At 31.0% G+C, this 72,089-nt stretch overlaps 1 protein-coding gene and 1 long non-coding RNA gene across 3 annotated transcripts; one reads left to right on the top strand and one right to left on the bottom strand.

Moving 5' to 3' along the window:
* Positions 1 to 17,609: 17,609 nt before the first annotated feature.
* Positions 17,610 to 21,380, bottom strand: LOC126734764 (protein extra-macrochaetae). The gene is made up of 2 exons (XM_050438487.1): positions 20,845 to 21,380; positions 17,610 to 18,327 (listed from the first exon to the last, which is right to left on the bottom strand). Exons 1-2 carry the CDS (start codon positions 21,214 to 21,216, stop codon positions 18,286 to 18,288), a joined length of 414 nt encoding a protein of 137 aa, XP_050294444.1. The 5' UTR covers positions 21,217 to 21,380; the 3' UTR covers positions 17,610 to 18,285.
* Positions 21,381 to 47,342: 25,962 nt separating this feature from the next.
* LOC126734765 (uncharacterized) lies at positions 47,343 to 62,034 on the top strand. 2 transcript variants are annotated; one of them, XR_007660167.1, is made up of 2 exons: positions 47,343 to 47,438; positions 61,739 to 62,034. It is a non-coding gene; the product is annotated as an uncharacterized LOC126734765 (long non-coding RNA). The 2 variants fall into 2 exon arrangements; XR_007660166.1 differs by lacking the exon at positions 47,343 to 47,438 and adding an exon at positions 58,315 to 58,678.
* The last annotated feature ends 10,055 nt before the right edge of the window (positions 62,035 to 72,089 follow it).

The raw sequence follows: 72,089 nt of genomic DNA, 5'->3' as shown, positions 1-72,089 counted from the left end.
CATGCTCAGAATCATCGAAAAAACTTGAAGTAGCCCCATTACAAGTTTTTTGTTTTAATGTAGGTGGCTTACGTACTAAACTTCAGGAATTACATAATAATATTATATGTTCTAACTATGATATCTTAATATTTGTTGAGAGTTGGCTCTCTGATGATTCTTCGGATGCTGAATTGGCTGTGAAATCTTTCAATCTGTTCCGCTGTGATAGATCGTCTCTTACAAGCAATAAACGCAGAGGTGGAGGTGTATTAATTTACATTAGAGACTTTATAAATGCCAAAAAACTTAGATTACAGTACAATTCAGTTGAGCAATTGTTTTTAGCTTGTAATGTGGGCGGGAGTAGTTTTGTAATTGGAGGGGTGTATATCCCACCTTGGTCCAATACGGATTCTTATGAAGGACATTGTCAGTCAGTTGATATTCTCAGGCAACAATTTCAACTCTGACTTTATTATTTTTGGTGATTTTAATGTTCCGGATGCTCTTTGGGAAAATGACGAGTTTGGAACTGTTGTTAGATGCCCACCTAACTCATGTGGATTAATACTTGGGGAGTTTTATTCTTACCTTAACTTTTTTCAAAGGAATTTTGTGCCAAATGATAGAAATGCCTTTCTTGATCTCACTTTTACAAATAGGAATGATCTAGTGGCGAGTGAAGCTGTTGACTGTGTTTTTGATAAATCTGTCTATCATAAGCCTTATCATTTTGAATTCACTTTTAACAATGGTAAAGAAAAAACTTACAGTTCTTCTATGACTTTAGAAATGCAAATTATTTGGGTGTTAATAGTTATTTGTGTGGAGTTGATTGGGACCATGTTTTGAATGTAATTAATATTGATGATGCGGTTTCAGAGTTCTATCATATATTGAATATGGCTATAGCTTTGTTTGTGCCTCTTAAGAGATTCAAAACCTCGTCTTTTCCCAGTTGGTTTTCAGGGGAGTTAAAGTACTTGATCCAGCAAAAGAAAATTTCACATAAAAAATATCAGTCTAGTCATACTGTTGCAGACTACGAAGTCTTTTCAGATCTTAGAGCTAGGTGCAAAACTCTAACGGAGACTTGTTACCAGAACTTTATTTCAAATTTGGACCAGTTACTTTATACAAACCCCAAAAGTTTTTGGTATAAGTTTAATAACAGGAGAGCAACGAATAGGATTTGATAATAATGATGGGGAGTTTGCAGGCTGTGAACAAATTGCAGAGGGGTTTGCCAGGTTTTTTTCTACTGTCTATAATAGAGATAATAATGTCTTACCTTCTCGGCAGGCTGGTGTAAACATGACTATTCCAAATCCTAAATTATCTATTGGATTAATTTTTGATATGATCTTTCGATTACCCCTTAAACTTAGTGCTGGCCCTGATCGTATACCCAATTATTTTTTGAGAAAATTTGTATGTGCCCTCTCTTATCCCCTCTTTATTTTATTCAGTAGGTCTTTAGACTTGACAGTTTTTCCATCCGAGTGGAAACTCAGTTTTATTACGCCTATATTTAAATGTGGTGCTGCTAATGAAATGATCAATTACAGGAGTGTGTGTGTGCAGTCTGCCATCCCAAAACTTCTAGACAGTTTTATTTATGACCAAATGAATTTTTATTGTAAAGAACTTCTGTTAAGTGAACAGCATGGCTTCAGTCGTGGCAAGTCTGCTATTACAAACTTGTTGCTGTATCAGGGTGCTCTGTTAAGTGCTTTGGAGAGGGGTGAACAAGTGGATGTAATATATACAAACTTTTCCAAGGCATTTGACAGTGTCAACCATAGCTTATTATTAGAAAAATTGAGACTTTTTGGTTTTTCAGATTGTTTGGTGGACTGGTTTGCAAGTTTTCTTTCTGACAGATTTCAGCATGTACAAGTTGGGGATGCTAGGTCGCATCTTGTCAGTGTGACCTCTGGGGTTCCACAGGGTGGTCATTGTTCTCCCCTGTTGTTCAATATTTTCATTAATGATATTTTGGTTTGCTTTCAAAATAGTAATTTTTTGTTATTTGCCGATGATTTAAAGTTTTATAGGGTGATCAGTTCAGAACAAGACATGGTTCTCTTGCAAGATGATCTGAATAGATTGTGTGAATGGTGTGTTGGTAATAGTTTGGCTTGAATGTGGGTAAATGCAGTTAAATTAGTTTCTACAAAAGAAACAAATGGGTAACTTCCTAATATACTATTGATAATGTTAATCTTAGGTACACTGAAGTAGTAAAGGACCTTGGTATCTTTTTTGATGAACAATTGAATTTTAATACCCATGTAAATACTATTATAACTAAAGCATCTAAGGTCCTTGGTTTTGTCCTGCGCAATTGTAAGGATCTGTCGGTTGAAGCTTGCAAAAGGTTGTACATATCACTTGTTGTCTCTTTGTTGGAGTATGGATCAATAATTTGGTCTCCTCTGTACATGAATAATTGTATGGCACTGGAGAGGGTTCAAAATAAATTTCTACGATTCTGCTTTTATAAACTTCGCATTCCAGTTCCTAATGACCATTGTTATGATGAAACAATGAACTTGCTGAATATGCGGAGTTTACTTAAGAGACGCACTGAGAATGATTTGGAGTTTATTTATAAACTTTTGAACGTTCGTTGGCCTTGTGATTTGTCCCGAACTACTTAATAGGATTTCATTTAATATTCCATTTAAGTTTTGGGAATTTCCTTATTGCATTTTAGGAGTCTTATTAAGAGTTTGTAGGATTTTGTTTTTTGAATTAATTTTGCTCCATGATTAATAATTTGAAATACATTTGATCATAGTCATTGATAATAATATATTTTGTTTTTTCTTAGCTAATTTTGCATTGTTAATTGTTCTGATTTTGAGAGAATATTGTTACTACTTGTAAAACGGTTTAATTATCCTTGGTATTAGGATTAAGTCTGATAATTATTGTTAATTAGTAATTAGTAATTATTGGTGGTAGTATAGCTTTTATTTCTTTTTCAGAAATATATATATTTTTTGTAATGGGGTTGATCCCGTGTATAAATAAATAAATAAATAAATAAATAAACTGGAAAATATTGGGATTCGAGGAATCCCTTACAGCCTGTTTGAAAGTTACATTAACCAAAGAACACAAAGCACCAAAATAAATGGTTGTGTCAGTTTGCCTAGGTTGGTAGAATATGGTGTGCCACAGGGAACTGTCCTTGGACCGGTATTGTTCTCTATATATGTTAATGAGTTGTTGCAGTTGTTACCTAATGTCGGCATGGTGTGTTTTGCAGATGATACCGCAATAATGATTAAGGAAAAGTCTTGGAAGGACTTGTAAAGACTGTTGCGGAGTCCTCCATGAAAAAAATCAAAACTTGGCTTGGTTTAAATTATTTAACACTAAACTCAGAAAAGTCAAGGTTCAAGATTCAAGAACATCTAGCACATTAAAAGAGATCACATTACACGAAAACGACTGTGAACACGAAACTGAGTGTTCTTGCACCCAACAAATAAAAAGGCAGACCAAGGTTAAATATTTAGGTGTTATTTTGGATAAAAATCTAATGTGGCACCACCATGTTGAGTATATTTCCACTCGAGTTCGAAAACTTATTTATAAATTTCGTCAATTAAGACAATTTATGCAAAAAAAGACCCTTACGACCATTTATCAAGCTCTGGTTGAATCAATTATAAGCTATTGCATAACAGCATGGGGCGGAACAAGTAAGACCATCCTGAAACCTCTTATGATTACCCAAAAATATGTTCTGAAGGTAATGTTTAACAACCAAAATTATATTCCTCGGATATTTTATTTAAAGAAGCTAGATTTTTGCAAGTAAATCGAATTTACTTGAAAGCAGTGGTCAGGCTTCTGTGTAAGAATCCACACTACTTGCATTTCATATCTCATAATCAGAACACTAGACAAGCTTTAAATAAGAATGTAACCCTATAACAAAATTAAAAGTAGAATCCACAACTGGATATTAGATGATAACGTCACTTGGTTAGTATGATACACATAGTACTGTTTATTTTTCTTCATGTTTTTTTCCCTTTCTTTCCCCTAATTTAATTTTATTTTTTGAATCACTTTTGTTTATATATTATTTTCTTAAAAATTGTTTTTATTTTAATTAATTAATTTGGATAGACAGAAACTGCACACACGGTATTTTTAAAATACCATTGTGCATTGGGTATTCTTAGCGTTTAAGCAGTTGTTATTTTGTAATGTTATAATGTATGAATGTATTATCTGCTGAATATATATTATATGTATTGTGCAAATTTTACAAGAAAAATAATTTCCAGATGATCAAGATCAAAATTAATAAACGAGACCCCATGCTAAATTTTCCTCTCGAATCCTCCACCTGTAATATTAAATGTAGGCTCCTCAAACAAACACTTCCCCAATCTCCCTCCCTTGGGGGAAAACGTGACTTATTGATCGCGGCGGCCATTTTAGCTCCGGAATGCCCGGAAAATTACGTTGCTACGGCAACCTAAAGTGCCCGGAGCCAGTGAAAATTCAGCTCCCGTTCCCCCTTTTATCAATTCCCCATTGTTCTTGACGTATCGGATAAAACGGTTTCTTTTTTAAGAAACACACTCTAATAATATATATTTTATAGAAAAAAAACGAACAATAATAATAATAGAAATAATTTTCAAGGTAACGCCCTTGAGTAAAAGTCATCATGGTACTAAGTTGAAAACAACTGAATCGGATTTACTAAGGCCGACTTGCGTGCGCTTATATAAAACCTGAATTAAAAAAAAAATTAAAAATTGAATATCGTGGGCGAGACTTTCAACTGTTCACACGGACAACTCTGCAGGTGTGCTGTAGACTTGACGGCGCCACGGTACCGGACTCGACGCCTTGCGTTGCATTATTTTTCAATTTTTTTTTTGTTTTTATGCTTTGGGTGTTTTATTTTCATCATCTCCGTCAAGGAGTGGACTTTGGATTAAAATTGGCCAACAGTAAATTGGACTTTTCTTTTGGCTGAGTTTTTGGATTTTAAAAGGGCATTTGAAACTATTGATAGAAATATATTGTTCGAAAACTTAGAGCACATAGGAATTAAGTATAACACTTTAAAATGGTGTAAGTCATATTTATGTAATAGGTTACAACGTGTGAAGTTTAAAAATTCTATCTCTGAAACCGTAAATGGCAATGTCGGTGTGCCTAGGTCCATTATTGTTTCTATTATACATAAATGATATGGTTAGGGTAGCTGAAAAATCAAATGTTATCTTATTTGCTGACGATACTATGCTCTATATAGTTGGAAAAATGTACAACAAATGGTTTGTGATATAAATATAGAACTTGGAATAAATTATTGAAATTATTCTTATAAATAATTTCATTCTTTATTATTTTTAAGAATATTAAAGAATGAAAGTTGGTTTATATTTATTGAATGAAAAATAATTATTGATTCAACATATCATAGATAGTCTTGGAATGCATTTTTTCCATTTAACTCAAAACAAGTTTTAAAGAGCTCTGCTTAAAAGGGAGATATTTGCCTGTCTCTCCATAGCTGTATGCTCAAGTTGTCCATATTATAAATTGTTATATTGTGTAACATGCAAAGTTTTGTTAATTTAATTATTTGTCGTACCTTATCGAAACTACTAACCAAAAGTTCAGGCAATTATTCCAAAGTTTTTGCTATAGAAATGCTTGAAAAAAAGGATACATCGAAGGAAACAATAATTACCATAAAAGACTGATTGGACTATATAATTTAAGAAGAAAAAGAGGTAAAAATAATTAAATTTTCATATTTTATACATAATTTCAAAAAATGAGTCATTGTTCCACGAACGTTAATTTAGGGCCTGCAATAAAATATAACTAGTCACCCAATAAAAACCCATCCATGCATCCGGTCCAAGCTCTTAACCATTTTGAAAATTATTTTAATAAAAAAAACACCCAAACATAAGACAATAACAAACTCTCAACGTTGCAAAGGGAAAAATATTTTTTATTCGCTTTCAAATTAAGAGAATCTTAACTAATCGAAAGAACTTCTCATATCTACAACAAAACTTAAAAAATGACTCATTTTTCATTATTTCAAACACCTGCCATAAATAAAGCATTACCTGGAACCACCCATATTAAAACCAATCCGTGCGTCCGGTCCGCACCCACGATAATCTTCAAAATATTTTGGGCCGGTCGAGCCCGAAAAATTATACGGTAGAACATACAGGTGTACACCCATTAAGCAAACCTTTACAAGTGTTAAACAGGTACGTTTATGGGCCAAATTTCGACCCTTTTAAAAATGCGATATACAAAAAAAAACGAGGAGAAGAAAACACATATTTCGGTCGAATACCGGGATGGGCGTGGCACTGAAGGAACACCCATGTTATTCCGTGAACCGTCAGGGTGTGAACTAGCAGATTAGTCCTTGTGTTTCTTATAACATTGTTTTGGTCAATTTGATTTTATAAGGGAGGTTTAAACGTGATCCAGGGATTTTTAGTTTTTTGCCTTTTGTGAGTGAAAGATGATGCCTCGGTGATGAAGAAACAAGATATTTTTATTAATTCCCTCGCTTCTTTTGTCCAAGTACAGATATAGCAAAAAATAATTTTGGAATGGATATACACTTTCATATTAAGAGATCGTTCAATTTTAAGCTGCCATACAATAACTTCAATTGGTTCATAGTATGCCCTATGGATATGCCTTTATATTGGAGATCAGATTCTGGATATTCTTTATTGTAACTGGAAGTACCGATACAATTTTCAAATGTTTCTTTAAATAGAAATTTTGTAGTTCTTCCAGGCAGTTGAATAAAGCCTTAAAACAAGAAAGTCGAGCGTAAAGGAGACAACGAACTACAAGACGAAGTACAAGAATTCGACGGGGAAGAGCAATAAGAAGAGAAAAAATCATTAGGCTAAGTAGTGTTGGCCTAAATTGGATTGGCTTTAGTTGGGTTTGGTTAAGTTCAATTCGCTCTTACTACCTGGAGGAAGATATCTTACTATCCAAAAGTATCCTTAAATCAAATGACCTACAATAATTCTATATTTTTGCTATTACCCACAACTTTTAACACCTATCCCTAAATTAACAATTTTCTCTATTTTAATATACTTTCTACTCTTTATAATGACACCGCAAATGTCCTGTTTGATGATCCTGCATGTTGCACCAAAATACCCATTTTCCGCTGGGTACGACTCATATTCCCTGACCCTTAAACTTGCTATGTTAGATTTAAACCTTAGTAGCATGGTTAAGAGGAAAGGAGAGCACCAAAAACGAATATATTTAGACAAAAATAGACTGTACTCAAAGATCTAAAAAGGGACATTAACATCAAGATCCTACCAGCGGATAAAGGTAAATGCACGCAATAGTTATAATGGATGCAGAAAATCACAATAACAAGGTTGATGAAACCTTGAATAAAAATGAATGCAAACTACTAAAAATCCCACACCAACAGTGGAGGGAAGAATTTACAGGGGTTTTAAAAAGAATTCTGCCTATCTCTTTGATGCATTGTGGATCGAACTCATTCCACACTATAGCAAGTAACCACATTTCTATGGGTTTTCTAAATTACACAAAAAAGTGAAACCCTTGGGATCTCTCCTAGTAAGCTGTGATGTTGAGAGTTTTTATACAAATACGCAATCGAAAAAAAGTCAGAAAGGATTTAACACTTGCAGAACGCTAACTAGACTTCCACTGGAGGGAGTGATGGATCTTTGGGAGGTTTGTCTTCGTAATTCCTATTTGCAATTCAATGATTTTAGACCCAAGATGAAGGACTTCTAATAGATTCGTCATTATTTCCATAAAATGAATTGGACAGCACTATACAAGAACAGCTCAATCCAAACCAAAGGTATATATTTCTGAAAAATTCTGAAATAGGTGTTTAATCAAATTAATTGAAAAATATTTATGACGTATTTTAAATTTCTGTGTTAAATAATTTATGAGTTATGAGCATTTTTTGAATTTCATTGAAACTTTCCTAATAATAATAATAATAATAATAATAATAATAATAATAATAATAATAATAATAATAATAATAATAATAATAATAATAATAATAATAATAATAATAATAATAATAATAATAATAATAATAATAATAATAATAATAATAATAATAATAATAATAATATTTTTTTCACTCCCTGGATATAATTTTTTTAAATCCTGAAATAGGTGCCTAATTTAATTAATTAAAGAATGTTCCTGGATCTCTTGCTGAATTATTTTCGACATTTTGGAGCACATTATTAATATTAGTCAAGAATCAAGTTCACGATGGTATTGGATACTTAGTCAGCACTGCTCTTCTACGTGTTGTTTACAAGAACAAAGGACAATACCTAAGGAAATTAATCTATCACAAACCAACACACGGGAGAATACCTACACTACAACTCCAATCATCTTGGTTCAGCAAAGGTGGAAGTCATTAAAACCCTGTGGGCAGCAATGCAACAACAATGTTGACAACACCAAAGACTTACAGCAGAACGGGTATTCAAGCGAACCAATAAAGATAACTATTAAGAAAGCAGCAGCGATAACAAGGAAAGACCTACAGCAACCGGAGAACTTCAAAGAAAATCAGGAGAATTTCCACAAAATTCAACATTAAGACTGCTTTCGCCTCAAAGACAACCATACGAGATTTAGTATCGAAGGCGAAGCCAGAATGCTAACTGGACGACCACTGGAATTCAGGACAAAAGAACATCGGAACAGGACAGGCTTCTAACTTAGGAATAGTAGAACATGCTTCGTCCAATGACTACAGTATACATTGGACAGAAGTAAAATTTTTGTAAAAGTAGCAACATTGGAAGAAAAGGAGATTGCTGGAAGCAATTTACATCACTCAAGGAATCTTCAACTACAGCAGTACTGGCATTTCCCACATCTGGAGACCTCTACCGTCATGACATTGCAAGATCTAATGCGCTTCACGCATGACTAGTTTCCATGCAGCTCCATGCACAGCTCTAGTGTATAAGGTTGTAGAATAGTTATTGTTGTTACAATATATAAAGGTAATAAATATTATCTTTTTTTTTCTCTTTCTTCTTTTTCTTCTTCTTTTAATAATCTCTTGAAACTACATTCTTAGGCCAGTTTGCACCTTATGGGCTCTTTAGACATAACGATTGACTATGTTTTTTCTCTTGTGATGTTCTTGTTAAATTTATGTGCTGTTCCTCTTGTATAACATGCGTTGTAGATTGTTTTCGTTCTTAACTATAAGGATTGCATCATCTGCTTAGCATAATACTTTAATTTTGCAATTGCCCAAAACTATATCTAGCGTCTTTGGTACCTACCGGTAATCAATGTTTTTCTGGTCTAGAATCTTATTTACATCATCTAGTCGGACCCTATCGAATGCCTAGGTTAAATCCACAAAACAACAAAAATATAAATATTGCGCCCACAGTTGATCTATTGGACTTAAATCCTTGCTGTTCTTTGGATATTGGCACCTTTTCCATAAGCCTATTAGCGATGATTTTAGTAAAGAACTTAAGGACTGAGCTCAGTAGTGTTATTGAGGGTTACATTTCTCTCCTTTCTTATATCTAAATATAGATTTATGTACTTATTCTCCAATCGTTTGGTATCTCCAGATCTAATTATGTTTTTGAACAGTTTAATGAATTCTCTCTGTAGTTTCATTCCTCTATATTTGATAAGAGTTTCAACAGAAGTTGAAAAAACAAAAAACTGTGTTGTCGCTCTATTAATATTTCATTTTCATTGTTATCGTCATTTGTTAGAATCTCTAATCTTTTTGTATTTCCATTGAGAGGATTATACATATTTTTAAAGGGTTTCATTCATGTCTCCAATCTAAATTTCTTTCACTTCCATCTCTTCAGTTATCTGTTTTTTCCTATTTCATAGAATGTGCCACACTGCTTTGACCATCCTTTAGATCTCCTTCCATTTGAGCTGAGAATCTATATCAGTACTCTTTTTTTGGTTGTCGTATATCGTTGTATGTTCAATTTCTAGTTATTTTGTATCACTCATATTAAATAAATATTATAATTAGACTACACTTTGATTAATTAACAATAAGATTGCGTCATACATATATTACTAGAATTATAAAGAGAAGCTGAACCACTGACCACCAAAGAGAAAATATTAGTTTAAGGACAACGTGCAATCGGTCCCGTCCCATTTGAAAATCTGTAAATACGGCGCCACCCCCTGTAGCTCATGACAAAAAGCCAGACGGGGCTTTTAGAGTCTCGAATACCTTTGATTTTCGGTTCACACGCAGGTGTCTTTATTGCCCATTTATGCCAATAATAGACGCCCATCAATGGGTCTGTTTGGACGTCAAAATGCGACGGACTATAATAGATCCGGCTGGTTTGAAAATTAGGTTTTCGGCGTTTGAAGTAATACGGTTTTTATTGTTTTGGTCACCTACTGGACAAAATGACGCCAGTATTTATCACTCAAGGAGATTTGGATAGTAGCGAATTGTTATTCCTTTTCTTCGCATCAGCAACTATTTTTTTGAAATAAAAATATTAAGGAATTTAGTGTTATATTATATGGAAAGGTCTCAGATCCATTTAAGTTATGCTTTAATAGTTTTTAGGAGATCTTTTATTGTTTGATTATTACATCATCTAACAAATATTGGCATAAAGCATTTTATATTTTTGAATTTTTATTGTTCTACCAAATCAAGTAATTAAGTAAAATTGAATTTTACAGTAAATTATTTGTAAAAAAGAGTTTAAAAAATTTTTAATTAAAAAAGTCTGGATAAACCTTAAATAATAAAAAGAAATAACAGAAGGTTACACAATGGTCTGAAGACAATTTTCTTATAATTTCATGCAACATTTTTTGATGTTTCTAGTAAAAAAACGGTCTGGATGGAATAGGAAAACTTCTTATTTATTTATTTTGAGCGTACAGTCTACCCTGTATCTCTACGACATTTATTACTTATTGCAAAAAAATCTATTTTATTATAATTAAATATCTAAGTTTCGCCATAGGGTTTTAAATATATGTAAACAGAAGTGGCTCACCTAGATGAGAACTCCCTTGCTGTGCTGCTATTTAAAAAAGAAGTATTAATTACAAAAGTTTCAATCGAGAAAATTAAATCAAATACACCCAACTAACCTAAGATAAGTTTCTAGATAATTTTTTTTCTTGATCATCAGTCTTTAAATTTATTAGTAAATTATCGTTATTATCCAAAATAGACATTAATCAAATGATTTATTTAAATAAGTATAATCAGAACAATATCGAAATTAAATTACCGCTCAGCATCTAGATAATAGGACACTAGTATAAGCAAAGAGTTATAATAATTAAATAATTTTCCTAACCATAACAATTAATAATAAATCCCACTGATCCCTTGACAAAAATGACCTCAAATAGAGAGGTTCACTACATCAAAAACAAAATGATTAGTTTTTTTTTCAGTAAAGCCATTTATTAGGCAGATTACGTAATTTTATTATTCCAGGCAGTTGATATTTATTTTTTCCCTAATTTCAGCCACGAATTTGGTAAGTCAAGTAATTTTATTATTTCGAGTAGTTGCAACTTAATTTTTTCTCTAATTCCAGCAGTAAAGTAATTAATTTTGTAGGTCAAATAATGTTTATATTCCAGGAAGTTAAAACTTGATTTTTTATCTAATTTCAGGCAATAAAGCCGTTAATTTGAATAGTCAAGTAATTTTTTTTATTCCAGGCAGTTGACTTTATTCTTATCTAATTCCAGATAGTAAAATTAAATTTGATAGATTAAATATTTTTGTCGGTAACATTTTCAATGTTTCAGTGTTCAGTGACATTGATCAGGGAATATCCCTTATAATAAACAAAAATTCCCTATAAAATATAACTTAAAAAGTCAGTTAACTGAATGTTTAAATAATTAAGGAATGCAGTGTTCTAGACATACTTAATAAAAGAAAAAAATGGGATCTTTGTTAGAATATAAGATTCTTTAAATAGTGAACAAAAAATTATTTATAAATAAAATAATTATAATTTCTTTTTAGTTTTTATTAATGGATTTATATTTTTTTTTATTCGTTATTCATCAACAAAACAATTTCGTATATTTGTGCCTATTGCAATTCAAGTAGATAATCCTCAGAAATTTCTCTCATTCACTGAAAATGTTTATTTAAATAATTTATTTAAAAATATCAAATTATTTTTGAAATATGGTTGTTATTTTTATTAGCATTTTATTTAATTATACAATAATATAATATAAATGACATCTATATTTATGCTAAAAAATTTCCAATATATATAAGGTCTTCACCAATATATATAAAAGATGCAAAAAAGTTGATTGTTTTGAACGGTATAGCCACAATTTTAAAGCAAATATCATGAAAATTTTGTTGAATTAATTTGAAAATAAAAATTTTATTATCTGACCTTTAACAAAATAAATAAGCCTTTCCATAAATCTTTCAGCCGCTTCAGCCTTCCGATAACGGTTCAAATACGAATATATAGAGAAAAAATCCAACCATCCAACAAAATGTTTATAAAAGATAAGGAGACAATGAAATGCCTGGACTAGCACCACTTTGTTCAGTTAATACCACGTCAATTGGTTTATTGTGTTTAAACAAGTGCAGGTGTACCTCATGTAAATTAGGTTTTGAATAATTGAGATGTCCTTGTTGTTTAATAAAATATTTGGAGATGGTGTTTTATAAAGTACTTAAAGCTGATTTTACAACGGAATAAAAGCTTAACGTTTATTATTTTAATCACTTATATAAGACCACAGTTGTCTTTAAAACGAAATAAACCGGATATACAAATGTATGATGCACTTTAACATTGGCAATTCACGGCAAAACTAAAGTTGGCTTTTTGGCTTTTTTTTAGTCATGTTTAACCATTTAATAAAATTACTAATCAGGTAAGTATTTCATTATTTTTGGCCTATAAAAGAATAGTTATGTTTAAAGCTGTTGATGAATTTTTGAAATCACTACTGAAATAAATATTTCAATCAAGTCAAGTCAATAAAAAAAAATTTAATCATTAAATAAAATCAGCGATGAAATAAATAATTCAAAATTCCAAAACTTTTAAGAAAAACAGGTTTTGACAGTAAGTGTACTTTAAATTTCATATTGATTAAAAATTAATGAATCCTATGAGTGACATATTTTATTATTTTTAGCCTCTATAAAATAAAATAACTTAATAAAAATTTAAATTACTGTTGTGATAAATATTTCGAAAAGAAATACTGGTCTAAGGGCATCTAAAATAACTGCTAAGATAAATATTCTTATGATTTCAAAGTAGATAAGAATAAATGCTTTTTTTACTCATGTCATGTCGTAATCACCATTAAAATTATTGGTGGGAAAGTGACGTTTTTATCGCTTCAAGAAAATATTAAATTTGTTTAACTGATTTCGTCTCAATATAGAGATAAATAGTCTATAATTAAAAAAGTAACAAAATCATCGCTGAGATAAAAATTTTTGTCATTGAAAAAATGTTTTTCTTCCTATCGCCTAAAATTATATCACAATTATGATTTAGAAAATTGTGCATAATTAATACAAGACCAGTAAAAAAAACTGAAAAATCACTGTTTTTTTGTCCCTAATATTTAATTTAATAACACTGTTTGTTTATTTAAATTTGATATAAATTATATATAAATCATACATAAATATTTAATACAAAAAACAGTATTTATAGATTGAATATTATCAGCAAAATCATCTTTTGTTAATGCATAATAATTTGAAAAATAATGATTTGCTGAAGAATTTTTTACTGATAAGGAATGTGGGGTGGGTGGGGGGCTAAGGGTAATTTTATTAAAAAATATTTTTTTGCAGTAAATAAAATTTTCTCAAAAAAAAAAATTATATACCGAATATTTCACTTTTTCAGTTTATAGTAAATTAATTAAAATTTATATTATTTTATATTACTCTTAATTTTTAGGATTTTAGAAAAAAATTTCTAAAATATTTGATTATATAATAATAATAATAATAATAATAATAATAAATAAATAAATTTATTTGCCAGTAATAGTACAAGTTTACAATGCATTATTGGTATACATTCTTCATACATGATAAATGTATTACTGCAAAATGGAGTTTAAAGCAGTAAAACTGATATTGAATAAACTCCGTAAAAATTTTGTAACTGTAACTAACAACAAAGAATATTAAATTAATATATAGATTCAATGTTAGCACAATAGCAAATCATAAGTAGTATGTAGTTTTATAATTTCAACAGAAGTAAATTACAACACTGTTTTTACCTAAAAAATTCTAGTAGTTCCTAGTTCTAATACTTATAGTAGACGTTTGTACCTACCCAAAACACAAGTACACTATAACGTACGAAAAAAAAAAGATAAACAAAAAACAACAACAAGACTTAGTGGTGTGTCGGCAAGTTATTTTTATATAGATATTTGAATTTTGTTAGCGTGAGTATTTTCATTTCGAGAGGAATATGATTATATAATAGGTAAACATTATAAGAGAAAGATCTTGCAAACAAGGCAGTCTTATGGAAAGGAGGAGATATTAAGCCCCTATACCTTAGGTTTAAGCTGTGAACATCTGTTCTAAACTTTATTTTGTTGTACAAATATGGTGGACTTTTATTAAATATTATTTTGTGGAATAAGACAGCGGAGTGAAATGTACGGCGATTTTCCATATCCAATCAATTGCAAGTTTTGAGCTTGTGAATTACTGGCTCAAACTTCCTTACGTCAAATGCAAACCGCAAACACGACCTCTGAACTCTCTGTATCCTGTCCCTATACTGTTTGGTTAGGCATGGACCATACAATACATCACAATAATTAAAGTGACTTAACACAAGAGCATCTGACAATGTTAATTTTAGTTTTTGACTTAGTGCACGCCTATGTGGATATAACAACTTTAAATTTGCATACGCCCTCTATACGCACGCAGATACAAGTTCGCTGAATCTTAAATCTGTATCTAAAATTACCCCCAAATTCCTAGATTTTTTTTTCAAAGGTAAGCTCTGAGTTATTTTAATTAATTTTAAGTTGGTTTTCTAAGTCAATTTTTTGTTTTCCAAAAGCAAGTATTTCAGTTTTTAAAGGGTTTAATTTTAAGTGGTGTTTTTCTGAGTTTCGAAGTAACTGATTCAAATCTTTATTTAGTTGAGTTTGTGCTATGCTATTAAGTGTGACAGAGTATAATAATTGTTTATCATCAGCAAAACTATAGTCAGTACAGTGACCTGGTGGTTTACCTTATCAAACGCTCTTGTGTAGTCTAACAATATCAAAACACATGAGTTTCCAGAGTGTCACAATTTTTTTAATATTTATCACAGCAGTAATTTTAAAGCTTTGCCGATTGTAAACTAGTAATTTGTTTATTGCTGTGTTATATTTTTTTGTATTACAAAATGACATTTAAATTAAAACAAATTTAATATCTTAAATTCGCGATACTTGGGGACCATATGGATGACCAATGGATCAATTTAGGGCATATAACTTTAATTATTTAATCCTGAGAAATATGTATATGTATCCCTTCTTCCTTTACTTACGGTTCTAAGATTTCCAAAATATTTCTTAAACATATCACAAATTTAGGTATAGTTTAGCATTTTATTCCTATACTTAATCTTCTTTTAAGAAAATATTTTAAAAAAATTTATGAATATCCATTAAACTTGTTCAAAAAAGAAAAAATCTCCAAAATAGAGAAAACAACTTAATATTCAAGGGATTTTAAATTTCAAAAATATATAAAATAAAATAAATATTTAATACTAGGTTTGTTTAGCTAAAAGCTACATATAAGCACAAAATAAATAAACAGTTTTTAGTAAAATGAAGTAAATTATTCAATTCATAAAGGTTCCTCTGCAATATTGAGATATATAATTTATTGGTTTCAACATTTTGGCATCAGAATAATATCGTTTCTATTTCTAGTATGAACAATTTATAATTTGATTATTTTTAATTTGAAAAACAAGAATAAAATATTTTGTTTAACAGAAAACACATTTAAAATATTTAACATAAATAATTTTTATTTATTTTTTTTTATGTGAAATTGGGTCTATTGAAAATTTTCAAAAAAAATAATAATTTAAAATTCCAATCAATTAAAATGATTGAGTGTTCCCGATGAATTGATTTGATTTTTATTTATTTCCCAAATAATTAAACTTATTTTCTTATTTTTTCGTTAAAGTTTTTTGAAATTAAATTGAGATTTTGCCCTTAAGGGTTTTTTATCCAAATAGTTAAATTCAAAGAAAAACTTAAAAGATCTTTTTAGCCAGTTAGTTTTTCCTTATTTTTAAAAAAATTTTTGACAGTTGAAGTTATTTCTATTCAGCTATATCTTATTATTTTATCGAAACAGCTGAAATTTTTTTACAAAAATTAATAAAAAAATAACTTCTTCCAGGCAGTTGAACTTATTTTTTTTTATTTTTCTAAATTTTTTCCTACTTTTCTAGACAGTTACAGTTTTTATTTATAAATGCAATGTAAGCACGATTCACAATTTATCTACATTATTTTATACTTAACTTATACATGTAGCTTTTGCTTAATAAAGATTAATATTATTATTGCTATGAATAAAATTTCTTTTATTCCTTATCCTATTCAGGTATTTCATTTTTTATATACTTTATTTTCAATATATTTCCTTTTAAAAAAACTTTACAATTCCAATTGAATATTTAACTCTTGATACTTTGAACTTTATAAATATGACTTTAACCATTTTTTTTTTCATTTAGTACCTACTTAACATTTATTTATTTTTTTTGATTATTTTGTAATACCTTTGTAGCCATTTCATGCCAAATAAACATTATTATATATTATTATTTAAGACAATTGTTTCTTATTTTATCCAAACAGTTCAAATTTCATTCTTAAAAATTAATAAGAAACTAATTCCAGTAAGTTGAATTTTTTTTGTACCTGAATTATTTTTCATACTTTTTCTGGATAGTTACAGTCTTTGTTTTAAAAAAATAATTTTTTCCTTAACGTATTGTAAGAAAATTGTCACTCGATTGATTTTTTGACTCTATTTCGTTTTTCTCTGTGAGATTTGTCATAACAAAACATAGAACATTTATTTATGCAAGTATTATAGTTAATTTTTTTTAGTATTTTTTTGTATATTAAAAGTATTCCACTTTTCATTGTTATATTACTTGTAGTAAATATTTGTACCTTTGACGCTAAAAAATCCTTTATTTAGTTATTTTAAGATGGACTCTTAAGTGATGATTAACATAAAATGGCTGTTGTGGATAAAAATATATTTTTCCAGTTCAAGTTCAAAATTACCAGAAAAGATTCGAATTTTTAAAAATTAAATGTAATTTACCTTTTATATCAAGATTGACTATTACCTCCGTTGGGCGCCAAAATATACCATAAAATTGATAATTTCGGAACTCTCTGAAAACAACTGTAAATGAGACCTATTACTTGAAAATGTAATTTATGTAAAAGACATGGAGTAAAAAAAACACTCGTTGTATTTAAAGGATAATTCTTTTATTCTCATCAAAAAAGAAGAAAAATCATAAAAAATGCATTTCGCATAAAAAATCTGTTTAACAAAACTCTGAACTCTTACCGATATAAATTTCTATTTACAAAAAAAAAAGAAAACAAAAATGTACAATAATTTTTGTGATCTCTATTATACATATATATATAAAACTAAATCCACTACGAGCTAAACATCACAGAAATAAAGTCACAAAATTATATTTAAATTAAAAATAAAACTGTTACGTCTGTATTACATTATAATATGGGTGCAAGATGATATACAAATTACCTTGTGAGAACAGTAATAATAATAAATTAATATTGTTTTTCGACCCGCCTGATGATACGTTTTTATATACAGTTTACGAAACTACAACGACATTGCAACGTAACAGGTACATAAATATTTTTAGGGAACACCCTTCCACGCTATACAGTTCAGTGTTCAAACAAATATAAACCTAAACCACTAGAATATTTACAACATACAAGTCAGCCATTCATCCAAACACAAATAATTTAATTGTTTTCTTCAGTCATATTCATTGAATAAAACATTCTCCAACTGTTCAAGAGACTCCAACCGGGGGGGCCTCGTAGTCTTGGAATGAGAAAGATTCAACAAAATTTGGGTTGGAACTAGATGGTGGTTGCTTAACTTGAAGGCCTGTCCGACGGTGTCAAGGCTTCTACTGTCTGAAACAAAAAACATTAAATAAATTTAACGCACCGAAATAAATGCGATTTTAAAACAAGGCCATTTCCACACACGTGCACATACCATACGAGCAGATGTCGGTACGAATGAATACATAAAACACCGTTACACCCGTACGTAGCCTATATGCACCCAAATACATATATCAAAACGAAAAAGAAACCTTCAGGTGTTTTTTTTTTGCGTTTTGCCATGGTTATTGCAAAGGAATTTTGATGGAAAATACCAGCATCCAGCGGCAAGAGAAAATTACGAATTAAATTAACAAAAAAAAAAAAGAGACTTAAGTACGTACATCTGGCCGATCAAAATGAACACGTGCACCACACAGCTGTGTCAGGACGAATCGATATAATAACTCCCGTTTAAAGTCAGATGGCATTCATAAGGGCACAAATCTATGGGTCCATTCACATATCTCTTATAAGGAAATTATGTTAAATATTTATTTATTTTTTATTTCATTGTGTGCATTGGGTAACGGTTTTCTCTGTTGGTCCAGGTGAAGATTTCTGCACGTGGAGAGAGGATGCCAACTAGAGATAAGAATATTGTGGTCCTATTGAAAGTGGTATTTTTTTTTTGATAATTTTGGCTTTGTTCTGAGTTTTTAGAAATGGGATAAAAACTTTGTGCATTTTGGCACCCAACCGTGGGGTTTGAGCGAGTAACGTAAAAGTGAAGCATCGTAGCAAGAAATTTCGTAAATAAATATCGAAGCCTTTTAAATATTCTAAAAGATTTATTTTATGTGTTTTTAGTTAGAGACTGTACTGGTTTTGATTATTGTTTTCAAATTTTTTGTTACTAACTAAAAAATGAGTTCTTTTTTTCTCTTAAGCACCCTGTATACATTTAAAAAATGTGGAAATAGATGTTCTCAAATTAAATTTGCCATTTTCAAAATACTGACAAAAATTCAAACTTTTTATAACAAATTTTTGGTTTTAGGAAATACATTTAAGAATTATTTTTTATTTACTTTTACCTTCGACTAGCATTTTTTCAAAAAAAATCGCAAAGTTATGAATAAGTAAAGGTTTGTTTGTTCATCTTAAAGTACATTTTTCGTTATTAAAATTTGCTTAGAAATAGGATAAAATTTTGGTTCATTTTGGCACCCAAGAGGTTTTTGAGTTTTTTTCTTGTAACTTGAAAATTAAGTATTATAGCAAAAGAAACCTTTAAAGAAAATGAAAGCCCATAAAGATTTCCAAAAAATGTATTCCAGGCATTTCTCGAATTATCTGCTGTCAAAAATTTAAATTGATTAGTTTTTTATGTTTTTTTTACTAATTAAAAAAGGAGCTATTGAAGCAAAATTTTTTTCATGAACACCCATTTATTTAAAAAAAAATAGCGGAACCAGGTGTCCTTAATTTTATTTTCGATTTCCAAAATATTCTCAAAAATTTAACGTTCGTATAACAATTTTTTTGTTAAAGAAAATACATTAAAATATTATTTTATTATTAAATAAATATTTAACCCCCACAGTTGGGCGCCAAAATACACCATAAAATGTGTTAATTTTCGGATTTTTCATTAATTTTTTATTACTAATTTGGATTTTAACTTAAATTCCGGAAATAAGTAAAATCTATATTGTTGTGACGAATCTATAATTAGTTACTAATTTTGTCGGGTATTACGACACTATTTCAACCAATATCAATTTAGAAACTACTATCTCATACGCTGAATTATTGAAAAGACGAAAACTGATTCACATATTTAAAAGAAATATGAACTTTAACAATTCCTTACATTATATGTAATTCAATCTAATTTTAATAATTTTGTTAAGTTATCTACTTTTTTTTCATTTATGTTTATTGAATGTAGCTTTTTTTGCTAAATAAAGAACGATATTATTTATAATACATTTTTTCATATATCCACAAGCTGAGGTTTTATCTATGGACCTCTGAACTCGTTTCTTCTGGTCAATATTCTTTCTAACTTTATTTTTTATTGAAATTGAAAAGAATGAAAAACTATTTATTGAATAAGAAGACCTAATTTGGACTAAGGCTTAGGTAATTAAACCTAAGGGAAAAATTAATTTTTGCTTTGTGTAATCTAAGATTCTTGCGATTTACAGGCATACATTTTGTCAGTAAAATAAATTGCACATTTAAAAATCAACACACTTTATGAAATTTCTTGATCAAAATTCCTACATTTCTTCAACAAAAAAATTATTGATGAAAATTTTTTCATAAAAAGGATTGGATATGAAATGCTTCCAATGAAAATAAGAATAAAATTAAATATTTAGGAACACAGCTGGGTGCCAAAATGCACCATAACATTCCCAATTTTTCAGACGCCTCCCACTCTAAATAACACAAATTCCTTCACAAAACAAACCTTGAATTCAGTCCCACAGTTGGGCGCCAAAATATCCCATAATTTTCAACTTTCTCAACAACACCCGTGACTCATTCTAAACACATACTACTCAATATATTTGAAAAAGAACTTGAACTCACCATTAAAGTCTGTACAACAGGGGCCTCGCAAGGACTCAAAATCGTATTGGGATTCTGCCTCACACCCAACGGTTGCCTGGGACTAACAGCAGCTTGGGACTTTTGACTGAGTACAGCCTGCGCATCGAACGTATTCACGGCCGGATGCGTTTCCAAAGCGCACTGCAGATCACAAATGTAATCGATCACATGCTGGATCACTTCCAGTTTCGACAACTTCCGATTCCTAGGCATAAACGGCACCAGATCCTTCAACTTGCTAAGGTACATCTGGATCTCCTCGTTTTCGATATCCTTCGCTTTGCTTTTGGCGATTTTACCGGCTGCCACGGCGTTTTCGGCACACACGGTTGTTGCTACTACGGCCTTCATCTTTCCAAACACGTTTAAGTCAGTCACTGAGTTAATCCAAACAAAAAAGACGTGAAGAGAAATGTCACAAAAGCACACACACGTAATATACGACGCGATGGGGGTTTAATGGAACGATGATCGCACGGAGAAAGTCGGAGCGTAAATAAGCGAATAGGGGGTACGAAGAAGTGTTTTATAGGTGGGGTAGAGGAGCGTCGGGCCAATAGGAGCGGGAGGTTTTAGGAACCGAGGCGGGGTTTGCAGGTAGGCGCTAGGCGCCAATGATGAGGAACGGCGCCTCGGTGCTAGTTGCTTTATGTTCGGGGTTGCCACGTTTCGCTTTCGGAGTTTCTTGGATTTTATGTTGGGCGCCAAAGTTTTGTTTTATGAACGGACCCCTAGTTTTTATAAAGTTGATTTTGTTTTTGACCAACTTTTATGTAATAGATATTTTTGTTTACTTTTTTTTCTCTTGGAAATTTAATAGATATTCACTATTACCGGCTTTGTCGTCATTATCCCGGAGACTCAGTGTGGCTTTAGAAAGGATTTGAGTACTGATGTTGCCCTAATTGGAGTTACTGATGACATAATAAATGATGCCTCTACAAACTTCTGGCAAGGCCTGCGTAATTTAAATGTCAATGCATATAAATAACTACTTTATAAATATTTTTCATAAGTCTAACAACTGTCAAAATAGAATTAATTACTACTCTAGGAACTAATTTTCCGATCAAACATTTAATTTTGTCTTAGTTAATCAAGATACCGTCTATGAAATAATTAGAAATATTCGATCAAATACCTCAGGTTGCGATGGCATTTCGTTACAAATGCTACACCTTTGTCTGCCACAGATAACAAATATCATAAATTCTTGTTTAGAATCAGGCTACTTTCCACAGCCTTGGCGTGAGTCAGTTGTGTGCCCCATACCCAAAATATGTAATCCCGAATCTTTACAGGACTTGCGCCCTATAAGTTTATTGCCAATAATATTGAAGGTTTTGGAAAGGAAGGAGTTGTCTATGCACAGTTGTCATTTTATCTTACTGTTAATACCATACTTCCAACTAAACAGTCTGGCCTTAGAGAAGGATTCAGTTCAGCTACCACCCTCTTGAACTTCATAGACAACATAATAAGGGCTCTCTGATCTGCCTGAAGCTGCCTTAGATTATTCAAAGGCTTTCGATGTAATGGATCATGACTTGTTAGTCGCCAAGTTAAAGTTTTATGGTTGCAATGAAGTTGTTCTTCCTTTTTTTAAGTCCTATCTCTGGAATCGTACTCAACGAGTACGTGTCAATAACAATTACTCCGATTCGAAATACATAATTTCTGGAGTTCCTCAAGGATCGATTCTAGGACCTCTTTTATTCTTGCTATATACTTCGGATCTTCCTTTAGTCGTAAAGAGCTCTGAGGTGTACCAGTACGCTGACGATACTCAGTTAATTCATTATTTCGATTCAGATGATATAGAACAGGCTTCTGAAAGTATAATTAGAGACCTAAGCTTAATCTTCCGCTACTCAAGATAACACAATCTTAATATGAATGCCAATAAGACTAACGTTGTACTTTTTGCCAATAAAAATCGTCGTGCTAACGTTGAGAAAATATATACGTTCAATTTGATAATAACCCCTTGGCTTTTGCTGAGAGCGTCAATATTCTTGGTTTAATTATTGATTCTTCTTTAAGATTTCAAGGATATATTAGTGCTGTCTTGCAAAGGTGCTATTTGCTTATGCGTTTTCTCTATGCTAACAAACATATTTTAAATTTTAAGACAAGAAAAAAACTCTCAGTATCGTTAGTGTTATCTAATTTAAATTACTGTTTTATCGTTTACTATCCTTGTCTTGATAAAATAACCCAGCAGAAACTGCAACGTGTACAAAATACGTGTAGTCGATTTGTGTGTAATTTCAGAAAATTTGATCATGTGTCCATATATTTATGTATCGGCTCTATAAAAACCAAAAGCCAAAATATCTGTTAGAGAAATTAATTCTAAGAAATGTGATTCATGATAGAGATATAAGACATAAGACTCTAACATTGTCACGCCATAGCACAGCTCTTTTCTCACGTAGTTATACTTACATTGCCATAAAAATGTATAATCGACTTAGACCTAATTTTTCAATTTCAATATCTCGCTTTAATGATTATAGAACTTTGTTCTTGGAGGAACAATTGCACAATTAGTTTTTTGTTCTCTGCGGATTTACAAATGTATTTAATTAATTTTTTTTCTCTCAATTTGTTCTTTGGTTAATTTTTATATTACTATTACTGCTTGTTTGTCAAAACATTTGTAATTATTATTATTAGGGTTAAGAGGTTAAAGTAGCTTTAGCTAATCTTCGCCTTTTTGGGCAAATGTAATGTGAAGTGCATTTGATACCAAATAAAGACATATTTATTTATTTATTTAATATAATAACGTCAATCGATAAAAAGTTTTCTACTGCTTTGATTCTGTTAGACTATTCGAAAGCATTTGACACAATCAACCACGAACTTTTATTGGGAAAACTGAAATTTTATGGACTTCTGGATGGTTCAGTGCTGTTGATTAAATCATATCTTCATAACGGATTTAAAAAAATATTTTCAATTTTTTTTTCCGAAAAAGTTTGAATTTTATCAGGCATACCTCAAGGCTCAATCCTGGGACCATTATTATTCATAATCTACACCTAAGAGATACTTAAATCATTAAAGTACTGTAAACTGAGAGCGTTTGCCGATAATACCCAGGTTTATCTTCACTTCAATCATCAGGATTATTTACATGCATCTTCTTTAATAAACCATAACCTGAATTTACTTAACCAGCTTTTTTCTTGCCATAATCTAAAACTTAACCTTCTTAAATCTCTATCTTCTATCTTCTTAAATCATTGAACCTAATAAAGGTTTTCTTAAAAATAATGTAAATATCTTTATATTAAATGCTTCTCTTCCCAAGATGGATGGTGCTAAAAATTTAGGCATTGTCTTGGATACTGAGTTGAGGTTTCGCGAATATGTTAAATTGTTAATTCAGAAGTCATTTTTATCGTTGAAAATTTTATATAACAGTCGTCAGGTTCTTAGTTTTCATTTGAGGAAAATGCTGAGTCTCTGGTCCTGTCCAACTTCAACTACTGTGATTTCATTTATGGTCCTTGCTTAGACATTGCAGATAAAAATCGTATTCAGAAAGTTCAAAATACTTACTCACGGCTAATATTTGGATTACGAAAATACGATAACATTTCACACACATTTAAAGAGCTTAACTGGTTGAGGATGGACATACGCAGAGAGTTACACTTGGGCAATTTTTTATTTAAAGTTTTATTAAACAGCTCCCTTCCGTCCAGTTTACGGAATAAATTTGTTCCTCGTTTAAACGTTCACACAAGAGTGATCCGATTTCCTGAGCGGATGACACTTCCTCGTTATTTAACTGCAATGTTTCAACGTTCTTTTACGTACAATGCCATTAAACTTTGCAATAACCTACCAACTGAATTGTCAACCTTAGATCAGAAGTCATTTAAATCAAAGTTTAAGAAATATCTTTTACATTTAAACTTCAATTCGTAATTTAGACCTTTAATTATTTATTTTATTTTTGGCATTTTTTTTAAATTTTATATTAAGCTATTTAATATTTATTTAAATTATATATATATTGTTCTTTATTTGAGTCTTTATCGTTGAGTGTCATTGTTGTTAACTACATCTGTAAATTTCGTATAAAAGACATTTATTATTATTATTAATTGCTCAGAGTAAACTGATAAATATTGCTATAGATCTCCTGTAACATAAAATTGATTTTTTTTAATAATATTTCACTATATTTGCCACCATATCTTGTCCTTTAAATAATTATTACGGAATTAAGAATTAAGGAAAACGTTATTTCAAAGGGTTGGGTCCAGGCTTTTTTTCCTAGATATATCAATTCAATTATCCTTATTTCAGCACTTTAGTAATATATTCTTTATGGAACTTAAAAGATGTTTCTTTTGGCAAACAAATACTGTTATTTTCTATTTATTACAATTTAATTTCATTTTTCATATTTCTTTCTTATTTATCTAGTTATTTTTTTCTGTCTGCTCTTCCTTTTTTTCTTGTTTCATAAAAAACTCAAAGCTTTATTTTAATTAAGCAGTTCTTGCCTATTAATATCAAACTTCAAGGGAAGTTTTTATGTCCATAATCATTGCTTTAGAATAGAATAGAATTTTGTTGATTTTCTTTCGTAAGCTTTTTCTTTTATTTTCCTTGTTAATGTATTTTTATTTTCTTGCTTTTATCTTGTAATAATTCTTAATTCTTTAATTTCATTTGATTTTCCAGTTTTTTTTTCCTTTAAGGATTATTAGTAAATAGGATCTAAGTGAAAATAACACAAAGCAAAATAAAACCACAAAGTCACAGTCAAATAAGCGTATTAATTAGATCAGATTAAATAGATCAAATAAAAGTTACCTCCTTATAAAAATACACTACTAAGGTGTTAAAGCTGTCTAAAAAACTCCAACTAATAAAAATACTACAAAAAATAAACAGTACATCTTAAAAACAGATAGACAATAAAATAAGAATCGGTTACTATTAATGACTTAGTTTAAGAAATAAATAAAATCAAGAGTTTGTCGATATGGAGGGATGTACCTAGCATCCGTCCAATGTCGCATCGTTAGACCACTAGACTACATTGACCATATCGTAGAAGATCAACTAACTGGGTAAATTCAGGTTGCTAAAAAGAAAATTCGGCTCAAAGTTAAAAACGTCATGGACACAAGACTCGGGCTTTTTTTGGTTTTTGTAATTTCCTCTTCCCTAATAAATCAAGCTTAATTTACTCTTAAAAACCCTTAAAACCCTTCAACTTAATTCAGTATATTAGTGGAATATTATCAAATGGTTTGCAAAAGCAGAACTCTTGTAGAGATTTTTCTGCCTAACTGCTCTATGTAAATAGAGTTGCAATCATAAAAACTTATTGAGTAAACCCCTGATTTTAAAAAAGAGTCTCTTTTATCGTCATTATTAATGAGGTGTGTATATAGTCAAACCACCTCAAATGTGTAGGGACATAGTAAAGAGTTTAAAAATCCAGCATGTTTGAGGCAGCTGTACTACGCCTACATAAGAAGCTTACCTAAGTAACAATTTACAGTCACCTAAGTTGAGATTACTATTATTTTCACTAGTTGCAACGTTGTTTTCAGTGCAAAATTTAGTTGGTTTTGCAACGACGTTTATTTTCGACCAAACTTCGACGTACTGCACCTGTATCGCAACTGTTGTAAAACTCTGCTGTTTTTACAACGTATTTTTTTACTATAGGTGGTAGCAGTAGTAATTTACACTTAAAACAACGACGTGCAGACCTGTACAATTTTTCGAATCAAAAACCCAGTAAGAACAACGTTTCCTCATCGTTAGCGAATGGGTATTACATTGCCTGATTGTCTGTGTTGAGCATTCTTCGCTGCTGGAGTTTTTTGACATGTTTTGAGGAGTTTAAGGAAGAAGATGAAAAACAAAGGTAGAGAGAATAAGAGGAAGAAAAAATATTCAATTCAACATAACCTACTTAATCTATATTTTTATAATTCATTTTTTGCTTGGAATAATTGAGATTTATTATTTTCGTTTTGTTTTAAAAAATGAAGAGATATAAAGACTTTAAATATTCTGCAACTCAGACGCAAAAAAAAGACTTGCAATGGATACAAAAATGCCTACAAGTAGCTTACCTGAAGTTGATATGGATTATGTAGAACCAATGGAAGTAGCGGAAGATAGCAGTGGAAAGGTTTGTATTAAATTTTATATGTGGACTGTTAAAATGTCCTTTCATTCTTTCGAAGTTTATATTTTTCGAAGAGCTTATGATTTTTTTTTGTAGAAGTCAAAGTTTTTGCTTATTAAAGTTTGTAAAATGTGCTGCATACGCGCAACAAACTGCAAACAATAATTGAAATATTAAAATTTTAGATCCATCCGTTCTTCCTCTTGCTCGAGGCCAACCAGGGACAACGACAGCGGGTTTTCTTGTGTGACCAATAAAAAAAATTACTTATTTTTAAAAAAGTAATTAATTTTTCTGTCGTAATGGCGTCCATCCGTCCAAAAATCAGTAATTCTAAAAACGTTGCAAAAGCGTTTAGAAAGTTAACGGGTAGTCACTGCGTAACGTTGAGACAACCAAAAAAATCTCTTTCAAATTGGTGTAAAACGGGGTTGTCTCTATGGTTAAGACAACGTACAGCGTTTTTTTTTGTAACAATGCTTCGTTGTCGCGTCAAAAAATTGCTAATTGGGTAATAGAATATGCCTGCATAATTATGGACCCATACTATGAATGTTACAAATATGACCTACAGCATGTTGAAAACAAAATGGCGCGTTACATGTTTTTTATAGAAATAAAATATTAAAGTAATAAAAATCTTTAATTGAGTTATGTAATATTTATAATATGGAGTGCCTTGAGAGACGTAAAGCCAAATTTGCTATAGTGTATCTTTTCAAATTATTTAGTGGCCTTATTGATGATCCTCTATTTTTATATGAAATGTGCCAGTAAAATATATTAGAAATACTCTTAGTTTTTACAATAATAATACATTACAATTACAATAAAATTCAAGAGAGAATAAACCAATTATATTAATATTAATTTACTCAACTAAAAAGACTTTTAAAAACGATGTAGTTAGTTTATAATTCGGTATAATTTAGACTTAGGATTGTACTTTGTAATCGGATTGACTAGCAGTGTAATATAATCCTTAAGGTGCAAATAAATAAATAAAGATTTATTCAGTTCTTTTTAAAATTTACCATCAGCAAATAACTCTAATTTTATAATTAAAAAAAAAATCCTTATGTATTGCTCTTCCTAAGAATTCTCCCCTTATTCAAAGAAAATTTCGATATGAAGGCAACGTCGCCTCGGCCACATAACATTGTACAAGCGGTATGCTAATGAATATTATTTATAAATTTTAAACGAGCGTTGAGGTTATAATTATCGCACCTACGAGTTGTTAATTTATTTTATGCTTTGCTCTTTTGTTTCTGTTTTTTTTTTGTGTCGGTTATTGCGTTCTTTTTCTATGCACTCGTGTTTTGACGAGGAAAAATCTGTGTATGCTTAGCAGTTGTTTGTGTAGTATATATATGATTTAATATACATGTATAATATATGTTTTTTTTATATAGCTAGGACTCGTATATAGAGAATATATAGAACTTTTTTGACAGACAGAGTAGTTTATACTAGGGAGTTAATATAGTTTTTTTCAAACAGCTGAAGTTATTTCCAGCTGAGGTTCTTTAATGAAAAATATGTTTGTTTTTTAAATATTGTATAAAATCAATCAATCAATCAATCATACGCTTTATTGTCAAAAAATTACAAAATTTTGTAGACAAAGCTAATAAATAAAAAACATATAAAAACAAAACAAAACACACAAAATAAAAATAAATACTGTACACTAACAATGTACCTGGTCAATATACATCATAATGTATAAAATGTCAATAAAAATAAACACAATAGTCAATAACAGTAAATTAATTAAATACAGAATGAAAGTGCAATTCATTTACTAGAAAAAAAAAAAAAAATATATTCTCTATTTTCAGATGCAAAAAGAGCCAGTGTGTGTGTGGTACCCAAAAAGTTATCCTAGAAAAAAATCCTCCACTGCGTACAAGGCTTTTTCCAGAAAGAATGCCTTCAAAGCATGATGAATTCGAGGAAAAGAAGTAATTGATTTTAATTTCCAAAGGAAAATGATTGTACATCTTTTTGGCTCTGTATAGAATAGCGCTTTTTACTAATTGGGACCGAGGGGTTTGTAGATAATCTTGTATATCCAGATGATCCAGGCAATAGTAGAAAAATGATCTGCAGTATAGAGTTGACAAGTTGAAAAATCCAATATTTTATACAAACTAATCCAGATAGTAGTAAAAACTGTACTGGTAATTCCAATCTACCTCTACTCACAATCGCTTGAATCATAGATGCTTTTTATCAGCTTCGCCAAATGCAGCAGTAGCTGTGGCTCATAATATTCAACTCCTAAATATACACATGCTGATATAATAAATTCTAAGGGAGCTACGAATAGCATTCTTCGTATAGGTCACCTTAGGAGGCGTTCTTTTCGAGAAAAAGCTGAATATATAAAGCAGGAAAACACTGGAATCAGAAGCAGTGTGATGCTAGCTTTTACGACCTGGAAATACAAAAATAGAATTAGTTTTAAATGGTATAAAAAGTAGAACTTTTAACCTGCATAATAGAAGGGAGGACGACTAGTAGAAAATGACTAAGTATTCTTATTGCCCTTTTACCATATCGTAGTATTTTTATCCTATACGAACGTCTGGAACGATCGAACTAATGACTGTAGACTCGACTTGGTTTTGTAATTCTTGAATGGGCAGCATACTAGAAAAAGAGTTTTAGACAGTAAACTGTATTATCATAAATACTTACTAATATATTCGAACCCAACGAACACACACGAAAGTAAAAGAACATTGACAAAGACTGATTAGTGAACAGATGAACCGAAGAAAATTTCATGAACCTCTGATACCCAGCAATGTTGCGGCAGCAGATTGCTTCTGTCTAATTAATATTTAATATCTTTTCATGTAAACATCCTTTTTAAAAATTTTCATAATGTATTTTTTCCAAAAATTCCTTATGTTTTAAGGAGTTAAAATGGTTTTAAGTTATAATGGGTAAACTTGTATAAAACAAACAAAATATAATCTTAGTAAACTTAAGAGCGACACAATAGGCAACGAAGTAAAGAAGACATTGACGACAAATGCAGACTGATCAGCGGAAGAAACTGATAACATAGAAGAACAAACCATGATATTAATGTCAAAGATAGGTACCTGAAGAATGAAGAGTAAAACATCAATCATGGATGACAAAAGAAATTCTGTTACTCTTAGAACTTAGAAAATAAAAGAACATTTCCTTAACATACAAAAGCATACAGAGCAAAAGAAGTAACAGGAAAGTTTAAAAAGAAAACTCGTAAATGGGGCAAAAGAACTGATTGTGGATAGAGAAGATATTGATGAAACTTGGAAAAAGTATATAGAACAGTTGTTTTTTGATGAGAGAGGAATCAGGCCTGATATCATGAGATAGGAAGTTACCATTAATACTCTAAGGAAAGCAAAGGTTCCAGGGTCGGATGAAGTACATTCAGAATTCCTCAGACTTCTTCGCGATAAGTCCATCACATTTCTGACTGGAATTTTTAATAACATCTACAATACTGGGAACATTCCAAAAGAATGGCTTATATCTGAATTTATAATTTTACCAAAGAGACAGGGTGCCAAATCGTGTGGTAACTATAGAACAATTAGCCTTATGAGTCACATGCTAAAGCTGTTCCTCAAATTCATCAATCGAAGAATCTATAGGATTTGCAAGGAAAGAGTGTCACTTTCACAATTTGGATTTATGAAGAGCATGGGTATCAGAGAGGCACTTTTCTATCTGTAAGTTGTTCCAGCGTTGTAGGGATATGAACTGTGATATTTTGTCCTGTTTTATAGGCTCAGAAAGCGTTCGTTAGAATAAAACACGACAAAGTTATAGAATCCTGATGATAAAGATCTAAGGATCATTCAAAACCTTTACTGGAATCAATCAGCTACTATTAAAATTAATATGGAAGACCAAACCAATACAGTAAACATTTTTCGAGTAGTTAGACAGGACAGCTTACCTGCATCTTATCCAAATCGACTATTATATGATCAGTTCACATAAATACTAAGCAGCATAAGCAAAACATAGAAATTGTTAAAAAATTAAAGAAGGCAAACAACTTTATTACTTCTTTGAAGGGACCCTTTACACCATTATTACAAAAGGTGCCAGAAAAAAATGCTTATTTCTTTAAAATACAGTGTGTTTATATTTTATTTGTTTTATAAGAATCCTAAAAATTTACCCACCAAACAAGTCTTAAAACAATAAATACTGCAGAAGCTTCTTGAAAATTCTGGAATTAATTCAGGAGTTACTAGAGTCATACCACAAGGAGAAACGTCAATAAAGAAGTTCATGAAGAACCTGCGGGTGAGCTTCCAGAAGGATTTTTTTGATGAGCCTATCCTTGATACCGAAGTAGATATATTCAAAAATCGGTTGTTACTTATTTTAATTGTATTTTCAGGCTAGGAATTTAGAGTATAAGGATCAAGTGGAAATGGAATGGGAAAAGCTTATTAAAGAAATAAAGGTAGTCGAGGATGAAAGTGAATGAAGATACGCATATACAAGGATATCATAATTGATGATAACAGTTTATTAAATAAGTAAGTGTGTATAGTACTCCAAATTTTTGCTTATTTATGTGATAGTAGTTAGCAACTAAGCGGAAAAGTTTAGTCTCCTGAATTCTTGATATTATACAGTTAGACAGGGCTGTATTCTGTTACCACTAATGTTTATTTTCTACTTAGAGGAAATCTTTGAAGAGGCTCTTGAAAATATCGACATACGAATATTGCTGAATGGAAAATGAATGAACAACTATGGTATGCAGATGAGAAATAACAACTTTAGTAAAACCAAATTCACGGTCAACCAACAACACACCACAGTTACAGACAGAGTAACCCAGTTCACCTATCTGAGAATCATGGTGAGTGATAATTGGGTCCACTTACAGAAGATCAGGTGTAGAATAGATGAAAACAAGGACCACCTTCAACCAACTGTTTAAAAGTCAGAACTTCAACATCGATATCAAAACCAGACTGTTCCGATACTATATTTCCTAGTTTTTTTGTATGTGATGGAGTCATCGACATTAACTGAAGTAACGTAAAAAAGACTTTTCGAAGCCCTCGAAATGTGACTTTAAAGGAGGATGCTGATGGACAAAGTAACCAACAAGGCAGTGATTAACAGAATGGAGAAGGATTTGGAAGTAATAAACACCATCAAGAGATAAAAAGTTGAGTACTTCAGATATATTATGAGCAACGAAAGAAAATATCACTTTTTAAAGTCCGTTCTCCAAAGGAAAGTTTACAGCAAAAGAATACCAGGAAGAAGGACAATATTGTGGCTTAAAAACTTAAGAACATGGTACTCAAGTATTTTTTTTGAAAAGTTTAGAGACATACTAAATAAATCAAAATCCCTATAATATTTACTGCTGCTTTTTGCTATCCTACACAATGGAGAAATACAGAAATTTGAATCTTTTAAAAAAATTAAAAATATTTCAATAAATCTGAGATTATCTTGAGGAATGTTAAAACTAAAAAGTGATAAAATAGGCGGAGCGTTCAAATGATGATCAATAACTTTAAACAAAAATTATCTGTATATATAAGCCTATTAAAAAGTGTGATTACATTAAAATGTTTCAGAATTATATAAACATGATAATTAATAGATTTGAAAGAAAGAATATGATTAAAAATTAGTTTTGAATGCTTTCTGGATGATTAAGGCTAATATTTAAAGCAGCTATGAACAAAGTCATTATCAAAAAGTCTCAAATACAGAAAAAGTATAAATAAAATATTCTAAAATAAAATACCAAAATAAAACAAAGTATGAGTTAGAATTGTAAACTAAAATAAAATAAATGCACATACGAAACAACAACTACACAAATAAAGATAATATGAAGGGTTAAACGGTAAAAGAAAGTATGTACAAATAAAACTTAAAAATAACTAAAAATTACTGTTTAAAATTGTAAAAATAAAATGAAGCAACTGAAACTAAGAATAAGATGTTAACATGTATAAAAATAAGATAAGCCATTCACACACTGATACATTTTCTCATAAGCCTTTTAAACTGGTTTAAATTATCACAGATTTTGATTTCAGCTGGCAACTTATTAAATTCAATAAGTCCCTTGCTAGGTACCGAATTTAACATTTGACTAGTATTGCATCTATCAAGGAAAAAGTCTGTATTATTTCTGGTGCAGTAATTGTGAACGTCTCCGAACACTCTTATTTTATCACAGATATATGTGGGTAGTAGGTAGTGGGTTTGTTGTCTCAATTTAAAAATAAATACAAACACACTAAACACAATCCTTTGCCTGACAGACATCATACCTAGCACACTGAACATAACAATAACAGAAGTGTATCGATTGCATTTTAGGATTAGTCTCATTGTTCTATTTTGAATCACTTCAAACTGTTTCACCTTGTATTTAGGTAGGTTGAACAATAATGTGGAACAAAACTGAAAATGGGGAACAGCAATGACATTATATAGCAGGAGCTTTGTATGTATTGATAAGTTTTTTCAAACTCTATTAATAAACCCAACTTTCTTGGAAAATTTTTTAATAGGCAGAAGGTAGAGGAAGAAGAAGACGAAGACGAAGACGAAGAATAGGAAAAATAAGAAAACGAAGAAGAATTATTAATTTTACTTAACTTTTATAGCTAGTTATTAAGTTATTTTCTTTAGATAACTAAAGATTTTTACGATTTTTTTCTAAAAAAAAAGATATCCTCTCTAGCAGTATTTTTTTTTGCTTTTTCCACAACGTGTCTTTTTCCAGAAAAAAAATACAATTTTTTAAAGATTTTTGTCATTTTTTCCGGGTGTAGGTAAGTTTTTTCCTATTTCCACTAAACTTAATAAAAAAATATATATTTCTTTAATACCAAAAAAAATAAAATCTACCTTCAAACTTATTAAATAACCTTGAAAGAGATACATAAAAAATTCTACTAATTTCTTTTAATATTAACCGAATTTTTCCATTTGTTATAACTTCCGAAACAAATTAGATTAATAAGAAAGATACTTTAATAATAATAATAATAATAATAATAATCTTTATTTAGCAAAATCCTCTACATAAAAATAAAATACATAATATGGCATTTAATATAATATTAAAAAGCAATAAACTAAAATTAAAAACCAAAACAAAACCAAAAAAATAAGGATAATATTACAATATTTGTGCTGGTATGAGGTACGAGTATTGTTGGCAAATAAACATGCTTAAGATTATGCATTCACATATGAGTGGGACTATATAAAAAGGTAAGAAAATCAAACATATACAATGTAAAAATAAAGTCATGTAAATAAAATCTTAAGCTAAACGTAAAAGAATAAATATGAGTACACATGAGTTATAAAAATAAAATTTTAAAATATAAAATGCGTTAAAATTTAATAAAATCAGAACACAAACACACAATAAAATTAAAGTAAAAGAAATAAAAAAATAAAACTTAAAATTACATAAAAAAAATTTAAACCTATAAAATAAAACTTATAATGATATAACACAAAATATAAAAGACAAATACTGTTATCACCTTCGATAATAGTGGACTTTATTTAATAACACAATTTAAATATATGGACTGTATTTTTATTACACATCGAAAGAAACATGATATTTTAACAAAACGTACAAAAAACGTTATTAATTAGGTAAAGTACAAAATGACGTCACATGTTTGATCTTGGTGACGCGCGAGAACCTCGCCTTTCATCGATCGTACGGGGACTGCCTCGACCGTCGACTCGTCGTTTTACTTATATTCCTATGAAGTATGAACGCAAGCGCGGAGAGATGCGCGATGCTACCGACGCCGGCGATATGTTCACTGTTCACATACATACGTGAAATGACTAGTCCTTAACATGCCCCCCGCCTTGAAGCACCACACTTTATCAGCTTCAACCTTAACAGTCAATTGGCAAAGGACATATTTTAGAAAAAGCGCGTTTGATCACACCACTTGAAGTCTTAATATCAGCAACACGATTAATCTTGTCTTTACCGGGATAAACCGACAAAATTCTACCCAACTTCCAATTCATTGGCGGTACGTTATCCTCCTTGATGATGACTAAACTATTTACCTTAATATCTGATTGTGTTTGTTTCCATTTCGTTCTTTGCTGGAGTTCACTTACGTACTCTTTATTCCAGCGCTTCCAAAAATTTTGCTTAACTTGCTGAATGCGCTGATATGTGGAAAGTCTATTTTCGGATATTAGTGTCACATTAGGATCGGGTATTCCGGTCAGGCTTTTCCCAATTAAAAAGTGGGCCGGAGTAAGGGGATTATAATCATTGGGATCAGTTGAAAGGGGAGTAAGTGGCCGGGAGTTTAAAATAGCCTCTATTTGGGCCAATAGAGTTGTCAGCTCTTCAAAAGTAAAATGTGCGTTACCTGCTACCCTCTTTAGGTGATGTTTTGAAGATTTGACACCCGCTTCCCATAACCCACCGAAATGTGGAGAATTGACTGGAATGAAGTGCCACTGGATCTGTTCGTTTAAATACAACTGTTCAAGATGACATTTTTCATTTATTAAATATTCACCAAGAGCATTTAGTTCTCGGTTAGCTCCCTTAAAATTAGTGCCATTATCGCTATAAATATGACTAGGTTTTCCACGACGCGAAACAAATCTGCGAAGTGCCAAAATAAAAGCTTCACTACTCAAATCAGACACGATTTCAAGGTGAATAGCTTTCGTTATGAAACACACGAAAACACTCACATAACATTTTAGCAACCTTGCTCCGCGTCCCCTTTTATCTTTAAAATTTAGTGGTCCCATGTAGTCAACACCAACTACATCAAAAACTTTACCAGGACTCAATCTGTTTCTTGGTAGATCACCCATAATAGGCTTAGTCTGCTGCGGCTTAAAACGAAAACATGTCAAGCATTTTCTTACGACAGCCTTGGCTAAATTTCTTCCAGCAATAGGCCAATATACTTCTCTCACAGATGAGAGTAACAACTGTGGTCCCGCATGCATTAAACGTTTATGTTCGAACTCAAAAATAAGCCTAGCCAAACGATGCTTTGATGAAATTAACATAGGATGCTTCTTATTAAAATCATAATTAGATTGATTTAATCTGCCTCCTACACGCATTATCCCATCCTTATCCATGAATGGATTTAAGCTTAATATTTTACTTTTAGGATGCAGTTCTTTTTCGGTCAACAATGAATAATACTCATCGGGGAAACTAGTTTGTTGAGAAATTTTAACTAAAGTATTCCTAGACTCAATCAGCTCAAAGAAATTAATACGACCCTTTCTATGTTCATTTGGTTTCTTTGAAACTTTACAACGCAAGTTGTGGAAATATCTTAACCAAATAGCAAAAAACTTTACCAGTTTCCAAAACTCGGAAAACTGACTAAATACCTGCTCTTGAAAATTAACTGAAACAAAGCTAAAAATTTTTCTATTTGGACGTAGCTCAGAAAGATTTTGAATGGTTACAATGGAAGTGGGCCAATTTTCCTCAGATTGGTACAAAAACGATGGACCATTCCACCATGTATCTAATTTTGAAATCTGATGAGGAAATACGCCTCTTGATAAAACATCAGCTATGTTGTTTTCAGAAGTAACATGTCTCCATTCATGATTTTCGGTTAAAGTTTGAATTTCATTCACCCTGCTACTCACGAAAGTTTTGAGCAAATTAGGAGCAGTCTTTAACCATCCCAGCACTATTGAAGAATCCGTCCAAAAGATACACCTATCAATATTACATGTTAAAGACCTAAGAACCTTCTCAGCTAAGCGAGCTAAAACCAATGCTGCACACAACTCTAATCTAGGGGTAGTCAAAGGCTTTAAAGGACTAACCTTTGATTTAGCACACAATAATCTAACTGTAATAATACCCTGTGCATCAATTGATCTTAGGTATATACAAGCACCATAACTATAATCGCACGCATCTGAAAACCCATGCAACTCGATTTTTTCAGGCTTTACACAAGTAACATGACGTGGAATTTTAAGGTCATTTATGTAAGGTAACTCTTCACGAAACTTAGTCCAGGTGCTGTGGATTTCAGCTGGCAAACTGTCATCCCAGGATAATTTCTGAAGCCACAATTTTTGTAGCAAAACTTTAGCAACAACAACACATGGTGCGAGAAGTCCCAAAGGATCAAATATCGAAGCTATTTCACTCAAAACACCACGTTTTGTACTTCTACTTGACCTTTCTTGTATCTTTATCCTGTATGTCAAATAATCAGATTTACACGACCACGTCAACCCGAGAGTTTTGGTATTTTCGCCTTGACCAAATTCCAAAATTCCAAAACTTTCGTCCACATTACTTACAGATCTCAAAATTTCAGGCTCATTTGAAAGCCACTTTCTTAATACAAAGCAACCAGTTTTTAAAACGTCAGACACTTTCTGACACACATATTGCCCGTGTTCTATAGAGTCAACTGAGCACAAAAAATCATCCACGTAAAAGGATGTCTCAATGATTTTAGAAATATCAGGAAAACTGTCCTTACAATCTTGGGCTAATTGCACTAAACATCTGACTGCTAAGAAGCTAGCAGCAGACTGACCGTATGTCACGGTATTTAAATCAAAAATCTTAACTTTCTCATGGGGTGATTCGCGCCAGAAGATTCGTTGCAATGGTCGCTGTGTTGGCTCAATAAGTACGGCCCTATACATCTTAGCAACATCAGAAGATACCACAAACTGATACTCGCGAAATCTGAACAAAATACTCAATAAATCAGGTTGCAACACAGGCCCTACCATTTGTAGATCATTAAGCGACTTACCAGATGTTGTTGGCATACTACAATCGAACACGACTCTAAGATTCGTAGTGATACTCTCTTCTTTTATTACCCCATGATGTGGCATATAATACGCGAAATCACACTCTTTTTCACTAGCTTCAGTCATATGTTGAAGTGACTCATACTCTTTCATAAACTGGACATATTTTTCCCTAAAAGATGGATTAGATTCAAACTTTCTCTCTAGGTTCAAAAATCTCTTAAAAGCCTTATCTTTTGATTCACCTAAACTTTTTAGCGGGTCCTTAAGCGGCATAGACACAATAAATCTGCCGTCTGCATCTCTACGAAAAGTTCTCTGAAAATGAGCCTCACATTCATTCTCCTCACTAGAGAATATTTTATTATTACAAGAAAATTCTTGCTCTACTTCCCAAAACTTTCTTAGATCAAATTCAATACCTTTTGATTCATTTACGCTAAGATTGCAAACGTAAGTACCTATAGAAGGTGGAACTGCCATAGGTCCACAAACTACCCATCCGACCTTAGTTTTTTGCAAAATAGGATTTTGAGGTCCCAAACGTATCTGACCTATACACAAAAGTGAATAGAATAAATCATTGCCAATCATTAAGTCGATTTTATTTGGCTTATTAAAGGAAGGGTCAGCCAAAGTTACATTATTAGGAATCACAAGTCTGTTTGTGTTTACATAAATAGCTGGAATGCTACTAGTGATATGTGGCATAACTAAACAATTCAAAGTAGTCTTGAAAGTACCATGTAAAGATCTAATATTTAATTCACATTTAAACTTTACTTCAGAAGCATTTTGACCTATGCCACTAATTAGAAGCCTACATTGCTGCATGTCTAAATTAAGCTTATTACATAACTCAGAAGTTATATAAGATGACTGACTCCCAGAATCTAGTAAAGCGCGCGCAGCGTGCCAAGCACCATTCTTGTCTTGCACCTTTACTATAGCCGTCGATAAGAATACAATATTTTCTGTGTTAGAAGAAACACAAGATACAATTTCTTCAGTGGAGTCTTGACTATTCTGCTTCGGCGGTTGAGGTTCGGTGTTCTGCGGGCTAGATTCCCTGTTTTTAATACCATAATCAAGATGCAATAAAACATTATGTTTACCCTTACATGCTGGCTTTGTACAACCACCAAACCTACAAAATTTGCTAAAATGACCTGGTCTTAAACATGACAAACAAAGCCTCAATGATTTAGCCTTTTCGACGCGATCATTGACTGATAATTTTAAAAATGACTCACAAGTAGATATGACATGATCCTTTTGACAAATAATACACTTTATTTCATTTGATACAAAACTTCTGCTAGATTTCTGTTTATTTTTGTCATAGCGACTTTGAGAGTAAAACCTTTCCTTTTGCACCGAGTTTGGTACAGTATTTTTCCGTTCAACTGTCTCTAAAAAGTCAGCTCTGGATTTTAAAAACTCCTTTAAATCGTTCCATTCCAATATTGTCAAACGAGTACCTTTAAATTTTTCCCACTCACGCTCTGTATTTCTATCGAGTTTAGTGCTAACCAAATATGCAATCAAAACACCCCAATGATCAGTGTTCTGATTTAAAGTTTTTAATGCATTTAAACCCTTGGACACACTATCAACTAAACTTCTAATTTTATCTGCCGCCTCACGGTCTACAGTTTCTAATTCAAATAACGATTTTAAATGCATATGTACCAACAGACGATTATTATTGTATCTTTCGCATAAAGTCGTCCAAGCATTTTCATAATTTGCAGCGCAAAAATCTAAAGATTTTATAACTTCTGCAGCTGAGCCTTCTAAACAACCGCGGAGGTAGTGAAACTTTTGAATTGGCACTAAGCTACTACTCGTGTGTATTAAACTTGAAAATAAATCCCTAAACTCTAACCAAGATCTATAGTCCCCAGAAAATTTAGGTAAAGGAATTTGAGGTAACCTAATTCCACTCAAATCTCCACCATTTTGACTTATTTTATCGCTGCTAACATTACTACGAACGTCATCATTTACCACACTATGTTTTTTCAACAGAACGCGTGCCCTAGCTAATAAGCTAAAGAAAGAGTTTTCAAATAAAGCTCTCTCTTCTAACTCTTTCTCCAAGTTATCGGAGATGTATTCGATTTCTTCTTGAATACCCTGAAATTTGTTATAAATTTCCTCTATTTTTTCTACCCGATTCGTAAGCTCACACATCTCAACATCACCTAAAGCGGTTTGCATTTCAAACTCCTCTAATTTTTTTTCAAAATGTGTTTTTTGAGCTTTACAAGCGCCACGACTAATATTTAACTTTTTAAATGCTTCCTCAGCCATATTGAGTTATATTTATAAGTGTCAAACAAATCAAAATAACAACCCTATTAACGCCAAATAAACTGCTATTCAAGAAGGGATTTAGGCAAAATAGGACTTACCCACTTTTGACATCAGCCTTTCCACAACACAAAATTCTTATTAATTACGGTTCATATGTATTTAGAGCTTATAGGCACTCTAAGAATCACTTTAAGGTCCAAAAAAATCAAAAAATCACTGTGGTTCACAAAATTGCTACTAAAAAAGCCTAAAGCTTTCAATAAAACAGTACAATTTAACAAAGGTCCTTGATAGTCCGCGATAGGCACAAAACTATTGCCACCAAATTGTCCTAGAGTAGTCACAAAAAACGTTCAAATAAGGTCCAAGTTTTAAAGTCCGATAAAAAACTGGCTATTTTCACAGATCCGGCTCGAAGGACCAGAATATGTTATCACCTTCGATAATAGTGGACTTTATTTAATAACACAATTTAAATATATGGACTGTATTTTTATTACACATCGAAAGAAACATGATATTTTAACAAAACGTACAAAAAACGTTATTAATTAGGTAAAGTACAAAATGACGTCACATGTTTGATCTTGGTGACGCGCGAGAACCTCGCCTTTCATCGATCGTACGGGGACTGCCTCGACCGTCGACTCGTCGTTTTACTTATATTCCTATGAAGTATGAACGCAAGCGCGGAGAGATGCGCGATGCTACCGACGCCGGCGATATGTTCACTGTTCACATACATACGTGAAATGACTAGTCCTTAACAAATACTAAATATTTAGAACAAATTTTCTCAAGAGCCTTTTATCACAGATTTAACTAGCTAACGCAACTAGCTAACTAGCTAATGCAACTAACTTGCGTTAGCTAGTTAAATCTGTGCTTTTATACACGTTAAAACTATCACAGGATTTAAGACTAGCCGGTAACCTATTAAATTCTATTAAGCCCCTATATAATATTGACTTGGGCAACTGAGTTGTATTCTGTCAACTAGGAAATCTGTTCGGTTGCGAGTAAGATAATTGTGAATATCACTAAAAATTGTCAATTTATCACAGATATAGTCTGGTAGCAGACGATGTTTTAATTTAAAAATAAACAGATAAACATTAAACATTATTCTTTGGTTCACAGACATACCTAGGACGTTTAACATAGACACAACTGGGGTTCTTAGAAAAAAATTAAGAAGTCTTTTCTCCACAGAATAATTTATTTTAAAGAAAATATCTTCTTTATTACATCAATGATTCATTCCACTTCCAAAATAGATTTCTTCAATAAAAAAATTAATAAAAGTCTAATGTTAACTATTCACCTGGCCAACACTTGGCCGCAATTCATGCCCGACTTGTACCCCACAGACCTTCATATCCAGATGATACCTAAGATCATCTGTCCTCCCGGTGTACATAGACCAAAAATATACAGGGCCCGCGTGAATGTAAGCTTCCACACACACACACATATGCCCTATCGCTACCCCCTTGTATCAAGGGAGTCGAGTCAGATGGCAGATTTTTTCCGTTAATGAAAGGTGTTCGAATTTGACAGATGTCTTTTTTTAGCAGTTGGAAAATGCACACGTGGCCCCGCTAGTCCATCTAAAACATTCTTTCTTTTGTCTATTTTTAGGTCCTAAATGTGTAACGTTATTATTAAAATAAAAGAAATTGATGGTCAAACTGGACATTTTAATTTGATATGATTAAAATATGGCGCAATGAAAGTTCGAAGATTCATTGTTTTTGGTATAATTTTTAAGTTTTTAGCGCATTTTATTCACAAATTACAGACTAAATCATCTAAATTGATTTTTCATAAATATGTCTTCTTCAGGCGAGTAGCTTGATTTTGTTACAATCCATATGATACTTGAGGCTGGAATGGGCTTCTATGTTTGAAAAAAAAACGTACAAAATAATTTTTATCTCATTTAATTCTAAAATTACACCCCGGATAATCTTAAAACATTTTTCTTTTTGAGTAGTTATATTTTCCTTAGATGAGAAACCTGATTTTATTTCGATCCCCTATAGTATTTAATTTTCAAATTCTAGCCTTAATCATGGTTACATTTTTTTTTACATAATTATGCTCAATACAAACGATAAAGTCAATTGGATCCTGGTATTTTTTTTGTGAATTAAGGCTATTGAAGAACGTTTGCAACTGTAGACATGTTATGAAAAATTTGAACTACACTTTTTAATAAATAGAATAATATTTAAAATTCTATGAACACATAAAAATTACTTGAAATACAAAAGTCCTTTAAAACCAAATAAATCCATTTAAATTCTCAAAAACACTATAATTTCAAAAACACACAAAAAATTGCCTTAAATTCTCAGAAAATAGAAACATTTTTAATTTCATATTTTTAAAACACCTTTGAAAAAAAATCCCAATCAAAAAATTCTAGAAAAAGGCAAAATGTTTAAAATTTCATTACCAAGAAATTTGTTTTAATTAAAAAAATGCAATTTCCTGTAAAAAAATGATTTTTTTTAAATTCCAGGAACACAGAAAAATTACTTTAATTTCCTGGAAAATAGTAATATATTTTAAATTCCTTGACGCATATGAAATTACTATAAATCAAAAAGTTTCCTCAATAACCTAGAAAAAACCAAAGATTTTTATACACAAAAAAATTACTTAAAATTCCTGGAAAATGAAAATGTATTTTACATATTAGGAACACACTTTGAATTAAAAAAAAAATTACTTTCCTAGAAAATGGAAAGTTTTTTCGAAATTCACGCACTTATCGAAAAACGAATTATAATGCTCGGAAAAAAAATGATTCTTGGAAAAGGAAAAATGTTCATAAACATAGAAATTTGGTTCAATAAAAAAGAAATTTCCTTTAAAAAAAAAAAGAAAGATTTTTTAAATTCCAGGAACACACAGAAAATACTCTTTAATTTCCTGGAAAATAGAAGTAATATTTAAATTCTATGAACACATAAAATGACTGTAAATAAAAAAAATTCCTCAATATCCTAGAAAAAATCCAACGATTTTTATCAAACTCCAGGAACACAAAAAATTATTTAAAATTCCTGGAAAATGGAAATATATTTTAATTTTCATGAACACAAAAATTTGCTTCGATGAAATAAATTTTCTGTAAAAAAAGAAAGATTTTTGTTAATTCCAGGAGCACACAGAAAAATCTCTTTAATTTCCTGGAAATTGGAAATATTATTTAAATTCTATGAATACATATAAAATTACTGTAAATAAAAAAAATTCATCAATATCTTCGAAAAAATCCAAAGATTTTTATCAAATTTCAGGAACACAAAAATTACTTAAAATACCTGGAAAATGGAAATATATTTGAATTTTCATGAACACAAAAATTTGCTTCGATGAAAAACTAAATTTTCTGTAAAAAAAGAAAGATTTTTGTTAATTCCAGGAACACACAGAAAAATCTCTTTAATTTCCTGGAAATTAGAAATATTATTTAAATTCTATCAACACATATAAAATTACTGTAAATAAAAAAAATTCCTTAACATCCTAGAAAAAACCAAAGATTTTTATCAAGTTCCAGGAACACCCAAAAAATTATTTAAAATTCCTGGAAAATGGAAATATATTTTAAATATCAGGAACACACTTTAAATTAAAAAAAATTCTTTAGTTTCCTGGAAAATGGACTTATACTGCTTGAAAAAAAAAAAAGATTTTTGGAAAAGGAAAAATGTTTGAAATTTCATGAAGACAGAAATTTCCTGTAAAAAAATTTAAGATTTTTGTTAATTCCAGGAATACACAGAAAATACTCTCTAATTTCCTGGAAATTGGAAATATTATTTAAATTCTATAAACGCATATAAAATTACTGTAAATAAAAAAAATCCCTTAATATCATACAAAAATCTAAGTTTTTTTCACGTTTTAGGAGCCTACATAAAAAACTTACTTATGCTGCGTAGCAAAAATTTGCCGTTAAAAACCTGGAAAAGGGAAAAATTTTCTTAAAAGAACTTGAAAAAAATTCTGCAAATACCTGGAAACATATTATAAACAGATACATGAAAAATCAAAATTAATTCAAATCAAATTATGCTTCAATTCCTTGGATTTCTTTTAAATATCCAGGAACTTAAAAAAAACTATTTTAAAATTCAAGCTAACCAATTACTTAAAAAAATAATTTTTCTTTTAATTCCAGGAATTTAAAAAAAAAAACTACTTATGCTACCAAAACATTTAAAAAAACTGAGAAAAAAAATCAAATTCCACACCCAAAGAAAGCTTTAATTTCCTGGAAAATAAAAATATATTTTAAAATCCATAAACATTAAAAAAATTATGGTTACAAAAAGAATTCCTTCAATATCCTTGAAAAACATTTTTTTTTGATTTCCAGGAAGCCAGAAGAAGAAACTACTTATTGTATTTAGAAATATTAGAAAAAAACTTGGGAAAGGGAAAAAATTAAATTCTAGGAACACGGAAAAATAAATGTAATTTCTTGGAAAATGAAAATATAATTTAAATTCCGTGAACAAATAAAATATTACTGTAAATAGAAAAACTTTATCTAAATACCTGGAAAATAGAATAATTTTTTAAACAGACACATCAAAAATTGCAAACAAAATTACTTCAAATTACTAATACAAATCAAAGAAAGCTTGAATTTCTTGGAAAAGAAGGATTTTATTTTCAATATCCAGGAACTTGGAAAAAGTACTGTTTATTCTACCAAAACATTTGAAAAACCTGGAAAAAACAAAAAATCAAATTCTAGAAATACACAAAAAACCGTTAATTTCCTGGAAAGTGGAAATGCAATGGAAGCACGATTAACAGATTGTCATATAATGTATTAATTTTTTTATTATTATTATTGAATATTATTGAATTAAAATTCCATGAATACTTAAAATATTACTTATTAGAATTCCCTCAATATCATAAAAAAATTTTTTTTTCAGTTTCCAGGAAGCTACAAGAAAAAACTACTTATGCTATTTAGAAATATTAGAAAAAAACTTGGAAAAGAGAAAAAGCTAATTCTAACCCACAGACAAATTTATTTAAATTCTTGGAAAATGAAAATATAATTGAAATTCCATGCGCACGTAAAATATTACTGTAAATAGAAAAAATCTCTCAATATCCTGAAAAAAGCCAAAGTTTTTTCAATTGCCAGGAAACTACAGAAAAAACCTACTTAGTACAAAAAAATTTGAAAAAAAACTGGAAAATGGACAAAAATTCAAATTTTAGGAACAAAAATAAAAAGTTTCAGAAGTAGGAATTTACAAAAAACCTATTTATGCAGCCTGAAAAAAACTTCAGCAAAAGGAAAAAATTTTTGAAATTCCACAAGCTTATAAAAAATTACATAAAAAATGTAAAAGTGTAAAAAAAAATGTAAAGTAAAGTGAAAAATTTCCGAAAAAGGGAAAATATTTGAAGTTTCATGAACACAAGAAAAATTACTTTAAATAAGAAAATTCGTTCAATTTTATGGACAAAAAATGTTTAAATGCTATAACTCTGTAAGAAAAGGAAAGTTTTTTCAAAATCCAGAATTTCGAAAAATTACTTTAATTGCCTGGAAGATAAAAACATATTTTTAATTTCAGGAACACACTTGGAATAAATAAATTCCTTTAATTTCCTGAAAAAAGGGGAAGTTTTTTTTAAGTTACAGAAACTCACAAGAATGCTTAACCAAAATAAAAAAAAAGATTTTTTTTTGTGGCATGTAGCAATGCAGCCAATTAGAATTTTTATATTATATGTATCGCATAACCACTCTGATAATTGAATCAACAATATTCTTCATCCTTTATACAAATTATGCTATTGCTTCAATCTACAACTTTGTATTTATTATTATTATTTTTTTTTTTTTTGAAAAAAATGTTTAGTGCGAAAAAGGCTGCAGATTTCATTGGTCTGCCTTTTTACAGTCGCAATTTTGTACGTAATAATTTAATGTTCTTAGTTACTGCAAAATTTTTGTTATTTTTTTCTGAATGCCAAAAATGTCTTGTCTGCCAAAATTTTTAGATACAAGGTGAGCCACTCATAAAACTTAACTTGTAAACCCAAAGTCGGACTACAGCTTCCTAATAAAATAAATTGATCCAAGAAAGTAAGAAATTGATGCATCGACTGAGGGTTACAAATAAGCACCATCCATCTCCATATGCGCATTTTTTTTAAAAATCTCTAAACCGCCCTCTATAAACTTTCTGTTTATTATCTTAAAATTGAGTCTAAACGTAGCTTTCCCGGCATGATGTGCCCATATTGGCCTTGTACAGTTGCATCCTCTGCGGCCCAAATGTGCTCAATACTCCCGCAATCTGAAAAACAAATGTTCGATTTATTTCGTTTTATGGCAGCACCCCGACTACCGAACTCGCAACTCGCCCGCTTAAAAAGTGACAGATGGCCGAAGTATGTCACAAATTGGTCGACGACTTATTATTATTGACAAACATGTTGGCTGCAGATACACTAAAATAAGAATACGCCCTTGATGGGCTCGAGAATGTTTTCGCCACATGTCGCATTAGTTGTTGATTAAAATTTTAAGTAAATATACAGGGTGTGTATTCTTCCTGTTTAAGTGCCTTATCCTCTACGAACGTTGGCAATCATTAGCGCCATCAGTACTTTGTCGACCGCTTTTATATAGAGGCTTGACGTAGTCTCACTATACCATTGTCGCAAATTCTGTAGCCACGATGTTCTTCGACACCCAAGTCTTCTTTTGCCTTTAATTATGAATTTCAGAAGTCCGTATTTTTCACTTCTGATAAAATGTTCAAACTTTTGTTCTTTACTTGTAAGCATGACTTGGAGATCTTTTGACATTCTTGCAAGCACAAATCGCATTTGCAAGCACAATCTCGGTCAATCCAGGATGAAAGCATCCACATTTCGAAAGTCTCAATCATTTTACACATGACGTCTGTTAGACTCTTAGCCTCAATTCTATAATAGAAAATACTGTAGACGTTAAAACCACATGTGTGAAGCTTGTATGATGAAAATTGGAATCGTATGTCGGCCATCTTGCTTGGCAAAATTGACAGGAGCTGACAGAAATGACGTTGTTGACATTGACATTTTCATTTCAATGTATTAACGTAAGCTGTAAGCGTGGATTGATATTGTGTTAAAAAGTTCTTTTTCAATATCGGGAGTAATGTTGTAATTGATTTGCAGCAATTCCAGGTGTCTGGTAAGAAAATATGAATTTATTTATTACTGTTATTTTTTTGTATTGTCAATTTTTAGTCTAATAAAATCAAATTCAGTTGGTCTCAATCAACAGGTTTCACCTTTCAAATATTTAATTTTTAACTTGATTGTTATGAAAACATATTACAAAATGTCTGGCCTCATGTCCTTTTCCACGATTAAAAAATTGATAAAAATTTTCCTGTAAATATCCTTCATGTAAGAGTAGGTATATTTTAAATGGTTCTGATTAACATAGTATATAATATGGAGAGAGATATGCAATGTAGATTTTATTAAGACTTTGAGGTATAGAATTTGTTCTGATCAGTTCTCTCGAACAAATTTTAAAAACGCTGATACTGCTGGCTTTACACTACAATACATATTTATTTAAAACTATGTTTTGTCATTATTCTCATTTAGCAAATTTATTTATAAGGTTTGCACTGCTTATTTTTTTATTGTATTTCATGCTCGTATCATACCACTTCCTGTGTTCACTGAGGCGGGACATAGGTATGAAATTGGTGATATGTTGTACACTATTGCTAATTGATTATTGTAGTACATTAACTCATTTCGATATGGAAAATAGAGCTGACAAATTTTATTTTACCCTGATGCTAAAAAGTAACATTTCTGATTAAGTGTATGCTTTGGATATTGCTATTAAATAATTAAATTATGAGATTTCTTATTAAATAAAATTTGAATTTTCCCTCCTTAATTTGGCCACATCTGTCTACCATTTTGATTGGTCTAATTAGGTACGTCAAGTGTCCAATTAGTTAAAATAGTTTCCACTGAATTTCAATCAGTTTGTATGCAACCACCACTTCTCTATATATTTGTGTTTTATGGTTACAACGTAATACTCGAGTTCGTATGGAGGGTGGGAGGGTGTGTATTGGAAATTTATTAATTATTCTTGGCTGCAATAAACATGGATCAGCAAATGTATCCATTATATAGTGCCTCGTAAAATTTTAAGTGACTTAAACACGTGTTCGGAGCAGTGAAAGGCCCATAAAGTGTGGAATTTAAATCCTCGAATTTTCGTTTGGCTGGATTTTACCCATATAAAATTTAATTCTTTTTTTTTTAGTTTGATCCACTTATTTTCCTGTTGATTTATTGGTGAGATTATGCATTTTGGGCCAAAGATGCTAAATTTAGAAAATTATACGGGTGTTTAAGCCACTTGGATCATAAAATGTGTCAATTTAAAATATGTTTTCATTTGCCAGGAACTTTTTGATTTACAGTAATGTTTTATGTGTTAATTAAATTAAAAATATATTTTCATTTTTCGGTTAAGATCGAGAATAAAGCAACTGTGAATTTTTACTTCTTACAAGCAGTCCAAGTACAAATAATTTTTTTTCAAACAGTTAAGGTAAATTTCTTGCTCAACTGCCTGGAATAGGTATACAAACAAATATTGAGAAAAAATCAAATCATATTTGAATGTAAACAAATAAAACTAAAAATAATAAAATAAAAAAAAACAATAATAATAAATAAAGGGTTTTTTTGACATGGAATCAAACTCTGGGGCGTATATCTGATACCAATTTTAAACCTTTTATCTTCTGATGATGGACGCTGCTGTGTCCGAAACATGTCGGAAATTTAAAAAAACTGAATGTTTAATAAATAAGTAGAGGGAGACTGCAGGATTTGTTTACTTTCAAGTTGTTTAAATAAAAACTATTCCAAGAATCCAACAATAAAATCACTGCTTGAAAAAAAACTGGTAATTTATTTTTTTCTCTGGTAGGGTTTTCCCTTAGATTCTAGTTTTAGCCACGTAGTGTTAAATTTATTTAGAACTAAATTTCCTACTAAATTTAATTCTTTAAAAGAGAAAAATATTAATATATTTTTTTTATGTGATGTAAATCAACTATGAATATTTGAAATTTGAACTACACTTTATAATAAATGGAAATATATTTTAAATTTTAAAAACACATAAAAAATTACTGGAAATTAAAAAAATTGTTCAATTTCCAACCAAAACCAAAAACCAAAATAAATCTATTTATGCTACCTAAAAAAAATTAAAAACCTGGAAAAGGGAAAAAATCAAGTGTCAAAAACACACAAAAAAGCTACTTTAAATTCCTAGAAAAAAAGAAAAATATTTAAAATGTCATGAATACTCAGAAATTTCTTCAATTTCCAGTTAAAAATAATAATAATAATAATAATAATCTTTATTAAGCAAATTGCTACATATAAAATACAAAGAGGTTAAAACGACAAAAATTAAACATAAAAAACACAACATGGGCCTAATAATACAATTTTAATTTAATTTAATTAAAACTATTTATATTATTACAGATTTTTAAGTCATTAGGCAATTTATTAAATTCGAGCAAACCTTTATAGAGCACGGAATTAAGCATTTGAACGGTGTTACACTTATGAGCTAAAATAAAATCAGTACAATTCCTAGTATTATAATTATGGACATCACGAAATAGCACTAACTTATCACATATATAATTAGGTAAAAGGCCTTTCTTTAACTTAAATATAAATGCATTAACATTAAACATAATTTGTTGATAGACGGTCAACATATTTAAGACATTAAACATTATTTTAATAGGAGTATAGCGGTTACATCTCAATATTGTTCTCATTGCCCTATTTTGAATTTTTTCCAATTGAGAGATTTTATATTGCCATAAATTATATAAAAGAGTTGAACAAAATTTAAAATGCGGAAGAGCTATAGCATTAAATAACGTTATTTTTGTATTCATTGATAAGTTTCTTCCCACCCTATTAATGAACCCTACCTTTTTAGCAAACTTTCTCATGATATAATCCGCAAGAGCCTGAAAAGTTAAGTTCGAGTCTAAAATTACCCCGAGATATTTAATTTGATCCTCGTAAACTAATTTCTGTCCATCCACACAAACACTTACACTTTCAATGTCAATAGAAGATGTCTTCGACCGTCTACCAAATATACAAAATTTTGATTTTTTGTGGTATTTATAAGCTTAACTTATTATTACAAAGCCAGTCAAACAAATTGCCAAGTTCTACGTTCATGTCGCAAACCATTTGCTGTAGATTTTGACCAACTATATAGAGCATAGTATCATCAGCAAATAAAATAATATTTGATTTTTGAGCCATCCTAACCATATCATTAATGTAAAATAAAAACAATAATGGACCCAGAACAGTACTTTGGGGCACACCGACATCGACATTTACAGTTTCAGGCATAGCATTATTACACTTCACACGTTGTAACCTATTACACAAATAAGACTTTAACCACTTTAAAACGTTCAGCTTAATTCCTATGTGCTCTAACTTACCCAACAATATATCTCTATCAACAGTTTCAAACGCCCTTTTAAAATCCAAAAACACAGCCAACACATAATTACCTAAGTCAATTGCCTTTAAAAAATTATCACAGATATTCAGAAGTACAGATTCACATGAATGACGTTGACGAAAGCCAGATTGGTTAGGAACTATAATTTGGTTATCACAGAACTGCAGTAATTGCTCTTTTACACATACTTCTAAGACCTTTTCATATATAGAAACAGTATTGATAGGACGAAACTCATTAGACAACTTGGTATTTGGCACCTTTGGGACAGGAATAACTGTTGATGTCTTCCAGGACTCCGGGAAGACGCCATTTAAAAGTGAGGTATTTACGACGCCCAACAGCCTATTTCCAACAACATGAAAGACATCACAAATAATCTGTTTGGAGATGCCATCTTCACCCCCGCCTACATTTTTTAGATTATCAACGACTTGTCTCAATTTAGCCATTGATATTGGTTCAAAATTCTGGAGAATATTAGTTGAGGTTGGACTTCTTGGGGCACTTGCTAACTATATTTTGTTGCTGCCACGTCAGTCTCAATCTTTGTTCCAAAGAGAATTTCGCTCTGTATTGCTTCAGTTTTACCCGGCAGAAGGGTCTTCAGATTTTTCCATAGTTCCCTTGGATTTTTTCGATTTTCATCTATGGTTGCAGCAAAATAATTATCTTTCTCATTTCTAATTTTGCTCACGATAGCATTTCGTCTTAAATTAGTCTTCACTTTTATGTAAAATGGCTCTTTTATACAGACTATCCCTCTCACGCATTAGATTTTTAATTTCCGAGTTAATCCACTTCTTATCTTGATATTTTTCTTCTGTGACAGCTGGGATCATGGAACACATTTCGTTGAGGCTTGATGTAATAGAGAAGATGAAGGCTTCTGCTTGTAAATTAACATCTGAAATGCTGGTGTTCCAAGGTGTACTAATAATATCATGTTGCAATTGATCTGAGTTATAATGTTTAGTAGATCTTTTCAAAGTAGTTATATTCGGAGTCACTATATTTTGATGATCAACATTAATTGAGATAATGGAATGGTCACTGATTTTCGGTGTTAAATGTACTTCAACAGGTAAATTTTTATCGTTAGTTACTACATAATCAATAAGCGTCTGGCTCGTAGGTACTATTCTTGTAGGCGATTTTACAATTTGTGTAAATCCACTGGAAAATATTACATCCTTTATTTTGTCAGCATAAAATGAGTTGTTAAGTAAATCCAGATTAAAATCTCCCAAAATAATAATAGTGCCATTAAAATCGCTTACCTCGTCTAGGTAGTTTTCAAAAAACTCAATAAAGGCAGCATCCCGTCTTTGTGGAGTATGGTACAATACAGAACACAAATACTTTACACCAGACGAAGACAGTTTCAAGGACAACAACCAAACAAAATTTTTTAACACAATGCACATTTTTTAACTTGTATCGAAGATCATTTCTTACTAAAGCAATTACTCCTCCAGTTCTATTATTGTCTGTCGCACACTTTTCTAGTTTGTACCCCTCAACATTAAGTTCACATGGTTCAATATCCTCTGATACATGATTTTCACTGAGAAACAAGACCTTAGGTTGCCAGTCCTTTAATAAAACAATTATTTCATCCTTATTGTTCAAAAAGCCTTGAGAGTTTAAATAGACAATGCTTGAGTTGTAGACAATATTTGAATCTAATTGCTATTTGGTATACTTATTTCGCTGGAGGCCCTCAATTCTTTTGTACGAATCACATTTATTGATCTCCCACACAGTATGACGAACATCTAAGTTAAGACCGTACTTTTGATTTGACGCCGCACAATTTACACATTTAGGTACATCCACATTACATTCTTTGTCATCATGTTCGCCAGTTCATTTACCGCACACCTTACTTCCTTCACAATCATTGGCAATATGTCCATAACGGCAACATTGAAAGCAACGACGAATATTGCAATCATTAAATACCCAGCATCTGTTCTTTTTCAATAAAGTAACTATAGGTGTTTGAATCAACTTCACTAACCAAATTAAATCTTTTGTTAATAATCTTTGTATTCCTGATTACATTAATTTTGGTTTCTGAATTCCTCTGTATGTTGTTTTGCCTCTCAATTTTGCCCACAATTTCCCCATCAGTCAGGGAATGTTCACACTCATTAATTCCGACTACCTTTAATCTTGTTTCCAATGATTTAGGAACATCTACTACGTACTTATCCCCCATTTTTGTTTGAGAATTAAAAAAAAAGAGTTTTTTTTTTAAATTCCAGGAACTCAAAAGAAATCACTTTTCCTACGTAAAAAAAAAAATTAAAATATCTTTAAAACATTCTATATAGTTTCAGCAACACACAGAAAAATTACTTTAATTTCCTGGAATATAGAAATATTTTTTAAATTCTATAAACACATAAAAATGACTGTAAATAAACAAATTAATATCCTAGAATATTAGACTAATATCCTTTAATATTCTAGAAGTAACCAATGATTTTTGAAATAGAAACAGGATTTTAATTGGAACAGGAACACACATTGAATTCTCTAAAAATTTAAATTAAACTAATAAACACATAATTAAACATTAAACAATAAACCAGAATATTGAGGATTTACAGTATATTAACAGGGACAATATTTAAGCCCAGAGCCTCGGATTCTATAGGAATTATAGGGCTTGGAATTTATTTGTTTTGTTTTTTTTCTCAATATTATATATGTATATACATTTCTTTCCTGTTTTTATTTTTTTTTAAACATTTTGATTATATCGTCCCTACAATGTCCAACTATCGAATGTGAAAAAAAGGATTTTTCAAATTCGATACATTGCTGTTATACTAGCCGTAATACGTCTTGTGGCAAATTATTGAATCTGTAGCTCCTTTAGAACGCGTTTTAGAAGTAGCGAATATATATGTATTTCTATATTTTACAGAATCAAAGTATCGAATATTCACATTCGTTTTTTTGTACCAAGATTACATAAAACTTGTTATATTTGTAAATCTACTATCGAATATGACACATTTGTTAGTTAGACACTGCAAATATCAAAAAATCTTCAAAATCTTGAATATCATAGTATTGAATGTGGCATATTCGATAGTTGAATATGGGAAAAATCATGTAGGGTTTGCAATTAATACAAAGCATAATATCGAATGTGGCACATTCGATAGTTACGCTTTGGAGAAAATGCAAATTCTTTGAAATTAACGGATCATTTTATACAATATTTCATATTCGATAGTTGGAGTCCGTAAGTATTAGCAGAATATACGAACGTGGAAGTTAAGAACTTCATTAATTTATCGAATGTGCCACATTTCTTATTTTGAAGTTGTTTATATTTTCTGAGTTGGCGCTGAATCCGTAGCTAGTTTAGTTGGCACTGTTCCAGGGAACCATGAGTGGCTATACTTAGATTTTCTTTAGCACGTGTTGTTTGCCTCCTTTATTGTAGAAAAAATGTCAAAACGCTAAGAGCTAAGAAAAAGCAAAAAAATTAGGTAAATAAAATGGAACCAGTTATTGACGATCATTTTACTTCCATTGATGGTGTATGGTTTTAAGATAAATGAATGAAAACAAACACATTTTAATGAAACGAAACTATAATGAGGACTTTTTGAAATTAGCGGCTATAAAAAAAGAGGATATTATCAAAAAACTTCTTCTACTCCTTATAATAATAGACTTCCCATAACCGATGTAAAAAAAAGAGATCTCTTGTCAATGTGCTCACAAAATTTGATCCCAAAAACCTACCACCAATACTACTACTCCCTACCAACATCAAGCGAAGTAAGGGACTATCTACCAGAGCCAGATGCTAATGAAGATGAAGATGAGCCCGAAGAGATTTAAAAAAATATTTCTAATTGTAATTTAATTTCATGTTTAAATTTCCGTGACAATGATGATTCTTCTATCATTTAATTCCACCTAACCATATTTTTATTTTGTTCTTGGTTTTGTTTTCTAATGTGTTTAGTGCTTATAATAAATAATTTGTATGTCAATTTTTGTTTCATTAATTGACTTTTATTAAAAACAAAAAAAATAAATTTTTATAACACAAACAATCGAATCGAACAATCGAATCGAATCGAATATGTCACATTCGATTCTTTGAAGTAAAATTTTTGACAAAGCCGTAAATTGGTACAAATTTTTAATAAGATGCAAAGTGACGAAAATAGATTTTTAGCCTATAATAAGAAAAAAAACTATAGGTGTTAGCACTATCACAAAAAGAATGAAAAACTGCATAGCAGTAATATAAAAAAAACAAGTTGGCATATGTGATAAATTTTAAATGACAATTAAATATGTTTTTTAGCTCTCCTCAAAAGTAGGCATTTTCACATTCGACATTTGGACATTGTAGGGACGATATTTATATTGCAGTTTATTGATTTGAAAAATTGAGAAATACATAGGTATATTTGATATTAGCATTACAATATTTATTATCAGATATAACAGGAGATAACCAACCATATGGAAAATTGTATGCATATTTGGGATTATACTTTTGTATAATAATTATTCAAAAGTAAAAATGTATGTTAAACAAAAAAAATTACTTAAAAAAAAGAAAAATTGTTAAGCTTTCAAACAATTAGTATACATATATGTATAAGTATTTTTTACTCCAATATTAATTTATATTATTAATTAATTAATTTATATAAAGATAATATATTTGTTTTTTATTTTTAGTAAAAAATTTATTTTTATTAACCGTTTAAGTTGCAGAACTTGGTACACACATAATATATTATACGTGTTAAATTTATGTTTATTTAGGATTAATATTAATGTTTTCATTTAAACAATTTATCATCAAAATGATACTGTCATATGATATTTATTTCATTTATTTCTCGATCTTTAAAATTTTCATATTTTTGTCCTTTCATTAATCATTACAGACGAGAAATCCTATTTTATTATCTTTCATGATTACTGTACTTGAGATGGATTATCATGTCGAAAAAAAATCAGCACTTTTGTTTCTTTTTTACCTTTTTTCCTCAATTAATTACTGCATTATTCTTATACATACTTTCTTACATATTTCCCATGATTTATATAAGAAACCACCAAGTGAAACATCCCCAATTCATAAAAGCAACAGGTGCATATTTTCGTTAAAAATTTTCCAAACCCCTTACGTTGGTTACTCATCTGGAAAAGGGGTTCAACAGAAAGAAGTTCTATATCTAAAATCTACAAAAGTCACAATAGAATATAGTTACAGAGTGTAACGGATATTGTCTTATATACAAGGACCTAGATGCCGAATAGTCAAACCTAGAGCAGACCACACCGAGCCATATTTAGCTGTAAAAGGCAAATTAAACAGACGTTTAACACATTTCCAGATACACTTGACAGATACTTCCCGAAACACGCCGATCTTACGGACACTTAACGCATTGATGTTGATGGTGTTCTGTTTCGTTCGACAGGTCTGTTAAATATATGTTTGGAAACATGTGTTTTGCCCCTACGGGTTAATTAAGGGATCATTTACGAAATGCCGCCTGAAAACCGATACGTTTTTCAATTTTTTTTCTTTTTGTTAATTGGGGGTGGAGGAGTATCAATGAATTCAGCTCATAATATTTATTTAAGAATATATGATAAATTGTAATTTGGGCATTAAAAAATAATTAATATAATACGTAAGACAAAACCTTGTGTACAAGCATTACAAATTGATTTAAGTCTCACACAAAAAAACCAATACATATTTCTAAAAAATGACATTTTTCAATAAAACATTACCAAAAAATAACAAAATAATTAAAACTGCTGTCAAAAACAGAATTAAGAAGAATTAAATTAAAGAACACAAAAGGTATTACAAAATATGAAAATGATGTTAGTAATAATAATTAAATTCATCAAGGCTATAATATGCTTTAGATAATAAAAGTGATTTTAACTTGCTTTTGAACTTTTTAATATCTAATGTTTGTTTTGTGTAATGCACGATTGTAAGTTTTTTTACTAAGATAAATGAGCGAGTTTCTGGTAAGGGAGGATATAGGGATTGGTAGAGGAAAATCATCTACACGATAAGTCATATGACCGTGTCAGAGAAAGGTTTAGCACATTTATGAATAACACTAGCTATTTCCAAAATAAGAAGAGAAAGTAGAGTTAGGATATTTGAGATATGAAGAGGGGTTACAAGAATCTCTTAATCCAGCAGAAGATGGATATCTAACTGCTTTATTTTGCATCACAAAAATAATGGTTACTAACCAAGTACTTACAAAAAGGTATGCCATAACGAAGGTGAGATTCAATAAGTGAACAGTACACTGAACATGCAACCACTCCTCCCAGCTCATGTCTCGCCGTTCTTACTGCAAAACATCCAGAGAATAATTTTGATGCAAGATTTTGGAATCGAAGGTAACCATCAATGGTTATACTAAAGAACCTACAGTTTTCTTTGACTTGCAAAAGGGACTCTTCACTAAACATCATGCCCTGGACATTATACTTAAACCAGATAATAAAGGTCTTATAATCACATTAAACACAAGCCTGTTTGAAGTACACCACTTAAGCTCTAATCTAATCAGAATTTTTATGACTCCATATTATGGTGATATCATCAATAAACTGAATCCCTTTACCTTGAAGTTTCATGTCATGAACATACAGCAAAAATAATAGTGGTCTTTACACTGAACTTTGAGGTACTTTAGATTTAAGGGATCTAGAATCAGATAAATACCTAAATATACTGTAATTCTCTGAATACGATTTGATAGATAGGATTCCAGCCATTACAATGGCTACCCCCAAATCATATTTATTCAGCTTAGACAACAGTATTCCATGATATACACAATCAAATGTCTTGGATAGATCACAAAACACTTTAAGCACACATAGATACTTTCCAAAAAAGCTAAAAAGAGCATCATGAGTGCCGTTACTAGTTTGATTTGCAAATAAAGTGCTATGTTTTAAAAAAGGCGAATTTCTGCTTTTTTCAAGTTTTTCAGCTATTTTGGAGGTGGTTAAAATTGGATGGTAATTACAAAGTTGTTTCAAATCCCCACCCTTAAAAAGAGGGATAACGACTTCCTCTATTAAAAATAAAGGAAAAATGCCATTATGCCAGGAATTTTTTTATAGCAGACCCTAAGGCATTCAATGCTAAGTCAGGAAAACAGCATAGTAATTTTGAAGATATTCTATCAGCTCCAGATGACTTATGGGGTTTTAAGCTTTTAATTGCATCTTTAACTTTGGTGAGATCAACGGGATAAAAGAAAAAAGAATGTTGGACTGACCTTCTTGAGCGAGAAATGAGAAATATTACAATAATAATCGTTTAAAATATTTATTCATACCTCTGGTACTGAATTTTTTTAATGAAAATACCTATGTTCCGTCAAATCGGAAGACTTATTTCTTTATTTATTTTTATTCTTTTTTTTATTGTCAATATTGATATAATTATATTTAACATGAGCTTTGCTTCGTCGTGATACTGATCGTTGTTAATATCTAAAGTTGTATTCTACAATTTCTTTAGTTTTTTTTTTTGCTAAATTATTATTTGCGGCTTTTTATCGCGTCATATGTAAGACAACCTTAATTTTGACCGAGAAGAGTCGCACGCACCTCTAGTCCAGTACTGCATCGATCCTGATTGATGGGAACTGGCAGCATTAGCATTGGTATATAAACTACTGACCAAATAAGTCGCTCTCCATATATAAAGACACGCGAGTGAATTCCAAAAATTATAAGTGCCGGCACACCGTCAAACCCAGCAAATATTTGGAGGTGAACCTGGAGGAGCAGTCCTGAACAGAAGCGACAGCAAGGTGAGCCACAAATTATTTTGGGGTTGTCTTGACCGCCGTCTTAAATTTTTATGCATTAATTAATTAAAGATACAGTCCACTATTTTTATATTTCTCCTACAGCCTAAAATCATTAATAATTGACTAACATTCTCTCTGCTTATTCCTTCTTTCTGTATAGACTACAATATTTTTGATGATAAAAAATAATGTATTCATTATTTCCACAACTTAGTCAGAAAACGGAGGTTTTTAACCGAAATTCCTAGCCTACTCATGGATTTTTATTTCTCATTTTCAAGTCTTTTTTTAGGAAAACACTGATTTATCCTGTCACATAGCACATGAAAAAATAAGGTAATGGGTCAGGACTGCATTCCAACCAAGGCTGTAGCAGAAGAAAAGGCATTGAAGTTCGTTCTGCTGAAAATTCTTACATAATGAGATAAAGACAAAACAGTGTTGCATGGATTCTTAGTGAGAATAACTTCATGGTCATAAATACCAGAAGAAAGAACTGTATACAACTATACAGATCATTTAAATTTGTAACCAAATAATCAATAGTGGTTGCAGATTAGGATGTTATTCGTGTGGGAGAAAGAACATGCATTTTTAAGTCGTAAGAGTCCAATATATTTAAAGAGAAGTACGATATGGTAAGGGTCAAAGGTAAAGTTAATATTAAAGTTACCAGCCAATATAGCTTTAAAGTTTAGGGACAACTGGGATAATAGAGAGTTAAGTTTGTCCAGGAATATACCATTATCTCTAGTGAGTGGCCTATGTCTACAAAAACTAAGGGAGAATTCAAAAACTATGTCCAACAGAAAATTATTAAACTCATCAAAAAAAAGAGTTTCAAGAGTTTGTTTAACAAAAATAGAAGTTCTGCCATGTATAGAGTGTTGACAACAAAAAATTGACATAGGAACATAATTAGATATTAAAAAAAAACATTCATTAGGCTTTAACTAGTGCTTAGTTAATAATACAATATTAGGAAAATCACATGAATCAATTAATAGATGAAGCTCATGTACTCAAGGGACTGTATATTTAGAACAAAATATTTAAATTGTTTTTCGTATTATATAAGAAAAATTCTCTAATAATTTCCCTATACACGGCGTATACTTGACATTTGGTAAGCTGCAAGCTGCAAAACCCCGTACAGTAGGCATTCATACCATTATGTTCATAAATAAATTAAAAAGGGGACAATTAAGGGTACAATGGGCCCATAAGCGCGACTCTTTATCCCTCTATGGCGCGCACATGCACCGACGGCATATGTACAAACATGTGCGCAGTCTTATGGGAAATCACCTGGACTTGGGCTTAGCTGTTGCCCTTTGGGGTTTGTTACTTCGTTTTCCTAATGGTTATGGATGGATTTATTTATAGGGAAGGAAGTCGGGATTTTTTTGTTTATTTCTTTAAGGCGTTAGGAAGATTGAAATTCACATTAAGACAAATTCCGAAGATATCTGAAAAAAAGTTGAAATTGCTCTTATTTAAACATAGATTCGAACTCTGTACTAAAGGCTCCTTTAATATACAGGGTGGTCCAGTTTAAACGTCATTAATTTTAATACGTGATAGAGAATTGAAAAAGAAATAGACTTTTATTATAAAATTTTTCTCAGAAATGTTTAATAACAAAGATAAAGGGTGTTAAAGTTAAGAATAATTAATTGTTTATTTATCATAACTTTTAAACTACTAGCTCAATTTTAATTAAATTTCGCATGCATATTATTGTACTAAATTGTCAATTACTGATGATTTAAAAAAAAATTGCCAATGGCGTAGCATACGGAGGGGACTTGATCCTTTTTTGTCTCAAATCTGTAAGATCCATTTAATATGAAAAAAAAGTTACTCTTATTAAAATTATAATTTAACGCACTGTTTTTAAAATATCTTACTTTAATTGTTCAGAAATACGTACTAAAATGTTGCAAAAATTTATAAAAAGACAGTTACCTTAAGTCATTATTTCATTTGACAGGTTTAATTTAAGATTCAAGCCTAATTTCCTTTTTTTTTAAGTTTTGGCAGCATTTTAACTGGCGTCTCTGTACAATTAAATTTAAATATTTTAAAAACAGTGCCTTAAATCATCATTTTGCAAAAGTAACTTTTTTTCCAAACTAAATGGAAAATCTACCAGTTGACTTCTTATAAAAATTTTTTTATCACCTCGCAGATTTGAGACAAAAAAAGGATGAAGTCCCTCAGTATGTTATGCCACTGGCCATTTTTTTTAAATTGGCTTCATCAGTAATTGATAATTCACTACAATAACCTGCATGCGAAATTTAATTAAAATTGAGCTAGTAGTTTAAAAGTTATGATAAATAAACAATTAATTATTCTTAATTTTAACACCCTTTATCTTTATTATTAAACATTTCTGAGAAAAATTTTATAATGAGAGTCTATTTCTTTTTAAATTCAATCATGAATTAAAATTAATGACGTTTAAACTGGACCACCCTGTATATATATATAAAAATAATAATAATACAAAAATATGATGGAAATCCCTATACAGTGACCGCCTAAAGTTCCGCATAGATTAATTAAAATTAGAGACATGATTTTTTGAGAAAACGCTCGGACCCGTCGATTTTTATTTTAAGTTGCGCATTATTTCACATAAATTTTTGTATACAGGGTGGAACAAAAAAAAGATATGACGGTATCGGTCATTTTTTTAAAAGGAATGCTATATTTTTTATTGTATTTATGAAATAAAGGCGAAATTCCAAGCAAGTTTTATATAACACACCTTATCTTAAAACTCAACTGTTTCCAAAATATTTACATTTAAATAACACGAAAACCAATAGGTACGTCTATTTACAAATTAAGGTAAGATCAAGGATAAAAATAATGTTATAAACACTGCCAATTGTTTTTATTTCCATGGTTGCACTTGTAAAGAATCTCCATTTTCGAATGTCACTGTCAGTTCGAAAATTAATAGTTTTTATCTTTATATTATAGTTTATATTATTTTTATGTTCTTATCTTTATATTATAGTTTTTATATATATATTTTTTTTATTTTAGCTGTCCCAAGACTCATACATCATACCCGATTTAAATGACACGAATTCAGAGATATGTGAAGTGCAAGGGCTAGTAGATCTCCAAAATTACATCAATAGCGGCAATGTTAGTAATGATGCTAAATACTGTCGAAATAGGTTCGTAAAATACTTTGTAAATGAAGGACGAGTTGAATGGCAAGATGATTCAGTGCAAAAAACATATTTTGGATAATTTTTTGGTTAACTTAAATAATTTAAGAGAAAAATAGCTTTAATAAAATAAAAAAGGAAAATATATGACGTCTTGATTGCTTCGTTTTGCATAGTTTTTTCTTTATGGATTATTTAAACACTTACCGCTCCCTCATTGTCACTGTCGTCATCCATGGTGCTCACATTAGTTTGGGTGAGCTGTTGGTCGCTAAGGAATAAAAGAAGATCATAATACCATAGTGAGGGTGAGTATATTTCTTCAGTTCCTGCTCCACTCTTCTCACTGCCCTTGACTCTTTTAACTTCCTTGTTAAAAGTTGAGCGCAGGATATTAATTTTAGATTTTACCATCGCCTTTGTTGCTGCTTTGTTATATTCTATAAATTTTTCCAATAGGAGACTGTAAGCAGTCTTCCTGATGTTTACATTATGATAGCATGAAGCGTTGTTGTTAACATAGGAATTCTAAGAACTGAAATGAAACAAAATAAGTCTACCGCTCCCGTCATTTGTCAGTCTCCGTTTCAGTTTTCCTATCAGTTATTACTTTTTACACATAGGAAAAACGGACAGTTTAACTGAAACTGAAACTGAAATGAGAACTGAACTGATCGTGTAAAAGGCCCTTAAGTGACTCTATTAATTCATTCTCTAGTAGAAAATGGATTGCTAGAATCATAATAATGGTAATTGTGACATTGATTGACCAGAAATTCGGGATGATGCATCCTATTTTAGGTCACTGACAAAAAGTGATCCTATTTTTCTAATACAATTGACTGGCATTCCTGTAATAATTAATTGGATATGTAAGGAATGAAGTTTTTCGCTTAATACGGGAAATTAATGATTTACTAAAAGGAAACTCTCTAGCGAATTGTCTAATGCAGAATCCTCAATAATTAATTAAATTTACTGCTATATTAAATTTCGAATCCTTTCGAATTTCTTCTTTAGATTTTGAATCATTTGTGGTTGGGAATGTCTTCTTTCAGGATACAGTTGACCATAATTCTTCAAAATTCACCAAAAAATTGCAGTAATACACCATCAGGTACTATGGTACTTTTAGAACTTCTCCCGTAGGTGTCACCTACGTTTGAGTTAGCATATTTTTTAGCGTACTGTTCGGTCCTTGTCAACAACAGAATGTAAACAAATAAAATTAAAAAAGAAAAACAATATGTAAAATATCCTAAAGTAATTAATTATATTTAATAAATATATTTACATATATTTAATAAATATAATAAATAAACAGAGATTGAGAGAGACCCAGAAAAGTAAAAGAGGCGGTGAGTGCTAGCACTTCGGCTTATAAAGAGCCATGTATATAGAGTGGTCATAGTTGACCAGGTGTGGTGGTGTTTGTCCACTAGGTGGATATTAGAATGGTTGTGATTGTTTTGTGCACAGGTTAATCATGTCGACATGTGAGTAATATTTTATATTGTTGTTGTATAAGTCCATGGCTAGAGTTTTATGGTATACCAGAGTTTGTCGCTGTTTAGCGAGGTATTACCAGGTTGTGGTCGATTGTGTAGCAATCGACAGGGATGCCCTCTGAGCGCGCAGTTCCTTCGAGTTGGTCTTGTGAGTTATAGAGGGCCCTCACTTGTCTTCTCGATTGACACATTTGGATTCTAAGATCTCGGTATATGTTATCTTAGTTTCCGAGTGTTGAGATGCTTACTGCTTAGCGGCAGTGGAACGTCTGGGGTAGCCTTAACTATTTTAGGGAACACTAGCTAGTCGTCGAAGAAAGAAGGTATATATGTAAATTATAAGCAAACATAAAGTAACTATATTGATGGTTGTTGGCATGATTGAATCAAGGGGACCGAGGTTCCCCGATGAGTAAACTTAATCTTTATTAAATGGGTCAGTACAGTAAATCGTAAACATTTTTGTTTCATGGTACTCTCAATCCTCACTCACTCCTCATATTGCTCTTGATACAGAAACTCAACTTACCCAATCTCAACAAAACGAAATCGGAGAACTTCCAAACATGTCTCCTTCTGAAGCAGTCATTACTATTAACCTTGAGGAGGAAACCAAAAATGGAGATGATGAAGGTTTCAAGTTGGTTTCATACCAAAAAAGGAACCACAACAGAAGACCCAGTCCCATAAAAGGTGAGAACAAGTACGACCTGCAAAAAATTGTTGCCCCAGCGGCCAATAAATCCTGGATCTTTGCCTCGGGCTTTGTCCCAGAAACAAAAGCAGCTGATGTTGTCAACTTCCTCAAAAAATATGAACTGGAAAAAAGACAGCTGGTACAGCTCTTTTAAGGTGGGTGTCCCCTGTCATAAGAAAGAAGCCATATTATCACCCAACTTGTGGACAGTGGGTACCACAATAAACCATTTTATGCACCTGCAAAGCTCCCGGACCACAGACCAGCTGAGGACTTCCGAGGTGCAGTAAACGCCCCTCCGTTGCGTAATAAGTGTTCTTCGAATAACTTTAACAATTGTAATGATTTTAATGTAAATTTTTCGTCTTTTAATATTGTTCACTACAATATCCAATGTCTCCGCACTTCTTTTTTAGATGTAGAGGTACTCCTCAATGATGTATCAGCAGATTGTTTATGTATTAATGAACATTGGCTAGTACCAAACCAGCTTTACTCAATAACTATCAAAAACTACCAAATGGTTTCAGGCCTCTCCAGGTCGGTGATGACTCATGGCGGTGTAAGTATATATATTAAAGAACCCCTATCATCTGTTTCATTAAATCTTGAGAATTTATCTATTGAAAAACACTGTGAGGTAACAGGCATTCTATTAGATATACATGACATGCAGCTTGTCACTGTGTATCGTACTCCTGATGGCGACTTTGATCAGTTTTTCAGTGCAATGGTAAAAGCTTTTAAAAAATTAAATGTTGACAAGCCTCTCATTATAACGGGTGACTTTAATGTGCATTTCGGTAAAAGGGATATTAGGGCGTTGGAGCTTTGCAATTTCTTTAGGTCATTTAATCTGAGAAAATCGGTAAGGTTTAATACACTCGGTAACAATTGTCTTGATAATGTTTTTACTAATATTGATTGCTCATTACTTACGTCTGAACCTGTTGATCTAACTCACACCTCAGATCATAAGGGCATATTATTTAAATGTCAAGTGGCTCGCACAAACTTTAAAACTCGGATAAACTACAGACCTATTACTGATGTAGGATTGTCTACTTTATGTAACACTATGTCCTCTCTAGACTTTGATTTTATTGATAATATGTCTCTAAATGTGGATTTGCGCTTTCAACTGTTTATTGATTCTATAAATGATGCAATTAAATTTCCTTTTTCTTAAAAATCAAGACTACTTGGGCATGATAAATCTCCTAGGGTGGTGAATTGGTTTGATGGTAACTTGAGAGATATGCGGGAGAGGCTAAGGTTCCTTGTATCATTACATAAAAGAGACCCCATTCTCATGCCAAAAGAAATGTTATCTGATTATAGGAAAAGGTATAGACATGCAATTAAAAATGCTAAAATTAAATCAAATGATGATTTTATTATGAATTCAAGTAACCGCCAGCAGGCTATGTGGAGCATTATAAATAATAAAAATCAAAATTTATCAAAAAAAAGCTCATCACTTAATGCAACTAGTTTTAATCATTATTTTTGTTCCATCGCTGAGAAAGAATTAAGTAAACTTGAACATACTGACCAAACTTTTCAAGTATATCTGAACTCCATTCCACATACCAACCTGTTACCCTTCAGGTTTAGAACAGCTAGCCCTAATGAGGTCATGGAAGCCATTGATGAATTAAAAAACAGCCACACTCTGATGGAATGAACACAAAAATTATCAAAGCTATAAAAAATGAAATTATCATTCCCTTAACTAAATTAATCAACCACTCAATACTCACTGGCATTTTTCCAGCAGCATTTAAAACTGCAAAAGTTGTACCTCTTTTTAAAGGTAAAGGATCTGCTGATGACTATAATAGTTATCGTCCCATCTCCCTTTTACCTATTCTGTCTAAAGTGCATGAACGAATCTTAAAAAACCAGATTAATGACTATTTTGAGTCAAATCAGCTCTTTGCAGTAACTCAATTTGGCTTCAGAAAAAACAGGACAACAACTTTAGCTATAGACTACTTTACAAGTAATATCCTGGAAGGATTTGAAAAGTTTCTTGATACATTGGCCTCGTTCCTGGATCTCACAAAGGCTTTTGACTGTGTGACACATAGCATTCTTCTAAAAAAACTGGAAGCCTACAATTTTCACCGGGAAGCAATTAAGATGCTTGAGTCATACCTGTCGAATAGAGTTCAGTTTGTTGTCTTTAATCAGAATAAGTCTGATATTAAGCCTTTGAAATATGGAGTTCCACAGGAGTCTGTCTTGGGACCCATACTATTTCTTATCTACATAAATGATCTGGCCTTTTCACAGGGGGGCTCTGTTAGCACTGTTCTGTTTGCTGACGACACAACTTACTATCAAAGTTATCACCCTTCAAATATCATTAATTTAGATCTCCAGACCCCGGAGAATAACCTCTTTCAATGGTTCTTGGCAAATCGTCTTTCTCTCAATAGTTCAAAGTCACAAACACTTAATTTTACTTTGCGGCACAATACATTGACTGAGCATCCTGCTTTTGGAAGCTGTTCAGATGAGGCTAAGTTTCTTGGTGTTCACCTTGATCCAGGATTGACTTGGGAATAACATATAGTCAAACTGTCTAGTAAACTGTCCAGTCTGTTATTCCTCTTTAGAAATCTAGCGGGAATTACTTCCTTGCAGGTCTTACTTACAGCATATCATAGTAGTTTTCACTCACAGCTAACTTATGCCATACTGACATGGGGTCATTCCTGCCATATAGATAAAGTATTTGGGCTGCAGAGAAAGTGTATTCGTATTGTGACTGGTCAGGGTTACCGAGATGACTGTAGGGAATCTTTTCGGAAGCTTAAAATATTAACTTTGCCGTCCGTGTACAGTATGCAGTGCTTGTTGCGTGTTCACCAAAATCTGGATCACTATAGAACCCACCTACATTTTCATAATTATGAAACTAGGAATTGTAATGAGCTAGTGCCTGAGTTTAACCGGCTTGAGAGATCAAGAAATGGAACCAGATACTTTGCACCAACATTTTATAATTGTCTTCCAAGAAACATTAAATCTCTTAGCCTTCCGCAGTTTAAAAAACAAATAAAAATGCATCTTTTGAGGGGTGCATTCTACTCATTTGAGGAGTACTTCTCATCTCAATTTTAATTTTAATCTTATATGTTAATATTGTCTTAATAAGAATGTATTTTAAGTGTTTTAAGTTTAGTGCAAATAATGTGATTAGATGTTATATTTTATCTGCTTTTGGGCAAAACTTGTTAATTTGTATTTTATCTTTTATCCTTATTTGTAAGTAAGTGACTTGACTTGTAATAATGCATTGTATGTATATTATTATTAATAAAATACTACTACTACTACTAATCTCTTGCTGTATACATGGTGGAGCTCGCTGAATGAACTGCATTGTCAATACTCACGTAAGTTTAATTTTAAAAATATCCAAATTTTACAAATAATAATAAATAGAGGGTTTTTTTGACATGGAATCAAACCCTGGGGCGTATATCTGATACCAATTTTAAACCTTTGTAAGTGTACCCTATATTAATTTTTTGTTTGTCTTTTTGTTTTTTGTTCGGAACTATTTCCTTTTAGTATCCTCTGATGATGGATACCACTGTGTTCGAAACATGTCGGGAATTTTAAAAAACTGAATGTTTAATGAATAAATGGAGGGAGACTGCAGGATTTTCATTTTACCATAATTCTAAAAGTAAAAAGAGTATTTTTTTCAGTAGTCCTCAGGGTATATCAACAAGTTCCTCACGTTGAAAATTTATCGCGACTAATAAAAATTAAGAAATATTTATAGTAGATCAATTAATTACAGGAGAAAAACAGACTTAGTCGTGAAAATGGCTATTAAAACCACTGACAGATATATGTTCTTGTAAAATTACTTTAGAAAATATACCTTTAGGAATAAATTAATAAATTATTAAACAAACCGAGTGGTATATAGACAGGATACGCGATTTTGCATACTCAGCCAAAGGATGTGACAAAATTGTCCAAGGAATAACAATAAGCAATAATATTTAATTCGAAATGTAAATTTGAATACGCATACAAATTTTTAGTACCTTATCAGCAGTTTCGAAATCAGTTATTCAACTTTTTATTAATAAAATGACGCTTACTTCATTCATTTCTAGAGAGCTAAACAAAATAAGAAATACATTTGGGCCAAATATCACTTTTAAGATTTTCGTCTTTATTTTCGCAACTGAAACAATAAATAATCGAGATTGTTGCGCAGATAAATGAAATTCCCATAGACGCGAAACGGGTATTTTTACCTTATGGCGTTTTCCTTATATTGTTTCCTTTACGTGCCACTTCTTAAGGAATTCTCATGACAAATTCACACGCGGTTGTGCATTAGACTGTGACTATATGGTGCACCTTATGTCGATACGCAGGTGCCGCTCAAACACTTGACTAATAATATTTTTTTAATAGAAAATGACCTAATTTAAAGTTGAAAAAAATGACGATATATTCTAAAAAATTTGAATATTTACCTTAACATTATGGAATTGGTAAATGAAAAGGGATGAACTATCTAGATCAGCTACAACTCTCATGCTCTTCAGATATTTAAATCCTTGTTAAACCACCTTGAATTCGCTGGTTTATACCAATAAAATTAACGACAATACGACCGTAATGACCAACTAATATTAATTCCATGTACTCGACCTAATCGGTACGCTAATGGCCACTTGTCTGTCTAAATTTCTTTCAAAATCCAATTAAGTTTATTATGGTAACAACAACAACCTCTTTATGCCTAGCCTCGGTTATTAGTTAAATATTTTAACACCTGCACGTCGTTAAAAGCCAATAACTTTAATCTGCTTTTTTCTTTTGGGTAGATAGAGAGGTACTATTGTCTAATTATTCTAAACCCGGAGATGGAAAAAGGTTTATAGATCTTGAAGGTAGAAGTAACAATGGACAATTAGAGTTTATTTACATTTTATTTGGGTTACGAATAGGCATGGAATTTATTGTTTGAATAATAGTTTTTGGTTTAGTGAGATTATGAGGAATGAATTTTATAATAAAAAACATTTTTTTTATAACTATAAGCATTTATTAACAGAAGAGCGCATAAATATAAAAATTACTCACTTTATTTATATACAGGTTGTCTTTTACCATTATAACCGCACCATATGTAAGTATATTAAAAAAAAATCAGTCCCTTATATTCTATCCTTATCCTAATAATACTATGAAAGTCTCTTATATATACCTTATTACAAACATAACCTCTTAAACCAAATAACTATCTTATCTATGTAAATAGTAATTAATTTATAATAAACTAATCTAATTCCTAATTTAGGAACTTTGATTGTATATAATATAATAATTATAATTTGTAAATATTTACTTTTGTACAATATGTTTTTTATTTATGTAAGGCTCGGTAAATAAAATCATTTAAATAAAAATGTATATTGAGCAATCACCTTCAAGGTTTAAAGGTCATATTTGATTGCTATTTTTGGAAAGTTATTAATTTTTGATAACGCGTAGATATATTTGGTCAGATACTAGGGAAATAAAAATGTTGCTTTGGGTCATATTTCCTAATTTAAAAGTGGAAAAATTTAGGTTCTATCAAAAAATACGGAAGATGTTTTTTTTCTAAAGGAATATAATAGTAAAAAAGCCTTCTTAATGCAAATTCACTCCAAATACGAAAAATGCCAACATGTTCTACATTTGTGATTTTAATCGACATATGGCATACATAAGTAAACTCATATATATAGTCAGAGCAAAACGGCTAGTCCCATTCAGATCTTAGAAGTTCACAGATAACAAGAAACACAGAAGTGCACAAACAACCAAACAATATAATGTAGCCAGTCTAACCAATGAATTTACCCGAATTTTGTACCAGAATAGACTAGACCAGAAACTTCTTCGAAGTATTCGAAAAACGTGCTCAGAATCCTGAAAATTCATGAAAAACTTAAAGTCTTACTCAAAAATTATACCAACAAAGAAATGCACCCATCAATACCAAAACCTGTTGACTCAAAACAGAGAAGAACATTTGTTCAACACATCTATGGATGTGATACAATTATGGTCAATATTGACCTTGTTTTACGGAAGATCGTGAAACAAGGAATCAAGCAGAAACAAAAAGATATTCTTTCTGATCTAATAAGACCTGGAATAATTCATAGAATATCTGTCCTAGGAAACACGAATTGATAGAACATTTACTTAAAAATGACAGAGATATACGGATACATACTGATTTACATAACATACTGATTTAAGAAACTTTCTTAAGGTATTTTAAAGGTAGTTTAAGCAGCAAGGGCTTTATATGGTATTGAAAATACAGAAACATTAAATCAGCGAGTAGCCTTTCAGAATATGACCTTCACTTTTAAATTCGAAAATGCAATATTCCATGCAAAGCCACGAGAGGTTTTTACTGTTCTTTATCTGCTTGCTTCTCACAAAGCCTGACGTAGACGTAGATGCACTATCATCGGATATTCAGATATGCTTCAAATTTCACTCTAAAGAAATCACCAGAATAGTCAGAGAAACTTTTCCTACTTACTCGGCTTTAGGTTCAAATTCATATGAGATTCCTAACAGGTTCTAGAAGTTACTATAGTCTTAATTATAGTGACTTTGGTGTGATCTAAATAAGTGAGCATGAAAGAGATCAGCAACTGTGATGTCGTTTAATCACATTTGTCACATATTAGTTTAACTTAACTACTACAACTCAAACATGATATTAAAAATTGCTCTTCGTCACTGACAACCAATATTCAATTAATTATAAAACCAATATCGGTTATTAGATCCAACCAATACTAAATGTTTGTTATCATCATTTCAACAACTCACTTGGTGCATCAATAAATACTTAAATGGTGATTAAGTCCCTGCAGAATGGAAACTGGAATGTTCAAACTATAGAGTTAAGCTACATGGATTTGTAACCAGTACCATGAGTCGTCTTTATATCGGAGAGTTATCCGAGATCTCATTCAACAGGAATATATGAACACGCTGGAACGAGCTGGAAGAATATGTACGGATAAAATCTTAAAACAAGTTATAAAAAAAGGTCATCCGTAAACCAAGAAATACATTTTATGTTCATAGATCTCCAGAAAGCCTATGATACAGTCCCTGTCAAGAAGTTGTTGAAAGTTTTACAGGAAACCAATCTTAGTTGAACTATTATAAAAGCTCTCATTTATACAATTTATTTACTTGCCTTTATTATTCAATTTGCTGATGACCAAGTTATCATAGAGAACGATAAATACATGCTTCCAATATATGGCGCGACTTATATCCAGGACGCGACAATAAGTTGTAGGAATAGTATAATAACTGGGAACTGGAAGTCAACACACAGAAAACGAGATATCTCGCCATAGGAGCAGAACCATTTAATCCAATAACATCCTGACTATACATATTATATAGATGAAGTAACTAGCTAACCAGAAGAATTATAGGATGGCTAAATGGTGTACTATGGAGTAACGAAATTGAGAAACAACGTAAATACAATATATATGGAATACTCATTACAAGCAGTTTAACTTATGGAGCAGAGAAGTGGATAATAACGAAACAAAATCGAAAAAAACTTAAAGCGACTGAAATGGATATTTTTAGGAGATTACTGAGTATATCAAGAAGAGATAGAGTTCGAAATGGTGACGTACAACAACGAATGGGAATAGATGGTTTGATAATGATACACATAGAGCAAAAAGCAGCTGATATGATACGACATGTCTAAAGGATGGAAGAAAGAAGACGAAATAGCAGAAAACGAAGGAGACCGAAGAAAACCAAGGAAAAAAAAATTACAAAAATTTACGGCGATTTTTCTGAATTAAATTAAGAATACATTTTTTTTTAATAAAATTAAACTTTTTCTTTCCCAATTTAAGACCCTTAAACTGTAATTTTCCCCACTTTAATCGATATATGGCAACACCGCCACCATTGTTCCA

This window comes from Anthonomus grandis, chromosome 4 (genome assembly GCF_022605725.1).
Source record: "Anthonomus grandis grandis chromosome 4, icAntGran1.3, whole genome shotgun sequence".
NCBI lineage: Eukaryota > Metazoa > Arthropoda > Insecta > Coleoptera > Curculionidae > Anthonomus > Anthonomus grandis.
This window is presented reverse-complemented; position numbering and strand designations above follow the sequence as displayed.

Coding starts and splice junctions, on each gene's coding strand:
- LOC126734764 (XM_050438487.1), bottom strand. CDS start 21,216: ATGAAGGCCGTAGTAGCAACAACCGTGTGTGCCGAAAACGCCGTGGCA. Junction 18,328..20,844: donor CTGTTGTACAGACTTTAATG/GTGAGTTCAAGT, acceptor TTTTTGTTTCAG/ACAGTAGAAGCCTTGACACC.